Source organism: Eubalaena glacialis, chromosome 14 (genome assembly GCF_028564815.1).
Source record: "Eubalaena glacialis isolate mEubGla1 chromosome 14, mEubGla1.1.hap2.+ XY, whole genome shotgun sequence".
NCBI lineage: Eukaryota > Metazoa > Chordata > Mammalia > Artiodactyla > Balaenidae > Eubalaena > Eubalaena glacialis.
Genome location: NC_083729.1, coordinates 56,119,814 through 56,191,902, shown reverse-complemented (window position 1 = coordinate 56,191,902; position 72,089 = coordinate 56,119,814). Strand labels below are relative to the sequence as shown.

At 39.4% G+C, this 72,089-nt stretch overlaps 1 protein-coding gene across 1 annotated transcript; it reads right to left on the bottom strand.

Moving 5' to 3' along the window:
• Positions 1–22,901: 22,901 nt before the first annotated feature.
• ACTR2 (actin related protein 2) lies at positions 22,902–58,423 on the bottom strand. Its single transcript, XM_061210769.1, has 9 exons — positions 58,266–58,423; positions 51,398–51,508; positions 45,639–45,854; positions 42,121–42,193; positions 38,841–38,977; positions 37,356–37,505; positions 32,847–32,992; positions 28,797–28,929; positions 22,902–25,602 (listed from the first exon to the last, which is right to left on the bottom strand). The coding sequence occupies exons 1-9, from the start codon at positions 58,311–58,313 to the stop codon at positions 25,432–25,434; spliced, it is 1,185 nt and encodes a 394-aa protein (XP_061066752.1). The 5' UTR covers positions 58,314–58,423; the 3' UTR covers positions 22,902–25,431.
• Positions 58,424–72,089: the final 13,666 nt, after the last annotated feature.

The window sequence follows — 72,089 nt, the reverse complement described above, 5'->3', positions numbered from 1 at the left end:
AAAAAAAAAACAAACTTAAGAATTTGGGTTGTATAGCCTACTTTGGCTTACTCTTTGTAAGCAAAATAGCTCTAGTCTATCCTACAGCTCAACAGAGCCCAGCCACAACTGCCTTACTTGTCTGTTGGACCAAAGGTTATAAGAGGCTTGAGGAAGGGGACTGCTTACATACCCACGAAGCATCCGTTGATGACCTGATCGCTGAGAATGGGAAGTAGATCCCAGGGAGACTGTGTTCTTACGAGCTGTAATCATGGAACCAAGGAAAGCATCTTGGAAGCCCTAGTTGGCACAGAGGGATGGAGCTGCTTGCCTTTGAAAATATCACTGGGCTTGGACCATGAGCATCTTGGTGTCATCCATGAGAGGCTGGAGACCAGAGGCCCTTCCCCTCCCAGGCACCTGTGAGCTACTGGATTCATATGGAACCATAGAGGAAAGGGAGAACATCTGCCTCCTGAAATATGACTGAGATGGAACTCCTTGCCACCATGGCCAGTGGAAGCTTGGAGTCCTACTTAATTAGGGGTACAAAGTAATTGTGATGGTTTTGCATCAATAGTCGGGAACTAAAAGTCATATCAACTATATTTGTATCCCTGGTGCCTAGCAGAAATCTTGGCACATAGTAGGTGTATAATGAATGAATGACCAGTCCTGAGGCCTTGTGAGATCTTCAGTCATCAGATGAAAATTCAATTACTTTTCATAAGTTCTGCTATTCTCAAAGGCAGAGAGTGGGCTCTCACCATTTAGAAAATTGTTCACCCCATGAGAGAGCAGAAATCCTCCCTTGTATCACATGTCACTCTCCTGCTCCATCCCTCCAATGGTTTCCCATCTCACTCTGAAGAAAATCAGTTCTTACCATGACCTTCACAGTCCCACAAGATCTGGCCCCCCCATCTCTCCGACCTCATCTCCTAATACCCTCCCCCGCTTTTGCTCCCTTAAGCCACATTGGCCTCCTCGTTGTTCCTTAATCATGCTCCTGCCTCAGGACCTTTGCACTTGTTATTCCAGCTGCCTGAAACGCTCTGCCTTGAAATCTAGGCATGGCTTCATCCTTTACTTCCTCAGGTCTCTGCTCAATGTCACCTGTTCAGAAAAGCCTTCCCTGGGAATTCTCTGGTGGTCCAGTGGTTAGGGCTCAGTGCTTTCACTGCTATGGCCCGGGTTCAATCCCTGGTTGGGGAACTATGATCCTGCAAGCCGTGCAGCGCAGCCAGAAAAGAAAAGCCTTCCCAGATCACTTTACCCCTCTCCATCCCCCCATCCCACACTCAGTGCTTATACTACTTTATCTTCATAATGTTTAGATGACAAATATATGATACAGTTATTTATCTGTGGTCTGTTTCTCATGAGAGCAACAAGAGAAAAGATCTTATCTGATTCCTTCCTGAATCTCCAATGCTTAGAACAGTTCCTGACACATAATAGGAACTCAAGAAATATTTGTTGAATAAATGAGCGAAGTTAACCAACAAATTTGACTGCCTAGGCTATCCCACCCCCTAGGTATTCTCTCCAAGTAAGATTTAATTGGCATGAATTTCAGAAGGAGAATGTTAGAGCCGGAAGAGCCCTTGAGATGGCTGACTTCTGCCCTTGTGGGACCCTGCAAGGGCCGGGGTGTGGGCGCCTGAGGCCTGGGGCTTTTCGCTGATGGTAAGGAAGTCACCTTGATGAGGGGAGACTCCCATCCCGGTGCTCCGTGGTGTCTTCTCCAATATCACTGGGCTCGGAGCAAGAGGGAAATCCCAGAGATGGTAAGCACCATTCTGAGAAAATACATTTGGGAAACCCTGAGTGAAACCAATCTCCTTACTTCCCAGGGCCTAGGTAGTCTTCTGTGCCTTGTGATTCTCCAAGGTGGGGTGACTATAGATTGCATTTCTCAAACTTTTTAAACCCTTTTTCTGGAGACCTGTTTTTGTGGGATTTGTGTTCTCTGGGACACAGCTTGGAAAACACTGGTTTCATGCTTTCTTCCTCCTGAAGCGCCATTTGAAGGTGTGTGGGAAGCTGCAGGAAAGCCGGATGCTTTGCTTACCTAAAGAAGCCAGAGATGGGAATTTCCCTCAGCACAAAGCCAGGCTCACCAGCATCTTGCATCTCTCGGAGGAGCCCTGAAGCACATTGCTTTCTACACTCTGCCTTCCTCTGCGACCCCCTAGACCTGAACGGGCTCCCTTCAGCATCTCTGTGCTCAAGCCCTCCACACGTTTCACCAGGCTCATCTTTTCCCCTCCAGGTGTCATCTTCACCCGCCTGCCTTCCACCTACCTACTGAGGCCCTGCTGGGAGAACTTCCTGGAAGTGCCCCTCTTCCCTGCCCTTTGGCAGCCCCCTCGCAGGGAGCCACTTAAATAGCTGGCGAGCATCGTAAAGGAGACAAGCAGTTTCCTGAACAGTATGTGCGTGATCCAACTTTGTAAAATAAGGACACACGTTGCAGGCATGTTCATGTCCATCTACACAGAGAAAGAGGAGGCTGGGAGGTGTCCTCCACCAGGGTGACAGTAGTTATCTCTGGGCAGCTTTTTTGTTTCGCTGTATCCTTAAATCTGATGCTTCCACGTGTGTCTAAAAAGAAAAAGAAAGCTCATGGAAGTGTCACAGAATCTGCAGCTGTCATTCCACTCCTCACTAACCGTGTGACCTCAGAGCACACAACCTCTCGGGTTCCTCATCTCAGAGATGCCCCACCTTGTTCCCTCTCTGAGGTTCTCCGGGAACTGTCTCCGTTCCGTCACTAGATTGCAAGCAGCTGGAGAGCAAGAGAGCGTCCTCTGTTTCACACCTCCTCGGCATCCTTCCGCAGGCCCGTGTGGTGCCTTGCACGCTGCAGTGTTGTTATTTTTTATTACTGCAGGTGCTAAATAAATCCTCAGTGACTGAGCCCGGAGCCAAACACATTTATCCTTGTCATCGCTCCAATTCTATGTGGCTGGGACAGAGCCGAAGGCACTGGAGACGCAATAAATCTGCTCTTTGGGCCCCACCCATTTCTCCACCAAGCGGATGCGGTTGCTAGGAGCCAAGGCTGGAGTGATGGGCTGAGGCCCTGTGAGTTGGGAGTCCTGGAGAAGGGCTGGCTGGCTTCACAAACTCCCCTCCCAGGAGGTGTGTGAGTTGGCTTTTGGCATTGATTTCCCCAGAAGGAAGGAATGAGGCCCTGACCAGGTGCAAAGGCAGCAGGTAAGAGCCATGCCTGGGTTTAGTCCTGCCTCGACCCTTTGGTCCCCACCACCTTGAGCCTGGGCAACTCACATCACTGCTCGGGCCTCACTTTCTGTGCCCATTAAATGGGACAATAGCGCCTATATTTTGGATTATCATGAGAATAAAATGAGAGTCAGCACATAACAAGAGCTTATAATGATCAAGCGGTACCTCTTAAGATGGTTTGAGGGTCCAAAGACAGTCCTAAGTGAGGAAGTAGCCTTTAGGTGGCTTAGAGTTCAGGGCTGCCTTCATGCCTGGACCCTTCCCCAGTGCTACCCAAGCTGCTGTGGATATAACTCACTTAAAGCAAGCTCCAGTTTTTTTTTTTGTTTTTTTTTTTGTTTGTTTGGTTTTTTTTTGTTTTTTTTTGTTTTTTTTTGTTTTTTTAAACATCTTTATTGAAGTATAATTGCTTTACAATGGTGTGCTAGCTTCTGCTTTACAACAAAGTGAATCAGTTACACATATACATATGTTGCCATATCTCTTCCCTCTTGCATCTCCCTCCCTCCCACCCTCCCTATCCCACCCCCAAGCTCCAGTTTTGACAGGGGGAGGGCCCATCTTTCCCCTATGCTGTACAGTCTTGAGTGGATTTATGAAGCAAAAGCAGCCCATGGTGTATCTTTTGTGTGCCAGGAATCTGCTAGGTATTCCATATCCCCTTCATAGAGAGGACATCCGTCAGGGTGCGGAAGAATAAGGCTGTGTCCAAAGCCACACAGTATGATAAATGGTGGCATGGGGGCCAAATGCTGCCAAGTCGCTCCACCGGGAAGAGAATCAGAGCCTCCTACAAAGTCTTCTCACCCTTATTTTGTTTTGCAGACTCTGGAATTTTCCATTCCATTTGTTTAACCCCATTTGTAGCAAAGACGTCTCAATGCATCTTGGGAAGGAATGTGCTAATGGTACTATATACAGACTCACTTCTCCCACATCTTAGCCACACTAAGTGCCACGCCTTTAAACAATTCTGAGACATTCTTCTCAGGATACTTGTGGCACAGGGCGGAAGCCATTATTGCCTCCTTGCAGCTGTGTTCCTCTAGGTTAGAGACTGTGATAGTGACCCAGAACTAGGTCCTGACTGAAAGGGAAGTGCTTCCACCAAATCCTGTGGGTGACCTGGGGCCTCTTGCGTGTTCCCTAAAAACTCATCGTCAAAATGGGAGGGGAGAAGACTAGATCCACCAGGTGCTGAAGAAATGTTTCCTGGCACGAGGATGCTTGGTGACAGTCACTTGAGGAACACAGCTGGGGGGTGGGTGCTCAGTCATTTAGACACACTGGAGTTTCACATTTGACCTTTGGCTTCCACACGAGATTAAGGGACAGAAACCTTTTCAAAGTCATTTTCTATTTACATAACTAGTTCAAGGGTGATGGTGGAGGTGGGGAATCCAAAGTCTACCTAGACTACTTCTGCTTTTTTTGATTTATGCCAGTGGTTTATATGTTTTAAGTTTTGTTTTTGTTACATGGTTTATTTGTATGACAAATGAAGTTCATGGATTATATAAGTCATCTATACACATTTTTAAAAGATTAATGTAATACCCTAACTCTAACACAGAGTTTTTACTGTGAAAACTACTGATATGGGGCCATGTAACTCTTGAAGTGCTGTCCTGTGCACTTGCAGATATTTAGCAGCATCCCAGGCTTCTACCCACAGACCTGACAACTAAAAAGTTCTCCAGATATTGCCAAGTGTTCCCTGCGGGGGCAAAATCATCCTCCATTGAGAACCACTCCTCTAACATAAAGGATAAATAAAAAGGTGATAATGTATAATAAAGTAACATGTATTTCAAAATATAAATGCTCACGCATGGCTGTACTGGGAGACGCAATGAAGCAGCCACCTGCCTGCACCTGCTGATGGTGAAGGGGTTTGGACTTAAGAGAAGTAAGAAGATCAGGAGCTCTTTCTATAAGAAGAACAGGAAAGTGTAAGGGTAGAAGTATGGATGGACATTAGAAGAAAAATGAGTGTTAGGCTAAGTAATAATAGAGAACACTTAACTGTACATATGTGAAAGAATAAAATAACTATAATTAAAATAGAGATAGTATACTAAGATCAGCTACAGACTCAATCATAAATGAACTGGGACTTATTTATAAGTACAGCATCAGGGTAGTTCCCTACTTTATGACCGGGGGTGTCACTATAGTGATAGAATCTCTGGTATTTAACAAGAACTTGGGGCTGTATCCTGTGGGAGGATGGACTGAAAGAGGCCAAGTGGTAGGAAGACCGCTGGGGAAGAAATCAGAATAATGCTGAAAAAGAACAGACCAACTGAAAAATAATTTGAAAGTGAAATTCTTATAACCTAGATTTCTTATCATTGTGCCTATGTGTGTGTGTGTGTGTTTGTATGAATATAGGTGGCAATATTATAACAATATTTTTTAAAATAACAATGAAATTCAATGAGATCCTTGTATTACATGAGTCTACAAATTTCTATCTGGTTCAAGATCTATTCAAAGGAATCTCAAATCTCTGTTACATATTTTCAGTTGGTTTCATTGCACAGTACTGCCCTACTGCATTGAAACACTTTTCAGGAAAATCTGTAGTTAGAAATGCTTAATGCATAGAACCAGCAGGCTGCATAGCAGGAGTAAGTTACACAGTCATTGCCAGACAAGATCTTCCTTCCATTTAAGTTGCTCTCTATGGAATGGTCTTCGAAATTACTGGACTTTTCCAGTAACTTTTTAGAACTTATTTTCAGAATTATCATGTTCTAAGTATTGCTGATTTACATTTGTAGTGAGTTTAATCTGGGAGAACATTCAAAAGTCACGTGGGACTCTCCCAAACACTGCAGGACATCTAGCTTCCTCCTCATCCCCAGATGCCAATGGGCATGTCACCCAAAAACTACACCCACCAATTTCCAAAATGCCCCCTCTGGGACACCACAGCTCCTGTTGATTACCTCAGACTTATATGACCACATCCCAGATGTGGGTCACTGCCACCCAAGACCTCACTGACAAGCATCCACTTTATGGACACAGATTCAAATGTCCCTCCCATCAGCTGGTGTTTGGGGCACAACATGGGTACTTCTATTATCTCCACTGCTAGTATCTTTACTACCTGTAACACTTCTATGCAATTTTTATTAATCATAACTCAATGACACCTTTGATGAATGGTATTACCAAGGTAAATGGGTAACATTTGTTGAGAGTTCACTCTGTGTCAGACCCTGGGTGTGTTAGCTTTGTTACTTCATTCAAACTTCACAATAACCCTATGAAGTAGATACTATTATTAGACATATTTTACAGGGAAAGTTTCAGAAACTGGTCCAAAGTGACCTAATGAGTGACAAAATCAGAATTTGAATCCTGGCTCTTACTCTATTTGCTATACTATTTCCCCAGAACTGTCTTCTCTGTATTCAATTTAAGCAAAAGAAGTAAATGGCAAACCCACACACCTACGGTCAATTAATCTTCGACAGAGGAGGCAAGAATATACAATGGAAAAAAGACAGCCTCTTCAGCAAGCAGTGCTGGGAAAGCTGGACAGCCGCATGCAAATCAATGAAGTTAGAACACACCCTCTCACCATACACAAAATAAACTCAAAATGGCTTAAACACTTAACCATAAGATGTGACACCATAAAATTCCTAGAAGAGAACATAGACAAAACATTCTCTGACATAAATCGTACCAATGTTTTCTTAGGTCAGTCCCCCAAAGCAATAGAAATAAAAGCAAAAATAAACAAACGAGACCTAATCAAACTTATAAGCTTTTGAACAGCAAAGGAAACCATAAACAAAACGAAAAGACAACATGCAGACTGGGAGAAAATATTTGCAAATGATGCAACCGACAAGGGTTTAATTTCCAAAACAGCTCATACAACTCAATGACAGAATAAACCAAACGATCCAATCAAAAAAATGGGCAGGGGCTTCCCTGGTGGCGCAGTGGTTGAGAATCTGCCTGCCAATGCAGGGGACACAGGTTCGAGCCCTGGTCTGGGAAGATCCCACATGCCGCAGAGCGACTAGGCCCGTGTGCCACAATTACTGAGCCTGCACGTCTGGAGCCTGTGTTCCGCAACAAGTGAGGCCGCGATAGTGAGAGGCCCCACGCACCGTGATGAAGAGTGGCCCCCACTTGCCACAACTAGAGAAAGCTAAATAAATAAATAAACTAAATAAATAATAAACTAAATAAACAAACAAACAAATAAATAAATAAAATGGGCAGAAGACCTCAATCGACATTTCTCCAAGGAAGACATACCAGATGGCCAACATGCCCATGAAAAGATGCTCAACATCGCTAATTATCAGAGAAATGCAAATCAAAACTACAGTGAGGTATCACCTCACACCCATTAGAATGGTCATCATTAAAAAGTCCTCAAACAATACACAACACTGTAAAACAACTATACCCCCCCCCCAAAAAAAATGTCTACAAACAATAAAAGCTGGAGAGGGGGTGGAGAAAAGGGAACCCTCCTACACTGTTGGTGGGAATGTAAATTGGTGCAGCCACTGTGGAAAACAGTATGAAGGTTCCTTAAAAAACTAAAAATAGAATTACCATATGACCCAGAAATCCCACTCCTGGGAACATATCTGGAAAAGACAAAAACTCTAATTCAAAAAGAAACGCCCCAATGTTCATAGCAGCAATATTTACAACAGCCAAGACATGGAAGCAACCTAAATCGACAGATGAATGGATAAAGAAGATGTGGTGTGTGTGTGTGTGTGTGTGTACACACACACACAATGGAATATTACTCAGCCATAAAAAAGAATGAAATAATGCCATTTGCAGCAACATGGATGGACCTAGAGATTATCATTCTAAGTAGAGTAAGTCAGACTGAGAAAGACAAATATCATATCATATCCCTTATATGTGGAATCTAAAATATGATACAGATGAACTTAGTTACAAAACAGAAACAGACACAGAAATAGAAAACAAATTTATGGTTACCAAAGGGGAAAGGGAGAGGTGGAGGGGTTTGAGATTAGAAGATACAAGCTACTATATATAAAATAAACAACAAGTTCCTACTATATAGCACAGGGAACTATATTCAATATCTTGTAATAAACCATAATGGAAAAGAATCTGAAAAAGAATATATCTTAATCACTTTGCTGTATGCCAGAAACTAACGCATTATAACTCAACTATACTTCAATGTTTAAAAAAGGAAAAAAAGAAAAAAGGGACTTCCCTGGTGGTGCAGGGGTTAAGAATTCACCTGCCAATGCAGGGGACACGGGTTCGATTCCTGGTCCGGGAAGATCCCACATGCCATGCAGCAACTAAGCCCGTTCGCCACAACTACTGAGCCTGCGCTCTAGAGCCCGCGAGCCACAACTACTGAGCCTGCGAGCCACAACTACTGAAGCCCGCACGCCTAAATCCTGTGCTCTGCAACAAGTGAAGCCACCGCAATGAGAAGCCTGCGCACCGCAACGAAGAGTAGCCCCCGCTCGCCGCAACTAGAGAAAGCCCGCATGCAGCAACGAAGACCCAACACAGCCAAAATTAAATAAATAAATAGAAAAATTTTTTAAAAAGTAGCTGGCCATAAAGCATACTTTTATAAAAATTTGTATGTGTTTATACCCAAAGTTTATTGAGACTCAGTATACATGTGGCACAGCCCCCTACACCACCTGTTCAATAGTCCTGTGTACTTGGAAGAACTGGAGTCGAGGAAGGGCTGATGGAATGTTGCCCTTGAAGCCCTGAAAGGTACCTGGTTACGAAAGAAATATCGAGCTAAATTCACCATACCCAGAATAGCAGATAGGATTCATCTCAAGTGTCAGCTGATTGACTGGTTGTGGCTGCTAAGGTTGAGAAGGACTTTTAAGGCAAGTTGGAGGTGTCATCATCCATTAGTAATGTCTGCCCTGGCTCGGGAAAGGGCATGCAGTAGCCCCCATGTGAGGAAGTTACTGTCCCTGTTTCCCTAGGCAGGAAACTGTACACTTCAGAAAAGTTTTCAAAAATAGGAATAAAAATGAAAAGGAATCTTTGGTGCAGTTCTAAATTAACCAGAAGACTCCAGTTCCTCAGAATATCCTTCTCACGTAGCCATAGAAACATCAAGGTAAGAAGGACCTTCACAATTAATTAGACTTATTCACTTTAGAAATGTTTTCAAAAATAGGAATAGAAACAAGGAGGAATTTTCGGTGGCGAATTCTAAGTTCACCAGAAAACTCAGTTCCTCAGAATATTCCATTCAAGTACTCACGGACACTGAAGGCTAGGAAGGACATTTGAGATTAGTCCTGTGGTTCTCAAATTTGGCTTACGGTGGAATCACCTGGGGAACTTTTGAAAAATTCTGATGTCTGGGTTCTGATTTCATTGGTTTGGGGATGGGCCCAGGAACTGGCATTTTCTTAAAATTCCCCTACTGGTTCTCATGCCTAGCCTGGATTGAGAACAACAGATTTGGTCAAAACCCCTCATTCTACAGATAAGGAAATGGAGGCTGAGAGCAGAGGATGGTTTTCCCAGGGACCCCAGGGACACAGCCGGTGGTGGGGCGCAGAGCAGATTCTGGTCTGGGTGTGGGGTGAAACTCCTGGGTCCTTGAGGTTGCAGAGCTGGAGTCCTAGAGCCCAAGTCAAGTCTCATAACCTGAGTCCCACTGGCCACTTTCCTTATAGCTGACTCTCCAGCTGAGTGTGACCACGCACCTCAAGACGGCCGTCCGAAGAGAACTCCAGACATTTCCCCCTAGGCCTCTAGTGCATATCTGGTGTTTCCTGCCTCTTGCCATATGTGTCGCATTGTATGTCTTGTTTGTCCTTGATGTCCCTGGATAGCAAGTGAAACAATAGTGGGGTCAACAAACCACCGCCCTAAAGTAACCTTTAAAAGGCTACTTTTAAAAGGTTTAAAAGGAGCGAGGGAAGGAGAAGTGCGCTAATGTTTGTGCAATGCCTCCCGTGCGCCAAGCACCTTACATATTTATCCTCTTGACAACACTGGACGGGAAATATTATTACTCCGTTCTACAGATGGGGAAAGGTGGATCTGAGAGGTTAGGTGACTTGCCCAAGGTCACACAGCTAGCGAATGGCAGTCAGGATTTAAGCCATTTCTCATCATTGCCCTCTGCAACCTCCTCCACTAATGTGGTGGTATGTCCCAGTCCCTTAGAAGACAAGGTATATCACCCTACAGATTGCTTATTAGTTACAAGGCAAAGATGGTAACTATGCAGGAGAGAAGCCTGACCACGCATAGACCAGGTGAACTAAAGGAACCGTAGGTGGACATCACCCAACATCACTTATGCCGTCTTTTGGCCAAGGCTATGTAACCTGAACCTAGTCACGAGGAAACATCTGAGGAACCCAAATGTAGGAACGTTCAATAAAATCACTGGCCTCTATTCTTCAAACATTTCAATGTCAACGTCAAAGCTGAGGAACTGTTCCAGAGTAAAGAAACAAAAGAGACATCTAAATGCCATAGGTGGTGCGTGACTTGATTCTTCACTGGAATGGGGGAAAATGCTTTGCAAGCCTGTTGGGCCAATTGACAAACTTGAATATGGAGCATAGAAGAGAAAACATTATTATAACAGTATTAGATTTCTTGAATTTGATCACTGTACAATGGCTCTGTAAGAGAATATCCTGTTCTTAGGAAATACACACTGAGATACCTTAATACCTTTAATACGAGATAAAGGGGCACGACGTCTCTCAAATGTTTCGGAAAAAATAAACATTGCCGCAGTATTCCTTAGAGTAGCCAGCAGAGCTAGGCCCATAGTAGACAGTGAATTTTGAACCTTCGTTTTTATTTGATTAAATAATTCTCCAGTTTCCTGACAACAAGGAGAACACTCTGCAGCGTGGCTTTCTTGGTTTCTAACATTTCTGCTTGATTTTAGAGGAGGCACAAATACAATTCTGATGCTTCACCAACCTCTTCCTCACTCCACTCCCAGCTCCTCTAAGGAAGGGGGAAAACACTACTGTGAACTTGTCTTACTTTATGATCATTTATAAATTCCTCCACATTTCCTGGAAGTTTACTTGGGATTTTATTACTCTTACCATATTCTTGGGGTGAAAAAAACAAACTCAGCAGGACATAACTGAGTACATTCTCTGTTCTTCTTCTGACCTTCCGCTCCTATGAAAATCGTTAAGTCAGATGTTCACTCTACCAGACGGAGGGGGACTGAGTGGGGCCTCTCGCTTGAAAACGAAAGTCATCTTTAGTTTGACAAATATTGAGCCAGCCTCTACTCTGCGTGGTATACAGAGTTCTTATCTCAGACATGTAAAGGAATGAACACATTCTATTTTACTGAACTAAATGTGTCCGAAATACCTCCTGTGTCCCTCGTTGCAAAGCACCAGTTTCATTAAGACAGAATTGCGGGACTTCCCTGGTGGCACAGTGGTTGAGAATCCGCCTGCCAATGCAGGGGACACAGGTTCGTGCCCTGGTCCGGGAAGATCCCACATGCCGCGGAGCAACTAAGCCCGTGCGCCACGACTACTGAGCCTGCGTGCCACACCTACTGAAGCCCGTGCGCCTAGAGCCCTTGCTCCGCAACAAGAGAAGCCACCGCAGTGAGAAGCCCGTGCACCACAACAAAGAGTAGCCCCCACTCGCCACAACTAGAGAAAGCCCACGCACAGCAACAAAAGACCCAACGCAGGCAAAATTTAAAAAATAAATAAAATTAAACTTCAAAAAAAAAAAAAACAAAACAGAATTGCATCCTGGCCATTTGGGACAGGAAGTACGTATACTAGTCAGGGTCTTAGCTGCGATCAGCGTAACCTGCCCTGGACGGTTTTAGCAGAAAAGAAAATAAATTACTAAGGGATACGTGGGAGCTCACTTAGTTACTAAGGAGAGCCACCACCTCCCCTTGTGGACACAGCCTCTGCTGCCCACACCTCTGACCCTGGGCACTGGAGAGCAGGGGCCCTGCGCGGCCGCACTCAAGAGCCCCAGGCCTGTGCTGCTTCCCACCTCCTGGGCAGGAAACCATTCCTCCGGGGGTCTGCTCCCCAAGTGGAAGTGCCTGATGGGCACACTGAGCAGTGACTTCTGTCTCAAGGAGGCAGCACTTAACGATGTAGAAAAGCCCCTAAATATGGGACGAGAGTTCCACAGAAGCTTGGTGGTCACAGGCATCATGACCACGTCCACGAAAACAGCACCAATGTGGCAACCAGGGAAAACGCCCAGCTTCTAGGTTGTTTTCACGCTCACTAGGCTCCTGTACTTGCTTTTGCTGTCACCATGTTCCCTCTGTTGTTCTGGCATTTCAAGGCTTATTCTGAATACAAAAAACGAAATCCGGAAAATCCTCAAGTCTTAGTTCTAAAGTGAACCTTCTGAGGAGGAGACTGGAAGTAATAACTATTTCAAGCACCTGGAAACGTGCTGTTTCCAGATGAGAAAAAAGGGGCCCAGGAATGTGGGATGTGGCCACCGCTACTGTGTCTATGCTGCTGGCCAGGACCATGATTTTCCAGAACGTGCCTTGCATAGCGTTAATAGATGGGTGGCCAGAGAGAGGAGGAGAGAAGAAGGAGGCAATGATTACGAGAGGGACTTTGCACCAGGCAAATAAAAGTCCACTCCAGGGGCTTCCCTGGTGGCGCAGTGGTTGAGAATCTGCCTGCCAATGCAGGGGACACGGGTTCGAGCCCTGGTCTGGGAAGATCCCACATGCCGCGGAGCAACTGGGCCCGTGAGCCACAATTACTGAGCGTGCGCGTCTGGAGCCTGTGCTCCGCAACAAGAGAGGCCGCGATAGTGAGGGGCCCGCGCACCGCGATGAAGAGTGGCTCCCGCTTGCCGCAACTAGAGAAGGCCCTCGCACAGAAACGAAGACCCAACACAGCCAAAAATAAATTAATTAATAAGAAAAAAAAAGTCCACTCCATTTCCTTCCTGTAGGACTTCCCTGAGACTCTACTATGCTGCAAGGGAGGTTCATGCAGCGATGCCCTAACTCACTGGACCACAGAGAACACTTGGCTGTAAGGTATCTTGCTTGGGTTTCACCAAACACTCTTAGGGAAATTACCCCAGGCTGCCTCTCACCCAGGTTAGAGCCCCAGAGCACAGTTAACTTCTTCAAATTCAAAACTCAAGAGACTTTCATGCAAATACAGTGATTTTAAATGTCACTGGCTTCAGACCAACTTTGAGGGCTACTTTGAAAAGGGAAGGAGGGATGATACCTGCAGACATTTAGCCCCTTTCAACTTCTGTTGAATGACTGGGGAAGTTGCTTTACCTCCCCCGCAACCCCACCCCACCGTTTGATTTAGGAAATGCAGCTTGAGAGCTTTCAACCATGGGACCCCTAACCTTACATGCAAGCTTTAAGATTCAATGAGTGTAACTAACACAGGCTAAATAATACAGGATAAATAACACAGGCTAATAATGTTATCCAGTGAGGGAAAAAAGGTGTTTCCTACAAAGTCAATTCAATACACAGGAACTTTCAAATGTGCTTATCTTGCAAAAACTGAAACGAACATCGTCATGAGTTGATTTTGGTTTTGTTATTTTTTTTTTGTTTTGGTTTTTGGCTCACTGTCAAGTTCAACTTGACAGATCACCTTCAAATTAATTTAACACATACACGTGTACAAAACTTGCAAAAACTTTGGCTCCCACGTGAGCTGGCCCTCAAGCCCTTCACCAGAACAGCTGCGCTAGGCTGACCACTTCCAATTGCAACATACCGTTTGGCTTAGTAATCCCTGGCGCACCTCATACTGAGATAATTTAGCAGCCTATTAAAATGTCCACCACTCCTACTTTTTAAAGGTGTTTGGTTCTATCCAAAGGGCCATTAAGATATTGGAAAAAAAAAAACCCATCTCTGAGGTGTGGCCCACAGCATCAATCCCGAGGAATCTCTCCTTTGATTATAAAAGCACTGAATTGTGAAGGTCACCAGGCAACAGCCCAGTTACTCTAAAATAGTTGTTGCTGGAGACTCCTTCATTTGGAATGGGTTTTGATGAACACTCAAGAGATCATTTCATACTTTTTATCCGTATATTCACTCCTTTTAAACCTTAGTTTTTTTAAAAAAGAGATCAATTATTTTCAACCAAATCTCATAAAATGTATTTCATCCTCTCATGGAAAACTGAAGGCAGACTGGCAATATAAATGGCTTTATGGGATAACCTGCTACATATATTTTTAAACAATTTACGTATAGGACTTGATGTGTCTAAACATCCAGAAACATAAGAGGCACCTGTTTCCAGGACCTCTTTAAACCAAGCCAGGCCCTCCAAAGCTGGGTTGCTTTTTTCTTGGTATTTCCGTTCCATGTGAAAACATTTAATCCAGGTCCTAACCCTCAGCTGTCCCACGAGTACGTGAATTACAGATCCTTGCACATCTGAAGTACTTTCTTGCCGCTTTTTTTGGTTTTCCTTTGTTTTGTTTATGCTACACAACTTCCCTCCTTCCTTCCTACCCTTGGCTCCCCAGGGCTTTTAGAGATGGGCTAACCACGAATCATGTCCTCCTGCAGCAGCGATGGAGACCCAGAGCCAGGACCCTCCCTCTGCTCCTGGCCAAAGGGAATGAAAGCAATAATGGCCATCTTAAACAGCACTGCTGTTCGCGGCGCAGAGATCTGGGAAACACCCTTGAATTCAGATAGCGAGCAAATTTAGCTGCTGCTTAAGTGACACACAGCTGCTCTGCATGGGAGCAGAGTCACTGTCTCCCAGAAGGCAATGGCCCTCCACAGTTTAGCCTCTGCAGATGGCCTCCCATTAGGTTGTCCCCCATGCATGACAGTCACTCTGAGAGCTTTGCCCATGCACTCGCCACCCTCAGAGCATTCCATACAGGGCAAGTCCTTAGCAGATTTAAGTGATTCAAATGTTTCCCCTCCCCAAATGTTCTTTTCAAGGGCCATTTGGATTCCAGGGGCCACTGCTAACCTTAATAACTGACATTCTTTCCATTTCTTGCCTTTCTGTGGTGAGTGGCGATTTTGAAATCTCCACTGATGAATTTGTCAAGTTCTGATCTAAATTCAGGGCCAGAATGAACACTTGGTAGGCAAAAACTAAGCCTCCCCCCAAAAAAAGTTTGAGCTTGATAAATCCTCAAAGTGTGACAAGCCCCTCTGGATTTAAATGCCTTTGCCCAGCAGACCACTGACTTGTTCACTCCCAGTCTCCACTTAATTTTTTTCATGGGAATGATTTGCTATAAACAGAAGAGCAAGCTCTTATGGGGCACTTCATATCAAAGCGCTTTTTTAATGGCACTCGGGATGTCAACCACTCCGGGCTGGGGCACTTTACTCAGCGGCTTGAGTTAAATTAAGGCACGCAAGAGACAAGTGCTTTTCCCAAGGCCTCTGAGTGGAGGGTGGAGTCCAGGCGGGGTCCTAAGCTGGTCGAGGCTTAGAGAGACAGAGAGACTCGGATGACCATCACGCAGAACCATGGCAGGGTGTTGAAGCAAAGGTTGTGCAGCCAGAGAGATGCTTGAGTTCAACTCTGCCTCTGAATTTCCTAGCTCTGCGTTCCGGTTACATGACTTTTTTTTTTTTTGGTCACACCGTGTGGCATTTGGGATCTTAGCTCCCCGACCAGGGATTGAACCCGCACCCCCTGCATTGGAAAATGCAGAAGTCTTAACCACTGGACCGCCAGGGAAGTCCCCGGGTTACTTTACCTTTGCAATCTATTTTCCTATCTACAAAGTGAAGGTAATAAATCCGACTTGAAATGCAAGAGAATACTGGTAAAGTGCCCTGAGGGACAGCGCCTGGTTCTTAGTGTGTGCTCAATAAATGGTGACCATTACAGCTTTCTGTCGTGTTGGCATCCTTGTCGCTGATGCTTCCTATGTGACTCCGTTAATGAATGTAGAGCCTGAAGACCTCTGTTGGCTCAGCTCACAGAAAGTCAAGGAGCTTTAAAAGTTGAAAAAACACTTGTTTAAGATGCATTCTTGTTCTCTGAAAGGCAGTACACCAGGAAAATGTGCTCCATTTCCAAAAGGGATTTCAAACAAAGGCCCTTTGAAACAGATGAGACTGGCAACACTTTCCTTTGTAAGTAAAATTAAGGTACAGTAATAACGGAAGCTGGTTTTCTCTAGCCTTACGGTAGGGGGAGGGGAGAGAGAGAGAGTGAGAGGGAGGGGGAGGGGAGGGGGAGGGGGAGGAGAGATTAACCGGGAATCCAAGAGTCCCTGGTGGTAAATTCTAGGCGGGAGAGCCTTTGTCTTCATTCTGTTAGAAAACTCCCAATTAAATGAAAGCTTTGGAAAAACACACCCAGATTTTTATCATTGAGGCTGTAGCTTAATTCTGAACAAAACTCCCCGGGTTTCTGATTCATGTTTTTCTAAGTGTAAATGAGCCCTTCTGAGTGCCACCACCTCAATTTCGGGAAGTGGGGCCAGGTATCTGCACCATAATTAGCTCCCCAAGAGATTCTCAGGCACCCCAAGGTTTGAGAACCACCAGCCTGAACGTCCTAGGAGAGGAAGAGGTGGGAGAGGGAACAACTCGGAGACTCGGAATTCCCTCTTGGTCTGAATGGAAATAGTTTACACTGACATTGTCACAAATCCAAGAGATCTGGGGTAAATGGTTTCCTCATTTCTCCTCCATAAATCAGCGTGGATGTTCTTGGCCAGCTCTCTCCTTGCAGGGTGGGCAGCTGTGAGTCAGCGAGGGGCTTACCTCCTCCTCATCTCCTAAACTCGTCCTGCCTTTTGCAGATGCAATTCTTTCCCTGTCTGCCTCACAGATAATTATTTTAGCAGACAAGCTCCGCGCCTGAAGAAAACAGGATATATTCTTGAAAGTAATTATTGTACTGAAATTTAGTGGGAAAAGGCCCTCCTTTGGTCCCAGGTGTTTGAATCAAATCAGCTAGTGAAGCGGGCTACCATTTAGTTTAGTTTGCCAGTTAGCAAAGCTTGAGCTATAAGAGTTTAAGATGCCATTTCAGAGAATGCGAGAACAGCAAAGGTTTTTTTTTGTGATCCAGGCCATATTCAGAAGTTTTCGTCTCAGTGATTTGACGGCAGAGATGGGGGTGGGAGTGCCATAAATCTAAGCTTCTTTAGACTCTTAAAACATGGGCATTTCATTACATAAATCTTTCCCCTCATATATTTGTTCGAAAGACCCACAAATGCAACAAAACAAAGAAAACTTTTATTTAGAATGCTCAAGGAAGCCTTTTTAAAAAAAAACACCTAGGAGAAGATTTCCATTGGCTCACACCACAAATCTTAGCTTCCTTTGAATGGTATGAAGAGAAAAAATGTTTAAGGCAGAAGAGTGCTACATATATAAAATGGAAGAGAAAGATAACTCAGCCATCTCTTTTCTGAGATTAGTAAAATTATCCAAAACTTAAAAAAAGAAAAGACAACCATGAAATTGTCACACCATTTTAAAAGAATAGTAGCTTAAAGTCAGAAGATAGTTTTCCTAGCACAGCCTTCACCTGTGTGTTTGAGAAAAGGCAAATCGGAAACACTGATACCCCCCAAATCCAGATTATGAACAGCATTCTACTTTAGGACACCTTGTGATTTTTCAGTCAGTTTTCATGTCATAAGAAATGTATTGATAGCAGTCATTAAAGTGACTATTGGACATTATACACAAACATTTCCACTTTTGGACAAACTTTGCATCAACACGGAGAACAAAGAAGGCTCTAAACATCTGATACACATTTTTAGCTAACTGTACTATCAGAGGTGGTGCTTAAAATGCTGGAGGATATTTGCTGTGTGCTCTAGGGTGAAATGGAAAATTTAAGAGAAGCTATCATGGTAAAAACAGTAGAAATGAGATATGCAGGCAAACAAATAGCAAGAAAATGCATCCAGCATCAACCACACACTCCTTCTACAGAAAATGCTAAAACTTACTTATATGAGCTATATAAGAATTAGGTTCAGAAGATAAAAGTCACTTCCTACTCACCCAGAGGATCCACCAACCTCCTCCTTAGAGAGGGTTCCTGCACTGAAAACTAACCACCTCCTTACCTGCAGCTGGTTACTTAATTTTAATATGTAGTAGCTGCGGTGCCCCCCACCCCGACCTCCGTTCAAATCTCTGGCTACAATTATTCCTGCCTAAAAGAGCAAATCCAAGAGTAAGCTTTTGTTTCTCTCTCTAGCAGCTATCAACTAAAATAATAAAATTCCACAAACTTCCAAATAAAAAAAAATCAAAACTTGAATCAACTATGTATGTGGTCTCCACACTGCATCCAAGTTCGCTTGTATGTTAGTTGCATGGAACTTGAAACAGATATTTCCTCTCCAGAAGTAAAGCTACATCTGGTAGGTGGGCTCCTTGGCCAGACTACAAATCATTTCAGTCAAGTGGCTGAATCGTAGTACTAGCTGTACTACCTTGAGTTCAGGGAGCTGGGAACCATGCAAGTCAGAAGGGAGGAGAGAACAGCTCTAAAAACCACTCTGAAATAAGCAGTTTGCTCTGGTTATTTCACCACTTCCAGCACCCAACTCGCATCTACACGGGCCCCTAAAAAGTGAGCTTGCCCTCCTGACTTCTTTACGTCTCCTGAGGATCCTGCCTGTTTTCACCAACGGACTCAGGTGAAACTTACAGACCTTCCCTCCACTTAAATCACAAAGAGCTGCTAATCTTCACTAGGTGTCAGTTTGAGTCACTGGACTTCCTTTTAACTCACACCAACGTGTAAATGACTGATGGTGCTTTAACCGTCCCAGAAGAATTTGCATTTTGAGCAAAGGATATTATCACCACCTGAGGATTTGTTTGGGGCAGTGGGGTGGAGGTCAGCGTCGGTTTCCAGGGCTTGTTCACTTCTGAATCTATTTGCTGAAAGCTCCAGAAGTTTTCAGAAGAGCGAGACAAGGGCATGCAGGTGTGGGCCCTAGGGAGTGGGTCCTGTTCGTCCTGTTAATATCCTACAGCAGGGGAGTGAGGGCTTTGGCGGGGATCGGAACCGTCAATGCAGTTGGAAAATAGGCAAATCCTCAGGCCCAAGAGTCAAATTTGGAGGTCCAGAGTGGGGCCCAGGAACCTGCACTTTTAAACACTCCATGTGATTCTGACTTCAAAGACATTGAGAGGCAATAATCTGAGTATTTTAAAAATTATATAATTATACTCTAGCTACATAATTTTCTATAGGATACTTAACATACTAAATTCTACCTAAACTGCTAAGTAAAAACAAAACAAGCAAAATGGCTTCCCTAACCGATCAAGATCCTTTGAATTGTACCTAGTCAATAGTTTCAGGTTCCAAACCTACATTCCTTCTCAATAGTTCTTAAATTGAATGCCAAACACTTTCACAGGTAGATAGATCTAAGAAAACATATACAAACACACACACATTTGGAGGTACACTGAAGATTTCAAATTAAGGGGTCAAATGTATATTATCAACTTACTACTTTCAACATTTGAACCTCAGTTAAGGCCCAAATTTCTCTTTTTCTTTTAATTTTTATTTTATACTGGAGTATAGTTGATTAACAATGTTGTGTTAGTTTCAGGTGTACAGCAAAGTGATTCAGTTATACATATATACGTATCTATTCTTTTTCAAATTCTTTTCCCATTTAGGTTATTACTGAATATTGAGCAGCCTTCCCTGTGCTATACAGTAGGTCCTTGTTGGTTATCTATTTTAAGTAGAGCAGTGTGTACATGTCAACTCCAAACTTGCAATCTGTCCCTCCCCCCACCCTTCCCCCCACTCCCCTCCCCCATAACCATGAGTTGTTCTCTAAGTCTGTGTGTCTCTTTCTGTTTTGTAAATAAGTTCATTTGTACCAATTTTTTAGATTCCACATATAAGCGATATCACATGATATCCATGCTGCTGCAAACTAAGGCCCAACTTTCTTACTTTTCAAACACTAAGTTGGCATGAAATATGAAAATATAAAAAGTTAATAGAAATAATTATCACTGAGGAAATCCTTAGATTTGATTTCCTAAAGTAAGACAAGCCTTGAAATTTTCTTGTGCCTATGACAGGCCTAAATTAAAATTCCAACAACCCCTGCACATCAAGGTACTCATTTAACAAAAAGATCAAATTAATATTATGGCAGGTCTTAACCTCAGAATTTCCTGAAATGATTGCTTAAAATGTCAACCTTTATTTGCTATTAATACCTTTACATTTGAATATTTATAATTACTCTTTTTTATGTGTAGAATTCTTACTCTTGAGAGTTGGGGCCCTTTTTCAAACCTCTATTCAAGGAAGTACAAAGCAACTGAATAGTTTTCTTACTAATCTTTAAAAAAAAAAAGCATTCAACAGGTAAGAGCTCAACTTGATGTTAATGGCAAAGAGCAGTGTTCTCAGGAGTCTACCTTGAGCTTGAAAACCGTACCTTATCCTTGTGATTGGTTTCTGCATTTCCCAAACCCAACCCTTTCAACTGGTCCATGCAAGCCTAGTTAAAATACTCTGTAATTCTTCTATTTCAAGGGAAATTATCTGCAGAGTCCTTTCCAGTCTTTCCTTTTTCCTCTAGTGGGTGGGAGGAGCTGAGTGTAGATATGAGAAAGACCGGACAGGAACTCTGTCTGCCAAAGGGAAGAGAAAGATGATCTGGATTCCCCCTACCCAGTTAGGTATTTTACATCTGCATGTAACAAACTGAGATACTTACAGTAGGTACAAGACTTATTTTTTGTCACTGCCATAGTGCAGATGATTTAAACAAAAGTATTAATAGCTTCTTTCTCCCTAACTTTGTACGTTATTTAACCAATGCAGACCAAGATGCTTTAGGGTGCTTTTTAAATGTTAAGCTTCATGTGAAAAGTCATTGGAACTTACATACAGTCGGCCCTCCGTGAGGCAGGTTCCGCACCTGTGGGTTCAATCAACGGCAGACTGAAAATATTCAGGAAGGGACTTCCCTGGTGGTCTAGTGGTTAAGAATCCGCCTCCCAATGCAGGGGACACAGGTTCGATCCCTGGTCAGGGAACTAAGATCCCACATGCTGCGGGGCAAATAAGCCCGTGTGCCACAACTACTGAGCACGCGGGCCACAACTAGAGAGAGGCCCGTGTGGCACAACGAGAAGTACCGTGCCACAACTAAGACCCAACGCAGCCAAAAATAAAATAAATAGTAAAACAAACAAACAAACAAAAACTCAGGAAAATAAATTCCAGAAAACTCCAAAAAGCAAAACTTGAATTTGCTGCATGCTCCAGCAACTATTTACATAGCCTTCACATTGTGTTATTATAAGTAGTCTAGGAATGATTTACAGTATACAGGAGGATGTGTGCAGATTATATGTAAATACCATGCCATTTTATAAAAAGGACTTGAGCATCCTTGGATTTTGTTATCCTGGGGGAGACACGTGTCCTGGAACCAATTTCCTGCTAATACTAACTACTAAGAGCTGCCTTATTTACATCCCAACTTTATTTTTACTCTGTAGCTAAAGTAACTGCAGTACGGCAGGGTTAAAGTCAGTAATTTGGCCTTTACAAAGCACTCAACACTTGCAAATATACTTTTCCAGGTCCTTCCCCCACCTCCTCCACTTACCTCTGATGTAGCATTTTCAAGCTTCTAAATAGTTCAAGAAATTTGAGCTGGAGGAAAAATGTGATCCTACAAATACCCCCAGGTACTGTGGGTAGTTGGCCAATTAGTCCAAGGTTAGACAGCATGTTAAATATTGAGCTAAAATCAATCCTTGAGTTTCTGGTTCACTTTAGTTGGATACCCTCTTCGATGGTTCTAAAATTAGTAGTTAATAACCACACTCAGTTGTACAGTGGTCAAGGTTTGTGGGTAAAAAAAAAAAAAAAAATGAAGAGCACTGAGACATTCATTCCATCAACAATGACACCTAATACAGTGCCCCTCTGTAACATGGACATAGCAATCACACCATTCTTCTGGGGACCAGGAGGAGACTGGATAAAAGACATCAGAGGAGAACCTCAGGAAGTCCTGGGGGACTCTGGCCATGACGGGAGCACTGGGGTTCAAGCACACAAGTTCATGGAGCAAGAAAAACAAAAATACTCACATCTACTCCCCAGACCCCATCCTCAAAGGCTAGTATAAAAGTAAGAAAGGGCTGGGTCAGCTTAATAAATTTTCATCTGTCTTTAGTTGCTTTGTTAAAAATAATATGCCTAAAAGTCTGCAGATGAGGTAAGATGTTGTTGAAAACAGGCATGTTCCATATAGATCTCTCGAGCATTCCTAACACTGCCAAAGCGTCCTTAAATCTTCCGGGAGACAAAACAGTCTCCTAGAGGGAAAAAAGTCTCTAACAGAGCTGTAGCTGTGATTTGCTTTTATTCCTAGGGGTTTTTTCCCCCCCTTAGGTATTTAAAATCATATCAGAAATAAAGATCATACCAAAAATAAATGATTTTTTGTCAAATAGTAGAATGTCACTGAACTGAACTTTCCCTAACAACTAGCATAAAGTTGTCGATCCGTCTTGCATTAGCAAAAACGAAAATATGAATAAAAATAAGAAAATGAAACCAAAGAGAAATACTATTAAGAGGAAAAACAAAGACAAAATTCAAATTTACTTTGAAAAATCTGATTTTATTTTCTGAATCAAAAAGAAGTGTATTCATGTTAAATTTAGAATGTTTAACTTTCCATTGATCTCTCAAAATACTTTCCAAATATTGTTGACAGTGCTCAGAACTGTGTAAAAGTTAACATCCAATACCACATTTTAAAGAAAAAAGTTTAAATGCAGGACCTATTTCTAAGAAACCCTTCTCAAAGGTCAAGGCATTGGCAAGTCTAATTTTTAAAGAAAAGAATTTTAATTATTGGAAATTTAAGTGACAAAGGTTTTCAAGAGCTATATATCAGATCTCTTCTAAAACAGAAAAACATTTAATTTCTGAGGGACTCATACCTGACAACTCCAATTAAACATGATACTTCCCCACCCCACCCCCAAATTACTAAATGCATTATTTCACCTTGGAATAGGAAAATTATAAAATGTAATTTAAAAACTATACTCTTTCTATATATTAATACATCATTTTAACTGTCATGTTTGCTAGCAGAATTATAAAATTAAAACCAAATTCTACATTCAAGGGACAAATGACAAATGCTTTCATTGCTTTATTTAAGAGTCTATCCCATTCTTTGTTGTCTTCTACCCCCATATTTTAAAATCATGACCAAAGGTCAGAAGTCAATCCATTTACCTGAAATGAACAACTAGTAGATACTGGTCCTACATCTGTGTCCTTTAACAACTCAGTATTCAAAAGGCTGGGGGGGGGGATTTATAAGACCATGACTTAGGAACACTTTAGAATTCCAAAGTGACTCTGATACCCACGTCCCTAAAATCTAACAGACGTTATTCATAGGCTATTCACGTGTACTGAAGCATGTCCAGCATGCAGGAGAACTTCTTTTACTTGTTCAAATTGAGGTAAAACAGACAAAAAATACATAATATTAACAGAAGCTGCAAAATTAAAACTAACCTTCTTTTGCTGCTTATTTCATATAAACTGATTTTTACGTTTCTTCACAAAAAAAGAGATGCTATAGCCCCCAATAATTTCTCCAATTTCAGTCACCCAAAAAAGTACGCTTCTTCTTTCAAAGTCGTTATTAGTAAAGAATGTTTTGAAATGAAGAAAAACATTTTTCTCCAGAATTTGCATTTTGTACTTAGAGTGATACAATTTCTTATTACTTTATTTTTCAAATTTAGAAGGAATTCAAGTCTGGGTACTATTTGATATTTTTTCAGATACCAAGCAATACCGACAGGATTCATAAATACGGTTTTCTGACAGGTAAGTCGGCTAACATTGACAAAATACCAACAACTCTTCTTTCAAGCTTAAGATGGCTGAGATTTAGTAGTTATGATGAGTTTTTCAGTACAAATACGCATTTAAATCTTGATTTTTTTTTGGCCAACATTTTAAATAGTCAAATTTTACTCCACTTCCAGGTTTTAAATGAAAACATAGCAACAAAAAAAAACTAGTGAAAATTACCCAACTGGCACAAGTCCCATATTTCAATGTTATTTTTAACCCAATAATTATAACCTACTGCCAGTAATTATTTATATGTATCTACTTGTTTTTATTAAATAAGCACTGGTCGGTTATATAAAAGAATTTTGCAAGAATGGTACTTGGCACTGGGTTACCTTAATGCTTCTGGTATTAATAGAAGCACTTAGAAAAATACCAGCTCTTAAGCACTTTTTGTCTGTAATTTGAATTTCCAAAAGCTTTTTTTCAATGTTACTTTTCCATTGGTAGATTCTAGGGAGTCTAGTCCCAGTTGATATGGTTGATTTTAAAAAACAAATAAAAAATCCCTAAGTCACATGATGGGACACTACACTTGCTTTTTACAGCATATGGAAACAGTTCCAGGCAGACCAAAAGTAGAAGAAAACCTGCCAAATCAAAGTACTGTAAATAAAGTTCATCTTACGTACCCCAGAGCAGAAAAGCTCAAAAATCAAAAAATTAAAATCAAAACCCCACCCCTTCCCTCCACACAAAACCCCCACCCCAAACACTTTAGTTCTGAGCCTACCATTTCCCTAAAATGTTAATACCAGAAGCTTTAAGGTACTTAAAGCTGCAGCAGTAACGGTAGAAAGCGCCACACCACAGGGGAAACGCCACAAAGGGTTCAGCAGCCGCCCACTCAGTCCTCACCACCCCACCCCAATAACACATAAAAGCTCCTGTGGAAGTTGTTTTTTCTTATGCTAATAAAGGCATACCACCTAGTGTGCTAAAGACTAAAACTAGCAGCCTTAGAACAGGAAAGTGAAAATAGGAAGCCTACGGGAATGATCTAAACGCCTACTTAGGAGAAACAGAGCAGCAGACAGGACCCTGGCCCTCTTGTGTTTGCAGGGAAGTGGTGGAATTAAGCAGTCAGATTTACCCACATCAACACAAATTGAAAAAAACTTCTGCAAGACACCAGAATAAAACCTGACCTTTCCAGTCAAAGGGCACAGAGAGGCCTCGTCCATGTCCTGGAGTTGAATGAGTTCAAAGATTGGCAATAAAGGAAAAAAGAAAGCATTAGGGGCGTGATGGGAACCAGCTTCGCAGTTTATCGAACAGTCACCCCGAGTTTCTCCAGCACACGAACACCCTTTTCTTGGTATTCCTGTCGGGTCATCCAGAAGTTGTCTTTGTCCTTCATGATGTCCGCTAGAACTGCGCCACCCAGGAATACCATGTGCTTTCTGCGGGGTGGGTCTTCAATGCGGATCTTGAATTTCTAAAGGAGAAAGAGGAGATGATAAAACGTCACACGCACTGTGTTTTCTGCTTTATGAAAATGACTTTTTCTTATATTCTCTTGTTGAATTCTCACAAAGGTCCTGTGATGTAAGTATCTCAGTTAGAGAGAGAAATTTTGTAATTTGCCCAAAACTCACAGCCAGGAGATCACACATCCATCCCAGTGTGCTTAGAACAGTTGCAATGTACACCTGTGGCCCCATCGTTAACTACACTCCTTGTCACTCTCAAAAGCAGCCTGATTTGAACAATGAATTCCATGCTCGCCCTATCAAGAGCCCAAGTACCAGAGCCCTGACTGTGATGGCTTTCCCACTAATGGGCAAATCACCTGGACAGCTGTCAAATGAAGAGTTGGGATAAGAGGACTGCTATAGTTTCTTCAAGGTCTCACGCCCCTATGATTGTAGTCCCGTGCAACAGAGTAAGCTTTAAGTTCTTTCCTTATAAGCAAAGCTCACTTTCTATTCTCTCAAATTCAAACGAAATGTTCTCAAAATAAACAAGGCCAAACACGGTCAAAATAAATTATGAGGATGTTGGAAAAAATGAACACAGTAACCAAAATTAAAGACAAGCAGGAGAAGTTTTATACTCTGCAGCCACTATTAACTGTCTAACAAGGACAGACTTCCATCTGTACGGTCAGTCAACACCTGAAAGAGAAACCTCAAAATGAAGTAGCAGTTTTATTTACAAAGTCACAAATCCCGCGAAAAGATTCAAAATAACTATGTCATTCTACATTGTCTTTATGTCACATAAATGAACCGTAGGATCTGTCATAACACATGACATAGAAAAACATCCGTCTACTTATTAATTCTTAGGCTAACCTACTGTTCTAACTGTTCTAGTTACTTTTTTACTCTTTGGCAGGGGTCAGCAAACTTTTTCTGCAAGGGACCAGAGAGTAAGTACTTGAGGCTCTGCAGGTCTCTCTGGCAATCCCTAAAGGCAGCCAGAGACAATATGTGACAGTAGGTAACATATTATGTGACAGAAGAATGGGTCTGGCTGTGTTCCAAAAAACTTTATAGAACAGCCAGGTTTGGTCCAGGGCTGTGGTGTGGCAGCCCCGCTCTCAAGGACAGCTGGCTATAGCCCCTGAGGACACCACTGCCCCTGCAGCTTTCTCAGCTGGCTGCTGTCTCTCTCTCTCTCACTACCTGCCTAACTCTGGAGGTGGGTAACAGTAATTCTTGTTCACTGTTCTCTCCCTCCTCCCTGCAACTCCACAGCCCCTCAGAAACTCATCCTATCTGACTATCCCATCCACCACCCCCCTTTGCCCAGGGCAGCTATAGATGCCCAGGTTATTCCTCCTCATACCTGCTCTGTGGCGCGTGTGTGTGCTCTCTCCACCATGTCCTGACATCATCCTCAGTGACCCTGTCTTTCTCTCCCTCACTCGGCAGAACACCAACTCGGGTGATCAACCCTCTTGCTCTGCCCCTGCCCTCAAGCAACTGAACGCGTGTCAGAGAAACTCAGCATCTAGCTTTACACGGTACCTCAGCCGAGCCCCTCAGTGCCGCTCAGCAATCCCTTCTCTCTCGCACTCTCCGAGACACCACTTCACACCTCCTCATCTATTTCATAAGCCTCTACCAGCTCCTCCGTCCTCTCAGAGCCTCCTAACCTGTCTAGTGACTTCACCTTTCCTCCTCCCTTCCCTCAACAATCTACTCACCACCCAGACTTAACGATCCTTTAAACAAGTCAGATCCTACCATTTCTCTGTGCAAGATCCTCCTTCCTCAATAGGAGGAAAGCCCAACTCTTCACCGTGGCTGGGTAAGGCTTACATCCTGACCACCTTTCTGAGCTCACCTCCCAGCCCCGCCCTCGCTCACTCCGCTCCAGCCACTCCTGCACACTCCCACCAACGCGGGGCTCTTCCTGCCTGGAAGATTCTTCCCCCGTGAGAGTCAGGCTGCCCACTGGCTCACTCCCTTCAGGTCTTTGCTCAAAAGTTATCTTATCTCACGGGAGTCCTTCTCTGATCACACTACACGAAGGAGCACACCGTCTCCCCCAATCACTACCCACTCTCTAGCCCCTAACCTGACTTCTCCATAGCGCTTACTACTACTGATATATTATTCACAGACTAAACGCAGGGATTTTTGGTTTTGTTCACCACTGTTTTGTTTCTCCCACCATCTAGACAAGTGTTTGGCACCTAGAAGGAGTTCAAGAAGCATTTGCTAAATAATCACCTGAGACTGATTTTAAATTATATGTATACTCAAAGCCAGACAAATGAGTGAAGTACTTAGACAACATGGCTCCTTTTCAGTCTTTTAATTTGTTTAATGTATGAGCCCATACACAATTTAATTTCAACAATTTGAGTCACAAATAAAAGATGTGACATAGTGTCTCTAATACATACAGCCCCCTGTAGGATGTAATCTCATTATCTAAACTGATCAAAGTTGGTGAGATGAACCTCAGAGATTAATTTAGTATTAAACGACTCTTAATTGAGTGCATCGTATGTATAGTGTACTTCATACAGTCCAGGGTTTGTAGAAAAAAAATCAATGCCAAATAACCACCAACTATTACATACTAGTTTAAAAATTTCTTCCTACTCTACACACCAACAACTACCAATTAAAGTCTGTTTCAAGAGCTATGATAGCTGACAGGGATGCAAAAGAATTGGAGACACGGTGTTGTTTACAATCTGATTGGGGAGATAAGACATATGCAAGAAACAGCCAGAAAATAACTCAGAGTCAGAAACATGAGACAGTCCAAGAGTAGCACTGAATGCTGACTACGTATTTAAAAAACAAGTTAAAAAAACAAACAAACAAACCCAAGGGGGCCTTTCTCTCTCCATAGTACAACAGGTTCTTCCCATATACTTACAGGCACCTCTGGTTCCAGGCTGTTTGTTACAGATGAACCAAAACATCTGGCCCTGGACCCAGTTGCCTCGATACACTGAATACAGAGGTGCCCCGGCACTAGGACCGCTCTGAGACAAAGCTCATCTTGCACCATTTACTTTTTCCTACCTCTTCAAGGCTACACTAGACTGCATTAGGAATTTGTTTAGAAAGACTTCTTGCTCCCTCTGGTGGCTGTCAAGATTCACAAGCTATTTTACAGGGTTTTAAAAGTATGTTAACAGTTGGATTATTGATTGATACTTACAGAAAGTTTTTCCACGTCTCCCTTCAACACTCGTTCTAAGTAAAGCTGTTTAAGCTCTCGTTCCAGCCGTGATGGCAGCCCAGGGTACATAGTAGACCCTCCAGAAAGCACAATGTGCTTATAGAATTCAGATCTAGAAAGACACAATAGGTATTCATTAGGGGTTTCAGATTAGGAAAACAGTATCTCAGAGTTGCTTTTATTTACATCAGCCTCAGGTGGTTGCTGGGAGAATTAAATAAAATTCAACATGTAAACCACAGGGCTGAATGTTTGCTATTACTACTGTTAACAGATAATAAACCCTCTTTATATATAAAATTATTAGCATTTTGATGACAATACTTCTAAAGCACGTAACATTTTCTTGCAAATGTAATTGAGTCTTTTAGTAATGACCAGTTTACATTACAAACTTGCAGTATTTGGACTGTGCTATCACAGTGCTTCCATGGAGCCACTTAGATGTGGTTCTTTACTATAATTAACCATATTCTACCACAATTCCAGTTCTTGCTTTTGAATTTTTCCATTTGTCTTTTGTAGTTTTCCCTTTTGTTCCTTTGCTTTGAGGCTGTCAGCTATTATTTTTGGTTAGATTGATGTGCTTGCTTCTTAGAGCAGTCCTAGCTTTCTTCCTTAAATATGCTGTTGGTCATGATACCAGATAATCAAATCTAAAATAACTGCGTATGTAGTAGAAGAAATATCATCTGAGTGAGGGTCTGAGGAACTCTTCTAGTAAAACTCAGGAGCTAAGTCACATCCATTTTGGCCTCATTCAAACTCACTTCCAGGTTTTTACTTACTTTCAGGTTCTCAAGGGCTCAGGCTATTATAATTCTAGCTTCTAGAAGAAGTTCTGTATTGTATTTAATTGCAGAAGTATGCACATGAGTGTGACATAAACTAAGCAGTTGAGGTATAGCTACACGTGGTATGTGCCCATGAGCATTTATTTTTCTTTTCTTTTTTCTTTTTTTAATTAATTTATTTTTATGAATTTATTTTTGGCTGCACTGGGTCTTCGTTGCTGTGCAAGGGCTTTCTCTAGTTGTGGCGAGCAGGGGCTACTCTTCGTTGTGGTGCGCAGGCTTCTCACTGCGGTGTCTTCTCTTGTTGCGGAGCACGGGCTCTAGGCGCGCGGGCTTCAGTTGTTGTGACTCACAGGCTCTAGAGCGCAGGCTCAGTAGTTGTGGCGCACGGACTTAGTTGCTCCGCAGCATGTGGGATCTTCCCGGACCAGGGCTCGAACCCGTGTCCCCTGCATTGGCAGGCGGATTCTTAACCACTGCGCCACCAGGGAAGCCCCCCATGAGCATTTACATGTATGCTTTCAACACACAGGACACGCAAAACAAAATTTGAGTTGTGCTGCTTTCCAATGCTAGCAATGTGGAGAGGGTACTGAACCTAACTCCAGTGCTTTAGGAACACCAAAACTTTAATCACTACCAACAGGAATGCACTTTTAAATATAATTTTCCTATTACTGATCATTAAATCAAGGGACAAAAGCATCTACCCAACCCCTACCATGAGAATTTATCATAATTATGAAGTCTAGATTAGACTCTTGATCCTCTTCCATTAGATTTATAGCTTTTTATAAGCCAATTGCTATTTTTATTAATTTCCATTACCAGCCTGTTCCCCAGCCAGCCCACAAAAATTAGGGGGTAATTTCATTCAGGGTTAAATAAAGAAGTAGGCAAACACTTGCTTAATAAAATGCTTCTGAGTGAATTTCTCAATAACTTGAGTATAAAGGAGAGCTTTCTAACTATGACTCAAACTCTAGATGCAATAAAAGATTATAAATCTTTTTATATAACTAAATAAAAACAAAATTTTGTATGGCCAAAAACACCACAAGCAAGAGACAAATGAAAAATGACAAAATGTCTGCAATAGATATCACGGAGCTAATATAAAAAGAACTTTTTCAAAAACTGAGAGAAAAAAATTTTTTTTAATTCCATAGAAGAACAGGCAAAAGCCACGAACAGATAATTCACCAGGAGAAGATATAAACATGGCCCCAGACATAGAAAAATATATTCAACTTCAATCTTAAGAGAAACGCAAATTAAAACTACATTAAGCTATCATTTCTCGCTCATTAGACTTGGCATAAAAGTAAAATGCTGAAAAACTCTGTGAACAAGCTGTTGGGGACACAGGTGCCCTCATATATGACTGGTGGGAAAGAGAAAGGGTACAACTTTCATAGAAGGGAACTGAGCAATAACAAAACCACACGCATTTATCCTTCAACCCAACTATTCCCCCCAGACATTTTTTCAGAATATATATGTCCAACAATACAAAGATACAGTGTGCACAAGGTTATTAACTGCAGCATTATCACTGCATTATCACACTGGAAAAAAGAATGCAACTGGAAACAAGAATGCAACTGGAAAAAAGAATAAGGACAACCCCTAGGAAGTGGCAGATGTAGAGAACAAACGTGTGGACACCAAGGAGGAAAAGCGGGGGGTGGGGGGGGGATGAATTGGGAGATTGGGAGTGACATACATACACTAATATGTATAAAACGGATAACTAATAAAAACCTGCTGTATAAAAAAAGGCAGTTTTAGACATAAAAAAAAGCTTGTTTAGCATACATTAAGTGAAAAAAGCAAAGTGCAAGAGAGTATTTACAGTATGCTACCTTTTCTGTAAGAAAATAAAAAACAGAGGGAGGAGGACCAGGGTGAAAGACAAGGGGTGGGGAGAGTGATACCTCTGAGTATATTTTTTTGTATAGTTTTCACTACCTATTCAGAAAACAAAATTAAAGATGAGCTGGGAATATCCTGTGCCACAAAATAGAATGAAGTAGAATGTGCACAAAAAGAGATGATGGCACATCAAAGGACACAGGAGCTTGCTTGAAGGGGCTCTCACAGGCAAATTCAGGAACAATTTAGCACCAAAATGAAATAAGGCAGTAATAAATTATAATCCACCAAATAAAATCATGAGACCATACTGATAATAAACAAACAAAACAAGGGAGAAAGGAAAAGGACTTCCTTATGCTAGAATGCCAACTAATAAATACAGAATGACAGAATTAGAAAAAAATCACCTTTTTGCAACCATCACAATAAAAATGGATTTAGGCAAGAATCATCAACAGACGCCAAAAGGGGTGGGGGGCAGAGTTTGATGAGGAACAGGAGATTTACACAGTCTCAAAGTATTTTCCCACAAATTACTTAAAAGTCAGGAAAGGAAAAAAAAAAGAAAACCTACACAGTGGAGAAAACAGGAAACTTCATTAAGAGTTTAACACTAATATCACCAATTAGGAGCAAACAGACATCACCTCTGGATGTGATAACCTGAGAAGGACACATCACTTAAGTACCGTTCTAGCCAAAAATGCACAATCTAAATCTAATCATGAGAAAACATTCAAACCCAAATTGTACTCTGCAGAGGTATCCATGTCATAAAAGACTGAGGAACTATAATAGATAAAAGGTGACTAGGAGACATGACGACTAAATACAATGTGTGACCTTAGAGTTGATCCTTTACTGGAGAAAAGAAAAACTGTATAAAGGACATTATTGGGACAGTAAGCAAAACTGAAATATGGATGGTAGATAAAAGTATGTCAGTAATCAATCCTCTGAACTCAATAATGCACTGTGGCTATAACAGAATAGCCTCATTCCTAAGAAATACAAAGTGAATATTAAGGAGTAAAGAGGACTTATGCATACAACCTACTCAAATGGCTCAAGAAAGAAAAGAGAGAGAGAGAGAGCACACAAACATGCAGAATGTTAAAATCAGTAAAATGGAAAACTGGATAGTGTACAGGAGTTCTCTACTCTTGCAACTTTCAACATTTAAACTATTTCAAAATAAGTTTAAAGAGGCATCTGAGACACAATGATATATGCTGTTCAACAACCAGTGTCACCCTATCAGAAACCTGAGTGAGACAACAGACAACTTGGTCATTCTAGCTATTTATATTCCATCTATTTCTGATAAATAACTTTGAAACAACCATTTCTAATGTACCTGGTATCGATGTCAGCTGCCTGGATTGTGTTAAAAAGCAATTCAGCAACACCTACTCCCTCAACATTGATCAAGTGAGGCTGAAACAAAGCTTCCGGTGCTTCAAATCTCTCTCCCCCAACTTTGATAATGCGGCCATCTGGGAGCTAGAAACCAAGAACAATCAGGTATCAGCAAAAGATTTTAAAAGTTCCTAGTGTTTTTAGATGTTAGTACTTATAAACTTATAAACCTGTTCTAGAACCAAAATCCTTATCAGCAATATATTTCTCCTAAAATACATTTTTGAAAAAAGACAAAAAAGGTAAATTAAATACATCAAAATAATTGTTTTTATTATCATGCTCTGTTCTGCTTTTAAAATGGTATGTCATGCCCCCAAATAGCAGGAATTTCTTGGAGGATTCGCCAACGCACGAGTGAGTGATGTTCCACTGGTGTGTGCAGGTGAGCACTACAGGTGGCGCTGATCGCCCGTGGCAACTGGATTTTTGCTGGAGTCAATGTTGCTTATCATTTTAACACATTTGTGAGTTTATGGATATTTTTACCATGTAGCACAGACACATTCAATTAAAAATTTTAAGTAATTTCTTTCACCAAATAATTACTCTGGGAAACTTTATTATTTTGTCATCAAAACACTTTATATCACGTGTGAAACTTCTGTCAAATCATTTAATCCAAAAAAATTGTATGATCAAGAAAACTTAAGGAATATTGACCTAGACTATTTATTAGGCAATTCTGTTGTATCCTACTTACTAGGTCTTATTAAATTTTAAATGATAATGAATAAATATAATTTTAAGAAAATGAGATTTAAACAACTGGTCAGATACCATTACAACATGACCTTGTGCAGAAAACTCTTAAGTTACATCATGCTTATATTTAATTAAATGAGAAATGTTAAACAAAAACTCCCTCACAATTCATTGAATTGACCTAAGTAACAAGCATGCTTGTATACGCCGGCATTGGACACATTTCTGTATGACATACCAGAATTAGTTTTACATTAACATTTCTAACAGTATATTTGTTTAAAATAACATAATTACAATAATTATCTTTAGATTCCAAAACTGACTTTCCAATATGACAAAGCATCACAAAGCAAGTTCTTTAAGACATTTACCCCCGTTTGCTATGATTGTTTACAAGTATGTGCAAGGCAATCACTCCAAAATTATATTTTTATAAATCACATCAAGGTCTTTAAAAAAAAATTTACCCTTAAAAAAAATAAACTTTAAAACCCAAACTTGAAATCACCCCAAGATACATGGAAAAACTTCACATGGCAGACTGTTACCAAAACCTCTGTACCTGGCCCTTCCAGCCTCTGATGGTGTGGCTCTTCTCAAAGCTCTATTTGCAGGCCAGCCTGGGGCCACCTACCCTAGGAACTACTACTACCTCTTGGAACTGTTAAAACTGTATGCTTCCCATTTCTTTGCACCAAATCTTACCCTTTCCTTTATTTGTCCACTCTTATCCCTCTTCATTTACTCATCAGTTCACTGTTTATTTGTTGCATGTATTTTTGTAACCTACCTCAAACTCTCTGAGAAAGGAGAATAAATAAATAAAATATGTCTTACACTTCTAGTTCCCTTATCCTCTGCCTCATGACACTTTCTTGCAAAGTCAGGTAGGTGACAAATTATAAATCTAGGGTAACTGTCAAGAAGGCTTCAGGAAAGAATCTCCAGAGCAAATCTGGAGATCATTAAGTTGCAAAGTATTGACTTATTGACTATTTGGATCAGTATCTTCTAAAATTAAACAACATAACTTATAAAAATTTATAATTATTTTTATTTATTCTTTTTTTTTTAAATTTATTTATTTAGTTTTGGCTGCGTTGGGTCTTCATTGCTGCGCACGGGCTTTCTCTAGCTGCGGCGAGCAGGGGCTACTCTTTGTTGCGGTGTGCGGGCTTCTCATTGCGGTGGCTTCTCGTTGCAGAGCACGGGCTCTAGGCACATGGGCTTCAGTAGTTATGGCACGCGGGCTCAGTAGTTGTGGCTCACGGGCTCTAGAGCGCAGGCTCAGTAGTTGTGGCGCACGGGCTTAGTTGCTCCGCGGCACGTGGGATCTTCCCGGACCAGGGCTCGAACCCGTGTCCCCTGCAATGGCAGGCGGATTCTTAACCACTGTGCCACCAGGGAAGTCCCTATTCATTTATTTTTGTTTTTGTTTTCTTTTGGCTGTACTACGTGGCATACAGGATCTTTAGTTCCCCGTCCAGGGATCAAACCCATGCCCCCTGGAGTGGAAGCGCAGTCTTTTTTTTATTTTTTTAAAAATAATTTTTATTGGAGTTCAGTTGATTTACAATGCTGTGTTAGCTTCAGGTGTACAGCAAACTGAATCATGTATACATATACATATACTCTTTTTTAGACTCTCTTACCATATAGGTCATTACAGAGTATTGAATAGAGTAGCCTATGCTATATAGTAAGTCCTTATTAGTTATCTATTTTATATATAGTAGGGTGTATATGTCAATCCCAATTTCCCAATTTATCACTCCCCCCCTTATCCCCTGGTAAACGTTTTTCTTTTTTTTTTTTTAAATATCTTTATTGGAGTATAATTGTTTTACAGTGTTGTATTAGTTTCTGCTGTATAACGAAGTGAATCAGCTATATGTATACATATATCCCCATATCCCCTCCCTCTTGATCCTTCCTCCCACCCTCCCTATCCCACCCCTCTAGGTCATCACAAAGCACCGAGCTGATCTCCCTGTGCTATGCAGCAGCTTCCCACTAGCCATCCATATGGAAGCACGGAGTCTTAACTGCTGGACCACCAGGGAAGTCCCTATAATTATTTTTAAAATGACTATTATGTACATATTTGTGATAGGTTGAGTTTACATGAATCAAATGGTTTAAGAATACTTGCTGGGCTTCCCTGGTGGCGCAGTGGTTAAGAATCCGCCTGACAATGCAGGGGACACGGGTTTGAGCCCTGGTCCGGGAAGATCCCACATGCCGCGGAGCAACTAAGCCCATGTGCCACGACTACTAAGCCTGCGCTCTAGAGCCCGCGAGCCACAACTACTGAGCCCACGTGCCACAACTACTGAAGCCTGCGTGCCTAGAGCCCATGCTCCGCAACAAGAGAAGCCACCGCAGTGAGAAGCCCATGCACCACAACAAAGAGTAGCCCCCGCTCACCGCAACTAGAGAAAGCCCGCGCACAGCAACAAAGACCCAATGCAGCCAAAAATAAATAAATAAATAAAATTTAAAAAAAAAAAAAAAAAAAAAAAAAAGAATACTTGCTTTGGGGCTTCCCTGGTGGCGCAGTGGTTGAGAATCTGCCTGCCCATGCAGGGGACACGGGTTCAAGCCCTGGTCTGGGAAGATCCCACATGCCGCGGAGCAGCTGGGCCCGTGAGCCACAATTACTGAGGCTGCGCGTCTGGAGCCCGTGCTCCGCAACAAGAGAGGCCGCGATAGTGAGAGGCCCGCGCACCGCGATGAAGAGTGGCCTCCGCTTGCCACAACTAGAGAAAGCCCTCGCACAAGAAACGAAGACCCAACACAGCCATAAGTAAATAAAAATTAAAAAAAAAAAAAGAATACTTGCTTTTATTGCCTATCACTCAATTTCATTTTAATAACTACTAGATCCTAGCAGCACCAATGACATATTGGACGTTACAATTCTTAGTCGCATGGGATGCCCTGTTCATTGTAGGATGTTTAACAGCCTTCCTGCAAAGCTGTAACAACCAAAAAATGTCTCCAGATGCATTGATCAAAGATGCAATATGGAAGTACTTTATACCCAGATGAATGACAGACTTAAAGATAGCAATACATTAAAAATTCAGGGAGGATCAACTCCCCTAGTGTAAACTATAACTAGGTTCTAAGTCTCATTAGTTTCAATTTCAAGTTAACATTTGTTTTGAACATCTCATTAAGAAAATACTAAGTCAGGAAGACTGCCACCTACTGAATTATAAAAGCCATCCTATAGGATGACCACTTCCCAAAGTATCTTAGAACACCAGCCCCATGAAGTGCTGAGGAATACTGCAGTCATGTACAAATCAGCATATCAAAGGCTCTGAGAAGTCCTTTAATAAAGTGAAATCAACTCTCTCCCAAACTTACCTGAAAATGTAGCCCCCATTTTAATTTTTGTGAAATACCTATTAACATCTCACAGAAATAACATTACGTGAAACCCATGCTGAAAAATGCTACTCCAGGTACTAGAATCTCAAAATAATATCTCACATCTAACTGCATCCTAAAGTAGAAAAGCAATACATGATTCTTGCCTTATTTCATGTTATACGGTGTCCTAAAATAATTAAATCATAGACTCGTAATGTAGAAAGACATTAAAGATCACACATATACATATTATAACAACCCAAACCAAAAATACTGGATTCCAAGAAAACCTCCTTAAGCACACACCAATAGTCAAAGTTGTAAAAACACATATATATTATACACTGGAAATACTTACTGTGTAAGATTCAACTAGTACTGTGGTTTCTAAGGCCAGTTTCTGCTCTTGCTCAATATTATACCCCACATAACACAATTTTTCTTTAATCATGCGAACCGTTTCAAAATCAGCAGAATGGTTGAAGGCGTAGCCCCGCAACAGAAGCAGCTGGTACAAAAAAATAGCAGTAAATCCACAAGTAATCTGAATGAGTTCAACTCTGCAAAAGCGATTAATGCTCTCTAAATATGTCACATCAATACCAAATGCAATGGACAGTGGAGCCTTAGCTCTTACTGAGTATTTCAGAAATGGGAATATTACTTGCCATAAAAGGATTTATATTTCAGTTTCACAGACAGAATGAACAGTTCATGAATAATAAATGGCCAAAATGAGCAAAATATCTATTAATAAATAATATTTTACACTGGACTCCTGTAATTCTGCAATTTGCTCAATCAATGCCATATTCATGAAATACCCCAGGTCTTAACAAAGTTTTATCCCTAACTTCTATTATGTCTGACACATATTAGATGGGCAATAGCATTTGTTAAAAAAAAAAAAACCCACATCATACGCATCATAAACAACGTTTTCATATAAAAACTTAAGAAAACAAATCCCCTTATCTTTGTGCTTACGTTCAAAAGAAATCCCTTGGGCACTCCTTTGGTAGTCACCTTTGAATAGAATTTTGGCTTAGAATGAGAGTATTATAATTCTCATTAACAATCTTATTATTACTTTAAATGAGATTAAAGGAACCCAATGTCAAGGTGAAGACTTAATGCAACCTAGTTTATTGCACAGATTTCATCCTAGAACAGTCTCTTCACAGCAGCACCAATGACATATTGGACCTTACAATTCTTAGTTGCAGGGGATGCCCTGTTCATTGTAGGATGTTTAGCAGCCTTCCTGCAAAGCTGTAACAACCAAAAAATGTCTCCAGACACTGCAAAATGTCCCTGGGGGGTAGCATCATCCCTGACTGAGAGCCACTGACCTGGAGAGGATACACTAACTACAGAATTCTGGTACAGACAACATTCTAAACCTTTTTTTTCCACATTACAAAAAACCCACATGCCTCCAAATAGTGGCCTTATATACTTTATCCAGCAATGTTTTAAAGAAAATTATAACTAATTATATTCACAAGTATACTTTATCATACACCTGTTCAAAGGAAGGTTTTATGGCAGAAAGGTTGCCTAAGTTGTTCAAGGAAGTTTCAGAATCTTCTTCCATCTTTGAAATACCTCTCTACCCATTCCTTGGGAATAGTAAATATAATTATGTAATGATGAACTCTCATTAGTATACAAGAGATCACATGTGTGAATCTCAAATGGATTTTATATGAATAATGAACTGGGCCACTTCTCTGGTGGTGCAGATTAGCTAGAATCCTGAGATGATACATTCAATTTTGTGTTAAGTTGGTACACACAAACTACAAAATCTAATTCTATGATATATTTTTTTTTTGCTTACCTTGATAAGATATCTGGTAATATCCCTCCCAGCAATATCCAGTCTCCTGGTAAGGTGAGGGAGAGAAAAGCCTTCATACACTGGGCAAATGTGAGTCACACCATCTCCAGAGTCCACCACTACTCCAGTTAATAAACCTGTGGAAGAACCAAGAGGTTGTAAATAAAAAGCCAAATCAGAAAAATCAAAGCCAGCAAATTTCAGATATTAGTAAAGAAGCCAAACTAGAAACGTCACCAACCAGAACGGTCTAAAAGCCAGCATTTCTTTATTATTTGCTTATTTTGCAGCTTATTTCGAATACACAGACACTGAAGTCAGTGTTCTCTCACATGCCTCCTGTGAGACTTTTAGTCTAATCATGGGCTACCCCAGGAGATAGCCCTAGGACTATTTTTCAGACCTAGGACTGAAAAATACAACATGGTCTTTATTTTTCCTTCCAACTTAATTTGGATCCCTGAATTCCCTTAAAGTAAAATTTTCTAGAGCATCATGGATAACTTTCACGAAAACCATTGTGAAAGGTAAATATTACACAAGTTGATAGTGAACCTGTTGAAACAATCTAGTTCTTTATTATTATTTTTGTCATATGACAAAACTGTGTTGTTTGGAAAATGTGTTGATACTAGATAGCTAGAAATCTGAGAACAATTCATCTTGACTAGCCGAAGGATCATTTCAATTATTCACCAGAAACCAAAAAGACAATGTCAGTTAAACCTTTTAATAAAAAACGGCAAAGAAGCTGCCTTGTTTCTCGTATGTGCTATTTAAAATTATAAATGGCTGCAAATTACTGTTTCACCTTTTGTGTCAGGGTTAATTCAGGAAAAACAAAACAAAACTTTTTCTGACTCACGTTTTCTAGTAGTTTTTAATAGTCTAATAATATTTTTAACAACAAAAAAAATTTTAACCAGAATATGCATTATCTACAATTTGCTCAAGCATTCTTTTATCATTGTCCCATCCCTGAGTAGGCACTCTCCCTCTTTCTTATTATGCACTAAGTAACTGATTTATCTTGGAATACGTTTATTCAAACCACCTCCTACTGCAGTTGATATAATCTGTTTTTCCTTGACTGATTTTTTAAGTTTCATAAAAATCATACACTGCCTCTTAAGGTTGCATTCTTTTAAACTAGAGACTTTCTATTGTAAAAAAGAAGAATCCACAATATCATTAATTCAAAAATACTCCCAGTAATATCAACTAAAGCAGCAATTTACATATTTTATTTTCCAAATAGACCTTCCCATCCAACCTCACCTTATTTTCTACACTCCCACTAGGTTACATACTGGCCTTTCCCTTACGTATTTGACCGGATTCCAGTGCCACACCCTTCTGTCACTGGATTATTCATTCTTTCCACTTCAATTCCTAAGGATTCTTTAAAGCTCAACCTAGTTCTTACCTTTCCATTTATACCTTCCCTGACCACTTTAACCTCCAGCCCAGACTCCATGATTCGTTATTCCCCTCAATCCTGTCTGCAAAATGCAGTCAGATATACTTTCGTGAATCACTGTGTCACCTCTCTCTTATTCAAAAACCTTCCCTGGCTCTGAACGCTGCTTCTTACTTTTTTTGGTTTAACTGGTAGCACCAGCCACCCTGTTTAAGAAGGAGAATTTTTCCACGGCTTAGAGTTCTCTTGATTAGTATTACTGGACTATCACTTCTCAAAATTAAGAATTCAACAGTTAAACAAAAATAGCTAAGTATCAGGAATTAAAAGAGGGTATCTTCTCCTTGGACAGAAATAAATTTATGAATACTGCTAGAAAAATCTGTTAAGGTACATTTCATTCAAAGACAAAACAAAAATTCATTTCAGCAGAAGTGTCCCATCCCCACCCCCTAAATGGAACTATTATCACCAATTTCAAAGCTTAGATTCAAAATTTTTAATATCTATTTTTCCAAAGTATTTTCTAAAATAATTTCTGAAATTTACTTTTTAAAAAAAATGAAACAAAATTACCTAGATGCACACAAGCACTAACTACTCACAGCTGGGCTGTAACTGCCTTAAGGACAAGGAGACCACACAGAGCTTACGGAGGAGCTTACTTTACTCACTGCCACATCCTCTGCACTAAACAGAAATCGAGGCACGTGCTACATTTGGTGAATGAATAAAGCCTCTTTAAAAATTTAATTCTCCCCAAGTACTTTCTTAGTATCTATATGTAGTAGTAAAGACAGTTTAAAAACCCAGTATGTATTTTGAAAAGTGATTTTTACTCATGCATGTGTAGAATCAGATAGATCACCACAATATTAGTTTGTTTCCCAAGTACAACTGACCCCTGAACAACACGGCGGTTAACCTGCATATAACTTATAATTGGCCCTCTGCATCCATGGTTCCTCTACATCCCCAGATTCAACCAACCACGGACCATGTACTGTAGTATTTACTATTAAAAAATATCCATGTATAAGTGGACTCATGCAGTTCAAACCAGCATTGTTCAAGGGTCAACTGTATTGTCATACACTGCTTAAGTACTAAGGCTTGAGACTTAGTTGTCACCTCCTTCAGAAATCTTCTCTGACATGCTGAATCAATTTCTGTATCTTTTCCCCATTAGATTCTAAGTCCTTGAGGCATGTTTACATTTTAAGTGCCTAACAAACTCTGTAGCACATATTTGATGGCCCCTTAAGTTCTCGATAAGACCATCAGGATATAAAGAGTTCTCCCTACATGGCTACTATTTTATTCCCAATGGACAGCAAGGCAGTTACGAACGGCAGTACCAAGAAAACACAGTAGCTCCCCTCCATTAAATCCACCTCAAAAGTTAGGAAGGCACTCTCAAATGTCAGCCTTTTCCTTTGTATTTAATTAATCTATTATGTATTTGACAAACATGATTTATACTAACCTTTTTGGCTCTATTTTTTTTTAACTGCCAATTCTGAGGACAAATTCCATTTTCATTCTCCACTTTATAAAACATTTTTTACTTTAAATAGCCTAAAAGAGGGAACTTTCTACTTTTAAAAAAATTGAGAAGTTTCTTTTTACCTAAGTCATTGTTTAGTAAAGAAAATAAAAATGTGTATATTTTATTTGACAAATTTTAGAAATTGTGGAAATACTTGAATAAATATTTAAAATATTTGAATAAATATAAATACATAAATATTGTGCTCTTCTGGGACTTACAACTTACCGAAAAATCAAACTCCTCTGACATCAAACATATTTAATAAATATTTGCTGAATTGATTATACTAAAAGTTAAGCTTCACCTACCTTGAGCATACAAAGTCAAAACTGCCTGGATGGCTACATACACTCCAGAAAACTGGTAAGTTTCAAACATTACCTGAAAATGCAAAAGGAAAGGGAAAAAATTAGTATTTAGAAATTACATAATAAGTATATATAAGGTTTCTTGATGGTCACAGTGGATTAGCTATCCAAAATAGAATCAAAGAACCCAAAAGAATCCTCCATTCTCTTTAGCTCTTTTGCCTCTACTGAAGTCCTGCTGTCACAGAGCTCCAATTTTGGGGACAGATTTTTGAATACACACTAAGTCCACAAGCATTTCATAAGTGCTACAAAGCAAAGATTTCTGAGTGTTTTAGTTAATGGCTAATTAGAGTGAAAGAAAGTATCCTGCTTTTGAACAAGCCTCTCTTCTCAACTGATGTCCCTTAACGGAAATATCTTTTAATTTAAAGACAAACTATAGAAATTGCTTAACTGTTTACCTTCGCATCCCTCTCCCTCAACCAGGGCCAAGAAAGACTGTGGCTCTACCTCCAGCAGTTAAAAAAAAAAAAAAGGTAATAAAACAGTAGGGCAGGAAAACAAAAATATACACAGTAACTCCTGAATGCTGGCAGATCCTGAATGCTCAGCAGCCGAGCCTGCCCTCCCCACTGGAGCCAAGGCTGCGTTCCACTCTCTGCCAAGGTACACTGCAGGGAGGAGTTCCCTCACGCCCTCTCTGCTCACAACCATGCTCGTTCTCTGTAGTGCAGGTTGGCTGGGAACATCCTATAAGATTTTCTCTCTCATCTACACCGAGCATTCCTTGACTGGCAGTGCTGACTACCGCTATGAATATCTCATATTCATAAACTTTACAACTGACCACAATAAGAATTATATAGAATTTAAATTTTACAACTCTGGGGAATTCCCTGCGGTCCAGCGGTTAGGACTCCGTGCTTCCACTGCAGGGAGCACAGGTTTGATCCCTGGTCAGGGAACTAAGATCCCATATACAGCGTGGCGCAGCCAAAAAAAAAACAAAACCAACAAAACTGAATCACTGTGCTGTACACCTGAAACTAACACAACATTGTAAATTAACTATACTTCAATAAAATTCAATTAAAAAAATAAAAAATTCTAAAATAAATACATACATACATAAATAAATTTTACATCTCTGAAACACATACTCATCAATTAAGCAACTAGATAGTCTAAGTAGTATTCTACTCCATCATCCTTTATTCCCCCACCACCGGGATGAAAATGGAAGAGTAATGCTATACAGTTGACCCTTGAAAACACAGGTTTGAACTGCGCAGGTCCACTTAATTGCTGGTTTTTTTCAGTAAATAAATACTATACCACTACATGATCCGAGATTGGCTGAATCCAGTGATGCAGAACTGGAATAAGGAGGGCCAAATGTAAAGTTATACACAAATGTTTGACCGAGGGGGGTTGGCACCCCTAACCCTGTGTTGTTCAAGGGTCAACTGTATTTGCATTTATCAACTTGACAGTCTGTTAGAATTTGTTTTTACTTATAAGATCATTAAAAAGTATTTGTAGTTCTAATACAACTTTCTGGATGAGATTAAAGTAGGGCATTATCAGTCATAGCCAAATTTGCACTCGTGAGTAAAAAAGAGCATTAAACTAAAGATGAGACCTTAGAGTGCAGCAAGACTAATTCTTGTCATTTTTGCAGATTAAAAAAATATGTGTCCCAGTCAAATAGCTAGTTAGTGGATGACACTATACCTGGCATCTCCCTAACTTTTCATTTGAAAGAAAACTTGGTTTTCATTCTGGTATTGTGTTACTTTCCAAAAGAGGTTTCCTTGTGTAGTAACCTTTCGATTTAATGCAAAAATATCTCTGCACTCTGATTTTGTAATGAGCTGCTAAAAATAAACAGCAATTACAAATGACTACTTATCCATCACACAGTATTAGTGATTGTAAACCATTCAGAAAGTGTAAAATGCAATTAAAATATGAGCTAATACAATAAAGCCCATCTTTCATAGTTTTAGGGGTGGCTAGGGGAAAAAAGTAATAAAATACGAACCATAAGAAATAATATGGCTTCTGTAGCTAAAACCATGATCTCAAAATTTTAAAACACTTAATATAAAAATTCTAAATCTCTTCCAAAATTTCCATCAACATCTAAACATAGCCACTGAGTAAAACAAGATATTTACATTAAGTAGTATCTGGAAAGCTACTAAAATACAAAGCAATTAAAAGTTTCTATCTCATATATAACAAAATGAAAGACAACCTTGAAAAGTTACCTATCTAAACTATTAAGAATGTAGACTTTTTGCTCTCTGTAACTGCCTACCTCATTAGCCGTTTCAACCTCCTTTCCCAGCTCTCCCCTATCTCCCTGGCCCTTAGCTTTCTCACCTCTGTCTACTATCACTTCTTTGGTGAACCATATTATCTATATCCTCATGACTCTCCCAAGTTTTTATCTCCAGTCCCAGACTTCTCTCCTGAACTTGATCTTAATAACCACCTACTTGACATTTTTGCTTGGATGTCTAATGAAGACCTAACATGTCCAAAACTGAACTCCTGATCCATTTCCCTCCCAAATCCTGTTCTACTATCTCAGTCTTTCCCCATCCTCCAGTTACTCAAGCGATATCTTTGCAGTTATCCCTCTGTTACCGACATCTAAGAAATCAGAATGTATTTTGGCCCTACCTTCAAAACAGAGCCACAATCTGGCCACTTCTCATTACCTTCTCTGCTACTACCCCTAATCCTAACCATCATTATCTTGTGCTTAGGTAACTGAAAAAGTCTCCAAACTGGTCTCTCTTGTACCCTTGCCTCCTTATGTTCTATCTACATTCAACACAGCAGCCACAGGAACCTAAATCTGAGCATGTCCCTTCCTTGTAATAGCTCTACATTTCACTTGGAGTTTAAATCTAATTCCCTATTAGGACCTACACGGCCCTAGATTGCCCCATTACTTCTCCCACCTTGTCTCCTGTTGCTCTCCCACACTGGCTTCCTTGCTGACTCTCTAATATGCCAGGCTTGCTCCCATTTCAAGACCTTTACACTGGCTACTCCCTTTGCCTGGAATGCTCTTCCCAAATATATTCTGGCTAACTCCCTTTGTTTAAATATCACCTTCTCACAGATACATACTACCACATTCTATGAAAAACGCAGCCTCCCTACATTCCCCATCCCCCTTAACCTACTCTTTTTTTCCCTTTAGCATCTATTATCTTCTAACAAACCATTCAATTAACTCACTTTTTGCTCTTTTGGTCTGTTTTCCCCTGCTAGAGGATAAACTCCACGGCAGCAGGACTCCGCTTTGTTTACTGGTATATTCTACTTATAAGTAATGACTAACATAGTTAGGTGCTCAATAAATAGGATCTGGGAGAAAATAACAATTATTCTTATTCCCTTTATTCTTAAGGACAATGGTAAGATAAAAGAAAAAACATGTGCTTTAACATCACATCACAGAAACACATATATGCACAACCCATCTAAAAACTTACCTCTACAATCTTCTCTCTGTTTTTGGTTGGGTTCATAGGAGGTTCTGTGAGCAAGATTTTACAATTCCTGGTATCAATGTTAAGTTTCTCTGGTCCAAATGTATAGTCCCACAGGTGTTTCATGTCATCCCAATTTCGTACTATGCCATTTTCCATTGGGTAATTAACTTCTAACATTGAGCGTAATTCACTTGCCTCATCACCAACCATAAGATCCTAGAAAATTATAATATCAAGGCTTTAGACCAAATTTTTGTATAAAATACCTTCAGAAAATTATCCTCCCATAATATTTTGGAAAACTTGGGAATAATTAATTTTAATCTTTCTGGCACTTTCAGACAAAGTTCTTCATTCCACAAGTTAAAAAGATCTTTTCTTTCATGAACAATGCCTTGCAAATCTTAATCACGAATAATAAATTTTTATGTACAACGTGGTTTAAATCAATAAATTGACCTTACCTTTAATACATATGTTTCCAAAAGAAGAGCATTAGCACAAATAAACCCCACATTTTCATATTTTGGAGGGTTTTGTATGAGGTTTCATCTGTTTCTTTTGCTCAAATGTTCAAAAAATAAGGCCTGTGATATGTGAGATAGCACATCAGGGAAAAAAAAACTTGTAGAAAAATGCTCAATGCATGCAGCACATTTCTTTGTACTAAATATCAAAATGATAAGTGTAAGTACTATAAAGCATAATGAGATGCAAAAAATAAAAGGATTTTTTATTACACTATAAGAATGGACATATGCACCACATAACTTGTAAATTTCACAAACTTCTACCCATATATGCCTCAATTAGAATTGAAATTAAGTTTCAATATATGCCTCATCAAGATGAATGATAATTTGTAGAGACACAAAAAATTAAGACAAAGAGAAGCAATTCTTCTTTAAAATTATCTCATGAGCAACATCTTCAATCTTAAAGTATAATACTGGAAAACTATGCTATTACACACGAAGCAGAATACTCACAAGTCTTGTATCCAATGACAGCATACTTAAGATGACCCACATTTCAAAAGTCAAATTTTTTGTGTATAATAAGGCTAATGATGTCCCAGAATTTAAACTTATTTTAGAAATCGGCTAGTCAAAATACTAAATAATCTTGATTTCTACATATACTGATGAATTCAATTAAAAAAAAAAACCCTAGTATCAGAAATAGCTACTATTTGCTATAAGACCTTAAGATATTTTAAAACAGAGGTTTAAATACATGTATGACTTTAAAACTTTTAAAAATAACAATTAAAAAAAAAGAGAAGAGATAAACAAGGGTGAAGACTCTAAAAACAACAACAATAAAAAAAAAAAAAAACAGATTTCTGGAAAATCCACTGAAAGCAACAACAAAAAGGAAAAACAAAGTTAAAGCACATGCTAGAAATGTTCACTAAAACTTTTCTGTTGCAACTAATTTTGTATAAAGTTAATTTACCATAACTTAACACTCAAATTGCTTAAATATTAACTATTTAGAATCATCTGATAGGAAAATGCAAAACTAAAAATCTATATTTGTGAACTCTAGTAACTGACATGCATTTGTTGAATTACTTATGGAGAAGTATACTGATAATTTCAAATACATCAAAAGACAAGATACACTGATGGACTGACAGATGGATAAATGGATAGACATGTGATATATCAGTATAGTAAACATTAATATCAGAATCTAGGTGATGGATGTATGGGTTTCACTGCAAAATTCCTTCAACTTTGCCGTGTATTCTAAACACTTCTTAATAAAATGTTAGGGGGAGGAATTTATACCTCCAAGTACATATATTACTTTTGGCCATCAATATAACTTAATATACAATTTTGTTACTTTCTTCTAGAATATATCTTTCTTTGTGTTATACAAGGTAATAACAGATCAGATAATTAGATGGTTTATATCATCGATATATATTCACAACTACATTTCAACAAATTTAGTGTAAGTCTGGTCTGATTTCATCAGACTGTTTAGTTTTTATTCCATGCAAGAATAGGGGCTTACATATGTCTGATCTAATGCCAACTCAAAATAAAAGTGTCATGGATCTACTTCTAGGGCACACATACCATAAATAATTAACTGAAAAAAACATCTGGCATTGAGTATCTTACCATCCCTCTGAACAAAGAGGACATTTAAAATGGAAGAAAACGAGTATTAACTTATCAAATTAGTGCGAATAGTCTTGACTAACTCAAGCTACCTAATTTAAAAATGTATCCATATCTAAAATTTTATTTCAAAAAATCCTAAAACATATAGTTTTCCTTAGAACGTTTTAACTTCCAAAACCCCAAAATGCTAAAAGCTTTATGTAACTTGCCTGCATCTCCAAGACCAAAATTATAAGCCATCAGATCAAGCCTTAGTTTTTTACCACCCACCTCATCATTGGACCTCAAGCCTAAACCATCACCTATTACCTGAAAGAATGAAAAATTACGGTAACTGTCTGAGATGCTGTTTTAAAGGCATTTATATTTTATGAAAAGCAGGCAGTGTAGATGAGATTTGCCAAGAATCATTCTGAACAATGTCACCTCAAATCAAAAGTAGAGCAAATATACTTTAAAACCACAATTAAATTCCTAGAACAAAATTTCATAAAAAACATTAAATTAAGCCTACACTGTTCTCTACAAGTACACTTTTTTCTTAATCTCCTTCAGATTTTAAGACAAATGCATGATCTTTTATTTAGGATAAATGTAGGAATTTCCACTTCTAAATGCTTTTGTTTATTCAAAAGAAAACTTCACAAAGTTACTGTTACTAGTTAAAATACATATCACTAGAAAGGCCTGATATTAATCTCTGTCAAAGCTGCTTACAAATGATATTAAAAACAAACAAACTTGAAAATATCTACTACAGAAAGCACTTTGACTATCACAGAAAAATATGATAAAAAAGTCAATTGCCTGGGATGCGCCTAGTTCTAGTTCAAAAGAAAAAGGTGCCACACAATGGTATTTATTTAGAGGAAGAATCTATTGTCTATGCGAAAGTCTTACAAGACTTCCACCTTTTTCTTATTTATACTCAGATAATGCAAAATCTGCTCATCGATAAGGATAATATAGGAAACAAGTCAATCTCTTTTTCTCCCCCTTTACTATTTATAGTTCATCTGCACATTAAAATTTTACTCAGTTTATTAAATACACATATGATACTGTACTGGATGCAAATATATACACATATATATAGAGGCTATGACAGGCAGTGTTCAATTTAACAATGGTCAATAAAGTGGATTTATCCAAATGCAACAACTTCACCCCAATTTTCTGGATCACACATATCCTAAATAAAGCCACTTGGTTTCTAATATAATGCACACCACATTCCATTTTAATCGTAACATTCATCTACAAAAAACACAAGGAAAACAATTCAAAACTATGTTAGTAATTAGTTCTGATTTGGTCCATTGTATGCAATCAGGAAAGTATAGGACTTAATTAGTTGCTACTAAATTGAAGCAATGAAAAAGGTTAAAAATCAAAGTACTTAAAAATTAAAATATGGAATTACCCCCCTCCCCAATACCAAAGGGACACAAAGCAACAACTACTGTCCCACCAAGCAAAAGTGGAAAACAAACAGAGAGCATGTGTGTAACCTCACTTACCATCTTTTTGTTATTCTACTTCAACAGGTCAAGAAAGGTGAAGAGAGAGAAGGTAGAAGTAAGAGTCAGAAAAGGCCTAAATAAAATCCTCACTGAAATTTTTAAACATACAAGCAATAGAGACAAATTAGGTCGAGGTCAGATGCAGTACTACTACAGTTTACGGAGTTAACAATTAGGGCCGAATTAGCACGGACAGTTATTACTCCTGAATGAAAATAAACTCATTAAACAATTTAAATTTCCAGTTTTTAGTCTACCACATTTTAGCTAACAAGACACAAAAAGTATAAATCAATCCACTAGGCATAGGAATTCCAAAAAAGTCAAATTTCTTTAATTCATTACTGAATTTAAGAACCTTAATTAAGGAAAATAAATAGCAGAAAAGGTCTAGCTGAGTAGGTAAAGGGTATTTAGAGCTGACTTTCCAAGCTCTAGTAGTCAAGTTAAATTTGACACAGGTCTGTTTTCTTTCACTGTTTTCTACTGGAAGAACAAATTAACTTGAAAGACTTAAAAGATTAAGCAGATTGAACAGAAGTGAGCCAACCGAACACAGACTGACAAACCATACAAGCAAATGCTACTGGGGAATTCCTTAGCAAAAATGTCTTATTAGAATATCATCTAGTTTCATTTCTATCACTTGGCCTTAAAAAGCAAGAAAGTGGTAATTATTGTGACTATGCTGGTCAATAAAAATAGCTATATGTGATGTGTCTTAGTACCTCAAAAATGTTATTATCCATAAAGTATATAAAAAAGCCATTCTTCTTTAAAAGGCTGATACTGAATAAAAGTGTGACTTCCAACATCATTAAAAAGTTTATCCTTATCACTATTATTAGCTAAATTTTAAGTTGAGTTCATTTAAGATTGAATTCAATCAGAACGAAAGGAGTTCACAAAAAGAGAACACAGAATTCCATAAAATTCCCAAAAGACCCTAAAAAAACCCCCAAAACAAAAACAAAAAACCTCTCATATTGAGTATCCCTTCTGATTGTAACATAACAAAACAGAGGCCAGAATCATTCACTCTTTTAAGTCTTTAAAAAATTAACACAGAATCTGCGTTTCAGTTTGTATTTTTATTCATTGTGTAATTCAATTCTCTAGTCCCAACAGCAGAGAGCCACCAAGTAGCAAACCTCTACCACCTATTACCGCCTTCCTAGACATCTCAAATAAACGTTCCAGAGAGGCACACGTTAACTCACACACTAACAATTCAGTGAAGTCTTGCCAAGGACTGTCCAGATAGGACCAACAATGCTAGTCCGTTCACAAATGATTCAATAGAACGGCCCCTAAATGCTACTGCATTTTGTATAACCTGATCCCTAGGCCACCTGAAAAATTTAAGTCAATTGGTGACCACTGACTTTTGATTGTTCTTTTTCTTCTACAATATTGTAACTCCCACTTGATTTCCAATCCCTTTAATAGAAGATAAAAATCTATCACCCTTAACATCCAGTCTCTCATGTTAAGTACAGTAGGTAGGCAATGACAATGTTCCCTCCCCTCTCCTCGTGCTAAGATAAATACAAGGCCAAATAAAGACTTGCACAGCTTCCTCCTGCACACTATGGAAATCAGTTATACTGGTGGAGGAGGAACCAATTCCTCCAGAGGAACCAATAAGATTTATATCCTGTGTTTCCTGACGAGCTATATAAAAATGTAGGGGGATCAGGCCATGAGAACATGGGAAGGAAAAATCTTAGGTCCCAAAGAGACACTAACATAGAAAAACATATGGAACTGAAAGACATAAAAATACCAGGCTGATTTCTTTTAAAAATTATATTAGGTAATAGGACTTTAAGTCACTAATATAGTATTCACATCAACATAAAAATCTTCCTAAGTATTTTACTTCATTCAGAGAGTAATGGCATCAAGCTACACTTAAAGTCAGATGAAATTAACTTCAGTTTCTGGTGCCTTTCTTCAGGTGTTGATAAAAATTTTAAATATAAGAAATTCGGCCCTCCTCCTTTGCTTTTCAAGGCATCACATTTTAAAACTACTTAATTCAAAGAACACCTCACAGGTTTTGCTCCTCATTTATCAATAAATAAAATATTACCTTGATTTCAATGTTTCCCACTTTGGTGGTTGATCTGATAATAGGTCTTCCAACCAAAGCTGGGAAGATGTGTTCTGGAAAGTTAGAGCCTGCATATCCACACTTCACAAACTGGAAAAGAACAGTAAAAGTGGGTTAGTGTCAAGGTATTTATGATATTATCCTTTTAAAAACTGTATCTGAAAAGTACCACTTTGCATTTATACAATATTTTAAACTTTTGTTGCTTTCAAATTACCCAAAGTAGTCACCCCATCTATCATATCCTCCATTTATTTCCTTTATGGCACTACTACCAGAGTTCCCGTTTCCTTACTGGTTAACTGCTTATTTAGTGCCTAGGTCTCCCCACCACAGGGAGCTAAGCTGAGCAGTTCATGCTGGAGCTCACTGCCTTGAGGCACAGCGGGGAAGGGACAAATTCACTCAACAAATGCTAAGGATTTTTAAAAGAGAAATGTCAGAAAATGAACAGAACTAAAGCAGCTTTTCATTCACGTCTGGCAATTCACTTAAGCAACCCCATTTTTGAAAATGGGAAAATCAAATGGCATCTGGACTAGCATCAAGTTAAAATAAACATTTATTAGGCATTTTGGGCTATTTACATCTTTATATTTAGACAAATGTATTCAGTAATACCAAATGACATAATTTCATATTCAGATAGTACTTCTCCAATGAGGACATATCACTGATTCTAATAATACTTCCATTTTATGAATAAGAAACTGATATACTAGGAGATTTAACAATCTACAGTAAAACTGAAAATAGAACCAAGGGTCTTTAATTCTTATACCAATAATACAGTCTGTTTAGTCTTATTTTTAAGAGCAGCCATTACAAGGAAAAGGCAGTTTAAAACTTCAGGGTGGGAGGAAGAAGCTATAAAAGAAAGGAAATGCAATCAGTCTCTACCGTCTCCCTCAACAAGCCTTTATTCAATGTATGGTACACTGTGCAAGGATATTTGTGTCTACTGATGAATTCCAAGCACCTAGAACAGTGTCTGACACATACTAAATGCATATTATTTAACTGATCAATAAATATTAGAAGTTTTGCTGTTGACGCGTATGATACTATGATTATTTTAACCTAGAGAATATGTTTCATATTGAGAAAGTCTATTGTTCCATGGCTTCAGGTACCATATTCTCTTAGAAGAATTAAGGAGAAAAACAGTATCTGAATAACACAAAAGTGGACAGAAAGCTGTTACATACAAGGAACTGTTTTGTTTGATAGTGGTAAAGGTTAGCAACCACCTGAAACTGACTGACTTCTGACTAACCCTCCAAAATATAAAATTTTTCTACTGCAAAGACAATCTTGTTGGAAATGATATTGATGAACCACATTTAATTATAAATAGCCTAGAACATTCTGCCATGCATAATTTCAAGTCTTTTATAAATAGAGCTCTTAAAAATATGTTGAAATCATGTCTTTAGCAGACTAAAGCTACTGGTATGAAAAATCTGCCTAAAATTTAAAAATTGCATATTTCCAATACCACCTGAATTCGTATCTCCTCAGTTCACGTTTACATCTTAGAACCTACAGAAAACATACTGCTCAGATAGGTTTTCTTCCAAACTCACAAAACCTAGTCCTGCTCAGTTTACCATTCAGCCACATACCCATTTCTAAAACTACGATACAATTCTTACTGGATTACCTTCCAAGGCAGAAGTTACTGTGATATGATGGCATATGCAATAGATTACCTGCTTGCTCATACCTCTCTCTCCATCTGAATAGTGGTTGATAGTAAAGAGCAATACACTTCCCACCCTAAGAAAGTGTTCAACGGAATTCAGAAATGCTAGTCCATTCTTCCACAATGTCGTCCCAAATAATTTATCAATGGGACCCAGAAAGAGTTGGAGTGACAACTGCCACAGAGGAAAAGAATAATACTTAGCATTTTCTAGTCTATTCAAATTAAAAGAAAATGAAAAAATCTCTCACACTCTTCTCTTCTAAATCAAACTCGCTTTTGTCCTTAAGTCAAAAGCCAGCTCAACTTGACGTGAACTGAAATCAGATGCAAAATCAGAGAATCTCTTCTCACTACCCCACCATATCCAAATTTCTACATAAATAAAATTTGTCATGATCACCAGCTTTAGTCATAATTTATACATATGTTCCAAATATAGAAAGCAAATACAATGTAGACATTAAATTCTTATGTATTAACATAATGAACAGATAAGGACACCGGGTGGGCCAAAAGTGTCCATTCACCAGACTGAACATGCTCACGTGGGTATAAATGTTCTTAAAGAAAATGACAGAATGAATGAAAAAAGAAACTACAAGTTTGTAAGGGCATTTTTAGCATATTAAATGTAAACAAATGATTTAAGGGAGAAATCATAACCCAAGGTAAAGGTGGGAGCAGGAGCCTGGGATGGGGCGTAAGCCAAGTCCTGGTGCACGGAGGAGGCTGCAAACGTTGACGTGCCTCCCCTCATTCTGAGCCACACACACTGGGAAACGTGCAACACGGTAAATCCATAATCACATCACTCAATGTTTACTGATTATAATTTGAACAACTATAGATGGGTAGTTTGCATCTTGAAATTCTTGTCTGAGCATACTTCACGGGACAAAATATTTGCCAAGTGCCTGAGGTAAGATGACAAAAAATTAAGAACTCCTGAAACTATAAAAATAATTGTAAACTACTATTCCTGTGCTTTATAAAAAATGGAAATTTGGCTTTTAGTTCAAATTAAAGATACCAATCACTTATTAATGAAATCATTTATTCTGCTTAAGCAGTAGCTTATTGGAAGTAGATGCTGCCATAGTAATCCAGTGCTAGCATTACTACAGGGTACTAGTGTTTGGTCAAAATGGCAAGTGCTGCACTATTTCACATTATTTCAAATGTGAAAGCATTAACAGTTATAATAAGAATATAATTACAATGATCTATTTCTCAATAACATATAACCAACAGACAACCTGGCATTTCCTTTCTTGTAAAAAGTCAGTATTTTTTAAAAGATCTAAACCACGATGTAATAAAATACAAAGAAAATATTCTTTTCTAAATTATTTGTTTGGTATCATTTTTAATCCTGGAGATACCTCCCCCCCACTCCAATCATTTTAAGACTTGGTGGCTTAGTTCTCTCATTGTGTGCAGTAAGGCTGTGTTTAAGAAATAGATTTTACCATATATAGTTTCCTCTTCATAGCACTGTGGTTTAAACTGGCTCCCTTACTTCCTACTGAGTCATCAAATGGTAAGAACATGAACAATATAATGTTCTTTCAAGCAACAAAAAAAAGCTCATCTACATTTGCTCTAAAAGTACCTTTCTCCCTCAAAAAAATAAACTGGGATTTACAAAGCCTCATTTGGGCTTATTTAATTTGTATTTTTCCTTTATTAATTTAAATTGATGGTATTGACATATTAATTGCATAGTGATTATTCTGATCTTAGACCACCAAAATATTTATTATATTTATTCCAAAGCATTTTATAGGGTGAAACCAAACCTGTTTCTGATTTGTTTCTAATTCAAACACTCCTAAATTCATCATATAAATCTGTATAAGCCTGATAAAGGCCATAATACTACAAATGTGAAATGTAAAAGTATAATTACCTAACACTATAAGCTACTTTGTATCACTAGACCTTAAAAATTATACCAGTCACACAGTAGGCACTCCAGAAGTCTTCACTGTTGGTGAACTAACTCAATGTTGATGAAATCACCCAAGTTTGGTAAAAGAATATACAACACCAGGGGCCCAGGCCCAACTCTTGAAAGGCACCCAAGCCTAAGCAGATCTCCACATTTTCACCTATCTGGCCACTTTCCGCAGCTCTATTTTAGGTGCAGGTTTGGACGAAGGCTCCATTTTAGGTTTGAATGGTTATGAAGGTGAAATGCATAAAGTACTGGAAATGGATGAGCTTTTCCTCCTCTAGGAGGAAAAGAGACAGTGGTCAGCTTGGGAGCTAGTGAGGAAGAAGAGCGGGACCAACATCTGGCATGTGATCACAAGAACTCACCTAGTCTTAGGGCATTCGATTCAGGGCCTGCCAGAGAGGCTTAAAAAATCAAGTTCTCGGGACTTCCCTGGTGGTGCAGTGGTTAAGAATCCGCCTGTCAATGCAGGGGACACGGGTTCGAGCCCTGGTCCAGGAAGATCCCACATGCCATGGAGCAACTAAGCCCGTGCGCCACAACTACTGAGCCTGCGCTCTAGAGCCCACGCGCCACAACTACTGAAGCCCGCGCACCTAGAGCCCGTGCTCTGCAACAAGAGAAGCCACCGCAATGAGAAGCCCTCGCACTGCAACAAAGACCCAACACAGCCATAAATAAATAAATTAAAAAAAAAAAAAATCAAGTTCTCAAATACCTATAATTTTAACACCTAAAATGTGTAAGAGGCAAATTGCTTTGGAGTAACAACTATTCCCATAAGTTTTTACAAATTTAATTTTAATATCTTCTTTATTTAATCATAGAGGAATCATTAGACCTTCAGGTACCTAAATAAAATCAAAATGACTATGAAGTATAACCATAAGAAATACAGAATCTAAGTGGTTCCTAATTCTCTAAATTTTCAGAAATATCACAGCATTCATGACTACATACCACATCAGAGCTGTTTCTTCATTTGAAGTCTACCATGTCCTATAGAAAATCTGGATAAAATTTTTAAAGTAACTAGAAACATAACACGAAACATGTAAGTTTTTGTCTGAATTAACTACACTTTTCTATTTATGTCATAGTAACTGATCTTTTGTCTTAAGAAACAAGATTCTTAAATTATGGATTAGACATAAGACTAATCAATAATACACAATCAGTTTTCTAACACAGATAAACTAATGAAATAGTAACATTAAAAACTAAATATTATGGGACTTCCCCAGTTGTCCAGTGGTTAATACTCCGCGCTTCCACCTCGGAGAGCGCGGGTTCGATCCCTGGTCGGGGAACTAAGATCCTGCATGCGGTGCAGCCAAAAAGAAAATTTTTTTAAAAAAGAAAAAAAAAAAACCTAAATATTATGAAAAAAATATACTACAAAAACAGGGTTCACTGTCCTTCAAAGAGGAGGAATCCATTAAAACATAACTGACTTCAATTTCTAAAGAAAAAAGCTGACATATTCACAAAACAAAATATATTAACATCAACTTTTAAAGATTTACATTTATTTAGAGGTCAATTTGAGACTACAGTGGGAATCAGGCTAATATTTTTTAAAAAGCACCTTTAACTGAGTTTTAACTGTAAAAGTAATACATGTTTATAGTTAATTTCATTTAAAGATAGTTGAACAATACATGGTTTGTTAAAAAAACAAAGAATAGTTTTCCAATAATTCAGAAGGGTGATGAAGTCCTTCCCACCTTACCTCACTCTTATCCCTAGTCTCACAGGTAACCACTATGAACATACATTTCTTATGAATTCCGCCAAAACTTTCATATACACATACATTTGTGGACACATAAATATCTTTAATAAAGAACACACACATAAATGGAATTGCTGTAAAACTTTTTTTTAAACTGAACAATAAATCTTAAAAATGTTTCTATAGTGGTGGACCTGCCTCCTTTTCTTTAAGTACTATTCCATTTTGTATGGATGTCCCATTAAATGATAACACTCTTCTTACTCTCATCCGTTTTTAACTTAGGTCAGATAAAGCTAATATCATCATTGCTTGTAAAAGTCTAACAAATTCAATCAAGGGCAGCATTATAGCAGTGAATATCAGCTCTTTTTTCCCCTCAACAATCCAGTTTCCAAAGGGCTTTAAAGTTCAAATAAAATCTATTTTAATTCATCTATCACATTTATGGAAGGAAGGGAATAAAAGTCACAAAATACTGCAGCTCCAAGATGGTTAGGAATTGTTGTAATGTAGGGGGAAGTGATCACTACAGAACTCATCCAAAATAAGTAACACTTCTGTCTTCTAATTTGCTGACTTTGCTGCCCAAAATACATTTTTTTAAATGGGGTCGGGGAGGCGATTGAAAGAAACAACTTTCAAATGATTTCTAAATCAGTGTTTTACTCAGATTTTTACAATTATTTGCACTTTAGAATCTTAAATACTAACATTACCTGTCTGTATTCTGCAAGTAAGGAAAAAAAGGACGAGGGGTACCCAAACTGATTAACTTCCCCTAAGGTTAGTGGAATTAACACTTGGGCCTTAAAGGGTGCAAGATCAACCACTAGAACACACTGGTCTCTGAGGGGCTGCACCTGGGCCAAATTTCCAGCATGCAGAACAAAAAGTAAATGATGCGCTGCCGATCTGGTCTCCCTTCCCCTCAAAAAACAAAAAAACAAAAAAACAAACACTGCAAAAGGACTGAGGTTCACTGCATGACAGCACTTCCCTTTTTTCTTTAAACCCGTTTCCTGCCTCCCGTTCTGTATCTTCAACTATACAGGAAGAGGAAGGCCTCTTGATCTTTCTCTTTTTTACACACCGGCGACCCTGGGTAATGGAGCCCTTTTGGAACACACAAACCCAGCCTTTTACCCCTCCGGCCCTTTAGCCAGAATCCCACGGCTCCAGCGCGGGGCCGGCCCCGGCCGGGGAGCAGGTGGGAACCCCATCCAGTGCCGGCCTCGCCCGCCGTCCTGACCCCGAGCTGCGGGAGTGATGGGCTCGGGGAAACTAAGGGGCCCGACCCTCTCGCGCGCCACACCCACGGGGGCGAAAAGCGAGGCCCTGGCCCCTTGGCCCCGGGGTGCAGCCCCGGGCGCCAAGGGCCCGCGCGCCCCTCGCTCATCCCCTGCCCGAGCCTGTGGCCGCTGCAGCCTCCCCGCGAAGCGCTTACCCCGGTGCCGTTGTCGCACACCACCACCTTCCTGCCCTGGCTGTCCATAGTGCGCCCGTAAGAGAGCCGGAGCCGCCGCCACCGAACAACCTACAGCCGCCGCCGTCCGTCGGTTCCTCTTCCTCCTCCTCCCTCTTCCCGGCCCCTCCCGCGGCCCAGCTTTTTTCCCCCACCCGGAAGTGGCCGTCCGCCCCTACCGGCCCCTGCCCGCCACCTACTGACTGCCTGCGCGGAAGAGGTGAAGACGGGAGGGAGGAGGCCGAGACTGGCAGCGGTGAGCTCCAATAAGAAACAAAGGAGCCCGAGGTCCCGCCCATGGCGCCGTTTCCGGCTTCGGTTCCAGCTCCGCCTTCAGGGTCGCCGCCCATGCAGGTTCTTCCTGTCGGCGTCTCGTCCCTGGCGCTTCGCCGGGCGTAAATGGCCGCAGAGGTGGCGGCCGCTGCGGTCTCCTCCTTAAAGCGTGGCAGGAGTTGGGGGCTCCGCTTACCCGGCTGAAGGAGGCGCAGGCAGATGAAAGATATCTGGTCTGTGGGGAGACCGCGATGGAATGTGACAGAAAAGCCTGCCGGGAGGGCGGGAGGCGGCAGACACCCTTGCTAACCCCACCATTGAATGAGGCTTGGTGTATCATTGCTTGTAGGCCTTTTCAGTGGACAGAGCTGCGATGGGTACAGACACATGAAATCGTGCATTTATACCGATTCCTCCAATTCCAGCCCAATCTGTCTTTGCCCGGTTTGCCCTTAGTCAAGTGAACAAGAGTAGGTGCTTAACGATTCCAGCCTCATTGCTCACCACTTCTCTTGCAGCAGCATGATGTTGCTTCACACCTCTTCAGTATATGTACCTATCTGAACCCAGACTCTGTGCTTTGAAATCAGACAACCCCAGTTTCAAACATGGCCCTGCCACTCAGGAATTCTGTGATCTGGGCCCACCCTACATGAGCCCTCAGTTCAATATTATAATACCAGACTGCTTCTCAGTTTCACTTTGTTCTTTTATTAGACAGTGGTTTTCAAACCTTATAAAGGCATAGAATGCTTTATTCAAATTTAATCTTATATGGAAACCCAACATATAAAAATAGATCAAAGTATGGGAGTTCCCTGTTGGTCTAGTGGTTAGGATTCCTCGCTTTCACTGCCAAGTCCCAGGGTTCAATCCCTGGTGGGGGAACTGAGATCTCGCAAGCCAGACAGCCAAAATTAAAAAAAGAAAAGAAAAAAAAGATCAAAATAAAGCTGCCATAGTTGTTGGAAGTTTGAGAAGTTAGGATGAGTAGGAGGCCTCGGGGGAATCTGTCTTCTCTGCATCTGCTTCAGTAGTCATTGAGGTACCTCAGCCTGCTGAACTTTGCAGTAGTTCATAAATTACATGTCTTACTTTTGTGGCCCCAGTGCCTAGCACTGTGTAGTTTTTATGGAATTATATTTAATTGGTCTCAGCAAATTGAATTCAAGCATTTCTGTGTCCTTTTACTTTTCCTCTTTATGAAATTAAATGGATTACTAATTTTTACTTTTTAAGAAGTAGCATTTGTTTTCTTCTGATTATAAAATCACCACATGCAGATGATAGAAAATATCAACAAACATCTATTTGCTACACTAATGAAAATGCAGCAAAACGCCTTGATTATGCAAATACAGATATAATGCTGTTGGCAACTGGCTCCTGCCTTCTGCACCAGGCTCATCCTGGTCATTTCCCTTTCCTCAAAATAATGTGACCTCACATTTTAGGTGACTGAATTTTTTTGTGTGGGGGAGGGCTTCATTTCTAGCCTCCTGCTGAAATTTTATGTATATTATTCTGCACAAAATCTTGCTAGGCAGCTAGTTCCTTTTTACACATGACAAAATGGGGGCTTTAAAAAATTAAGTCTACCAAGATCTACATGCAGAAATCAATATATTTATATATGCCAACAGCTAACAATCTGAAAATTAAGTAAGGAAAACAATTCCATTTACAAGAGTATCAGAAAAATCCAAATAAATGTAATGAAAGTAATGCAAGACCTATACACTGAAAACTACAAAACATTGCTGAGAGAAATCAAAGATCTAGGTAAATAAACATGCCATGATCATGGATTGAACACTTGTTGACAGTTCTCTCCAAATTGATCTATAGATTCAATATAATCTCTGTCAGAATGGACTTGAGGACACGGGGAGGGGGAAGGGTAAGCTGGGGTGAAGTGAGAGTGGCATGGACATATATACACTACCAAATGTAGAATGGATGGCTGGTGGGAAGCAGCTGCATAGCACAGGGAGATCAGCTCAGTGCTTTGTGACCACCTAGAGGGGTGGGATAGGGAAGGTGGGAGGGAAACAAGAGGGAGGGGTTATGGGGATATGTGGATATGTGTGGCTGATTCACTTTGTTATACAGCAGAAGCTAACACACCATTGTAGAGCAATTATACTCCAATAAAGATGTTGAAAATATATATATATAATCTCTATCAAAACCCCAGCAGCCCTTTTTCTTTTTAGAAATTGACAAGTTTGATTCTAAAATTTATATGGAAATGTAAAGGAACCAGAATAGCCAAAGCAATTTTGAAAAAGAAAAGCAAAGGTGACAGACTTCTGCTACCCGATTTGAAAACTTGTAAAGCTACTACACTAATGAATACAGTGTGGTATTGCCACAAGGATAGACATATAGATCAATGGAACAGAATAGACAGCCCAGAAATAAACCTTTACATTTATGGTCATTTGATTTTCAACAAATGTGCTAAAACAATTCAATGGGGAAAGAGTAAAAAAAATTTTTTAACACAAATAGTGCTGGGATAATTGAATATCTGTGGTGGGGGGGAGAACTTTGACCCTTACCTCACACTGTACATAAAAATTAATTCAAATGGATCATAGACCTAAATGTAAAAGAGCTAAAAGTCTATAAATTCCGGAAGAAAACAGAAAAATCTTTTGATGTTGAGTTAAAGATTGCTTAGATATGACACCAGAGTCATGATCCATAAAGGAAAAAAATTGACAAATTATACTTAATAGAAATTTAAAACTTTTAATTCATGTATTAAGAAGAGATAAAGACAAGCCATGGACTAGAAGAAAATATTTGCAAATCATATATCCAACAATCACTTGTATCCAAAAAATATTAAGAACATTATAACAATAAGAAGACACATTACCTAATTTAAAAATGGGCAAAAGATTTGAATAGACATTTCACCAACGAAGATTTATGAATGGCTAATAAGCACGTGAAAAGATGTTCAACATCATTAATCATTAATCATTTAATGCAAATTAAAATCATAATGAGATATCACTTCATACTCACCAGAATGCCTATAATCAGAAAGAAAACATAACAAATGTTAGCAAAGATGTGGAGAAACTGGAACCCTCATACATTGCTGGTAGGAACGTACAGCGCTGCAGCAACTTTGGAAAGCAGTTTGGCAGTTTTTCAAAAAGTTAAACATAAAATTACCATACCCAGCAATTCCACTCCTAGGTATATATCCAAGAGAAATGAAAGCATATATCCACAGACTTGCGTACAAATGTTCATAGTGGCATTACTCATAATCGGTGAAGAGTAGAAACAATCCAAATGTCCTTCAATTTGTGAATGAGTAAACTATGTGGTATATCCATACAATGGAATACTGTTTGGCAATAAAAAGGAAACTACATACCATAACATGGATGAAACTTAAAAACATACCAGCTGCAAAAGACTATGTATTGTATGGTCCCATTAACATGAAATTTCTAGAAAAAGTAGATTTGTAGATATGGAAAGCACATCCATGATTGCTTGGGCTGGGAGCCACGTTTGGCTGAATATAGGCATGAGAGAACTTTTATGGGGTGATGGAAATTTAATAAATTTTACTTTTTTTTTTATTTTTGGCTGCGTTGGGTCTTTACTGCTGAGTGGGGCTTTCTCTAGTTGCAGCGAGTGGGGGCTACTCTTCGTTGCAGAGAGTGGGCTTCTCATTGCGGTAGTTTCTCTTGTTGCGGAGCACAGGCTCTGGGTGCGCGGGCTTCAGTAGTTGTGGCATGCGGGCTCAGTAGTTGCGGCTCATGGGCTCTAGAGAGCAGGCTCAGTAGTTGTGGCACACGGGCTTAGTTACTCCGCGGCATGTGGGATCTTCCCAGACCAGGGCTCAAACCTGTGTCCCCTGCACTGGCAGGCGGATTCTTAAACACTGTGCCACCAGGGAAGCCTGAATGATGGAAATTTAAAACTAGACTTTGGTGATGGTTGCACAACGGTATAAATTTACTAAAATCATGAAACTGTACATTTGAGACTTGTAACTTATACCTTGTAAATTCAACAGAGTTGTTTTTAAAAATTGTTACCTGCCCAAATTCATCAAACTATCATATATCAGAACTAGGAATAGTTACAGGTATGCCTGACTCCAAAGTTCCGTTTACTCAGGATTTGGGGGAACTTTAGATATGTCATGAAAACCTGAAGCTTCAGTTGGCATCCCAGTTGGAGATGACTTTCTTAGGATTTCACTTGGACCTGATTTAGCTTCTGTGCTCAAATGGAAATGGATCAGTATGTTTTTATGGTTACAGAGCAATACAATGACTGTTAAAATACACTCCTACTCATTGATATGTATTCTACTTGAGAAGGAAAACAGTGTCTACTAGTAATTGAAGTAAAGTAATAAAAATAATTAACTCTTTTCTCTCCAGAATTTATAGGTAAGAATGATTTCCTTGGAATCTCTTAAAAATGCAGTTACTTGTATCTACAGTTTCTAACTTAATGAGCACAAAGTCACCTTGGGAATGTTTTGAGTAAAACTTTAATTCACTCCAAAGGTGTTCACTCATTTTAGAAACTGATAGTATTACCACATTTATTACACCTTATTCTGTACCTGAAGAACTCAGGAAGAGGACATCCATATCATTTATTTGGCTGATATGTCTCTTAAGATTATTTTAGTCTATAACACTTCCCCACCTCTTTTTTATACTATATTTTGGGTGAATAAACTGGATCATTTGTCCTCTAGATTTTCCCACATTCTGGATTTAGCTGATTGTATCCACGTAGTATTGTTTTTCTTGTTCCATGAGCCTCCATATTTTTTGTAAACTAGTAGTTAGAACTAGAAGTACAATTAGATTAAGGTTCAATTATCTTGGTAAAAGTATTTCATAGGCAGTAGTATGTACTTCCTATTGCATCACACTTGAAGAAACATAATGTCTAGGTATCCCATATTTAGTGATGTTAAGATTATTCACTGGAATTTGGTGTTACCAAATGATCTATTACAGAGTTCCCCATAAACTTGTCACTTAGGACTTCAAGCAGTCATCAATGATTGTTGCCAGATTGGACCAAAAAACAGTCAAGTACTGTTTGCCTGACCCACAATTTCTCATTTCCAAAGCTAAGAGGTTTTGACCTAATTAGCTGTGGCAGTTGCTTTCAAATAAGAGTTATAGTTTTGAAACTAGGCTAGTTAAATGACTTTTAAAATCAAAAAAACAAATCTCATAGGCATTAAGTGTACAAAGCTATAATTTTAGTTGGCATTTTAGTTGTGATATTTCTCGTTCAAAAGGTTAATCTCCTCCCACCTCACCATATATAAAAATTAACTTGAAATGGATCAAAGATGTAAACGTAAGAGATAAAACTATAAACCTCATAAAAGAAAACATAGGGGGTAAACCTTCATAACCTTGGATTAGGCTTTGGTTTCTTCGATGTGATGCAAAAGCACAAGCAACAAAAGAAGAAATAGATATATCGCACTTCACCAAAATTAATAGCAAAACATTAATAACAAAACATTTGTGCTACAAAAGGCACGATCAAGTGAGTGAAAAGACAACTCACAGAATGGGAGAAAATATCTGCAAGTCATATATCTGATAAGGGACTTCTATCTAGCATATTAAAGAATTCTTAAAATTCAATAATAAAAAGACAACCCAATTTAAAAATGAGAAAACGTTTTGAATAGACATTTACGCAAAGATATACAAATGGCCAATAAACACATAAAAAGAAGCTTAGCATCATTAGCATCAAGGAAACCATGAAGTAAATGCAAATCAAAACCACAGTGAGGTTCCACTTCACACTTACTACGATGGCTATAATCAAAAAGATGGAGCATAACAAGTGCTGAGCAGGATGTGGAGAAATTGGAACCCTCATGCATTGCTGGTGGGAATGTAAAATGGTGCAGCTGCTTTAAAAAGCAATATTTACCTTTCTCAAAAGGTTAAACATAGAGTTAACATATGACTCAGCAATTCCACTCCTAGGTATACACCAGATAAATGAAAACATGTCCATACAAAAACTCACACACAAATGTTTACAACAGTATTATTCACAATAGCTAAAAACTGGAAACAACCCAAATGCCTATAAACTGAAAAGTGGATAAACAAAATATAGTGGCATGTCCATACAATGGAATAATATTCAGCCATAGAAAGGAGTGTAGTACTGCTACATGCTACAACACGGGTGAACCTTGAAAACATTACACTAAGTAAAGAGGCCAGTGACAAAAAGCCAAATATTGTATGATTCCATTGATATGAAATGTCCAAAATAGGCAAATCTTTAGAGACAGAAGGTAGATTAGTGATTGTCTTATGACTGTCAGGGGTTTGTCGGGGAGGAGCAGAGAAATGCAGAGTGAGTGTTAATGGATATGGGGTTTCTTTTGGGGATAATGAAATGTTCCAATATTGCTTGTGGTGATGGTTATACAACTCTACTATTATATTGTTGTTTTTTTTCTAGTTTTATTGATATAGTTGACATACAGTATAGTATATACTTCAAATAAGTGAATTGTATGGTATGTGTATATCTCAATAAAGGTTTGTGTTTTTTTAACTTTCAGGATAAAAATTAAAGCAGTTCACTCAGAGACAAACCGCTCTACTGTTTATGATGGACTAAAATTTGAATTCACTGATTCTATCAGTACTCCTTCCAATCCAAAAGCTATTCTTCCTACCCAATACTCTAATTCCGTCACTGAATAAACTCCAGGTCCTAAATGCTGTCTTGCTTCACCAAATAAAACTGAGATTTCTGGCATAAATAAATAAATTGAATAAATGAATGGATGGATGAATGAATGAATGTTAGTATTCTGCCTAAGTCAGTTGAGGGGATATTCTAACATATTAGGACTATAAGACTGAGAAGGATAGCCGTGGGGGCCATTTTAGTGGTGGGATAGTGTAGAAGTTAAGGGTTAAGAATCCAGCATCATAAAGACTTGGATTTAAAACCTAGTCCCCCTGCTTCCAGGCTCTCTCCTTGGCAAACTGCTCAATCTCTGGAATGCATTTTCTCACCTGGTCCTCACAGCAGTCTTAAAATATAGGTATTGTTAGTCCCATTTTTTTTTACCAATGAGGAAACTTAAGCTCAGTAAATGAACTAGTCAAGTTCACTTTTCTATAAATGGTAAAACTGATATTCAAACTTTTGTCTGTCTACTCTGAAAGCTGTGCCTCCTAATCAATCATAAACCACATACCAGTTTATTAATTTATGGTGGGAGACGTACCTTTCTCTTGACCAAGAGGTTTAAGTCATCTTTTCAGAGGCTAATTTTCTAGTTTCAAACACTTGGGACATTGAATTGGTAATTAGAAAATTGATGCATGAGTGTGGACTCTAAGCAGAGAAAATTGAGGATGTCTTCCATGCAGGGAGAGTCTAGAGAGTTCTGCCTGCTTTCTTAATACCGGTAGGGCTCTGACCAGACCGGGCGTCGTTATTCACACAGCAAATATATTTAGAACACCCACTCTATGTCAGGTCCCATTCTAGGACCTGGATGTGGTCCCGGCCTTCATGAAGCTTACATTCTAGTTGGGAGAGACAAATGTTAAACAAGTGAACTTAAAAATATGATAAATTCAGATAACAAGAAGTGCTATGAGGAAAATAATAGAAAATGACTTGGGATGGGGGACACCACTCTAAGAAGGTGACACTAACCTGAGCCTTTGTGTCCATTAGGATTAGATTCAGCTGTAAGCGACAGAAAACCTAGAACAAAGTGACTTAAAAATGGTGTTATTTCTCTGCCACATAAATGAAGTTTGTAGGTTAGCATTGTAGGGCTGAATGACACTCTACAGCAACAGGGATCTAGTCTCCTGCATCTTGTTTGTTCCCGCCTCCATTCTAATTCATGGTTGGTTGTGATCCAGTTACCATTTCCACACGCCAGCCAGTAGGAAGGAGGAAGGCAGGTTAGGGGTATGGAGATGGTCAAGAAAGGCAAGCATCTTCCTTTTAAGGACCCTTCCTGAGAGTCCCATATACTATTTCAAGTTCCATCCCACTGGCTTGAACTTGGCCAGCCATATCTAGCTGTTAGAGAGGCTGGAAAATGGAGTCTTTGTTCCAGATGGCCATGTGCCAAGCTAAAAACGGGAGGTTCTATTTCCAAGGAAGAGAAGAGAATGGACATTGGGGATGACTGGTGGTCTTTGCCTTATATGATGAGAAGAACCTAGCTATGTGAATATCTGGGGGAAGATCTTTACAGGGAAGGGAACTGCAAGTACAAAGATTCAAAGGGGAAAAAAAGAAAAGAAAGAAAGAAAAAATTTAAAATGAGGTTGTTGGGCTTCCCTGGTGGCACAGTGGTTAAGAATCCACCTGCCAATGCAGGGGACACGGATTCCATCCCTGGTCCGGGAAGATCCACATGCCGCGGAGCAACTAAGCCCATGCACCACAACTAGTGAGCCCATGTGCCACAACTACTGAAGCCCGCGCACCTAGAGCCTGTGCTCTGCAACAAGAGAAGCCACTGCAATGAGAAGCCCACACACTACAACGAAGAGTAGCCCCCACTCGCTGCAACTAGAGAAAGCCTGTGTGCAGCAACGAAGACACAACGCAGCCAAAAATAAATTAATTAATCAATTAATTAATTTAAGAAAATGTAAAAGATAAATAAAATGAGGTTGTGTTAATTCAAGGAACAGAAGAAGGCTATTGTGACTGAAGCACAGTGACTAAAGGGAAGAGGGGTACATGGAGGGCTTTATAGACTGCAGCAAAGAAAGTAGATTTTATCCCAATCTCAGTGGCACACCCTTGAAAGTTTTGAACGTTGTGGAAGGTTTTGTTTTAAAACTGAACGTGGAGAAATGGTAAGGACATCAGTTAAGCATGACACATTTTCTCCACTTTCTCCCTAATTCCACTAAAATGACACAAAATGGTTTTTTAAGCATAAAACTCACAAGACAAGAAAGGTGGAAAAGAGATAAAAGAAAGCTATCAACAAATATTTGTAAGCTGGAGAGCAGATGCAGGAATGATAGTTACTAAGCAAAGCCTAGAAAGCTGAAAACTTAATGCCTGAGGTTGAGATGGGGGAAAAGAAGCAAGCCCATTCACGAGAAACCTGAAAAGGAACTGACTGAAAATAGGTTAGAATCATTTGGACTCCTAAATTTCCTCCTTCACCCCTTCCAGTCAGATGATACCCTGCCCTGCACCACATACCTCTCTGCCTACCACCATCCCCCTCTTCCCATCCCCCCCAACTTCTGTCATGGAATGGAGTGGCTTTACTCTAGAGTGAGTTAAAGCCAAAGGGACTCCATTCTCAGGGACAGGCACTGCTGAGGATAACAGGGAGATTAAGGGAAAGTTTACATCCAAAAGAGTGAGACCCAGCCTCTTTCTGACTGAACTGCAAACAAGCTGGTAATCGGTTTTGCACCTCTATCCTACTCACTGCCCACTCTGCTCTTCTTCCTCTCTTGGGAAAAACAAAGCAAAACCTATACAGAGATGAGACCTTCAGATCCTGACAGCTGGGAATCCTCTAACAAAAATAGCCAACCTCTGCTAGATCACATTACAACGAAACCCAATAGTCAGCAAGACTCAGCGCCCAGCAGACAGCTTCCAATCAGTTTTTAGTGTTTCACTCTTAAATCTCATTGGACAGCCTAGGATCATCAGACAGTTGAGGAAAATGTCTAACACCTAAGGCAAAAACCAAAACAGTGACAATGTAGAAAGCAGAAGAGAACTTTTTTTAAAAAAAAGTCATTATAGTTAATATCTTCATATCCCCAGAGAGGTAACATTTTAAATATGATAGAAGAAAAAATTCAATAGAAAAGTTAAAATATAAAGTTCAAGAAATTTTCCAAAAAGTAGAGTAAAAACACAACAGAATGGAAAATAAGAGAAAAAATTTAAAAATTAGAGGATCGGGACAGGAAGTTTAATACCAGAAAACAGAGGGAAAATTATTTCAGAAACAATACAAGATTATTTCCAAGAACTGAGAAACAATTTTCTAGACATGCTCTATTTCTCAGAAGGTTACTACAAGATGTACTCCTGGAAAATGAAGGAGTTATCCAAGAAATATGAAATCATGAGAACTAGGAGACCAGGGATTTGGGACATGAGAGAAATAAGAATAATTCCATGAATATTGGTGGGACAAAAATCTCAAGTAACAGGACAAAGTACTTCAGAAGGGAAATTCTCTCTCTCTCTCTCTCTCTCCTGCCCACCCCTCCCCCCCCACACACACTGAAGTTTTCTGATGTATTTAAGTGTTTGAGAGATATATACTTCTAGTGGAGAGTTTGGTAATGAATTAGTTAAAACTTCTTTAAAAAAGGAAAAATGAAGCAATGATTAAATCCAGGGAAAATTTAAAAAATTATAATACAAGGAAATGTCATCAGGTATACTACATGGCTCAGTATGAATATAAATACTAAATAATGGTCTAATCAAATACCATGATATGTTGATGTTAGGAGGATGAGGAGTAGGGGAGTATGTGTGTGTTGGGGAGGAACTGTAAAAAGAGTTAAATGATCTTTTACAATAGTTGGTTAATAAATGATGTCTAAAGTGAGAAAGATCAAGAAATAGCTGAAGAAGCATGTTCAGAAATAAGGAGCTAAATATCAGAAGAAACAACTAGAAGAGTTGAAGGTAGTTGCCTTGGGGAGGCAGAAATTGAGAGTAGATGTTCATCATTAAAAGCTTTTTTAAACCGTTTGACTTTTTAACCTGTGTGTGTGTGTGTGTGTGTGTTGATGTAGGTGGAATACTCGGTACCAAATAAACCATGGCTGATTTTTTTGCTTTTTTTGGCTTTCTTTTTATCAAGCCTTTATTACTTGATGCAATATAAATTGCAAGATTATAGTGTATCCTGCTTAAATTAAATTTTAATCCTGGATTTGGGAGCTTCCTTAGGCTTTTAGATAAAATATAGAAGACATTCTACCATAACCTCATCAGCAGCACTTTTACAAATTTTGAAACTTCATTATGTATGTTGCTACCTAAACTCAGCCACTTACTATTGATTCTTATAAGCTTCTATCTCCAGGTTTAATTCTCTGTCCTTGAGGCTTGCTGACCAACAGGTACGCAATGACTCTTTTGTTGTATAAGTTTTATTACAAGTTGTATAATAAACCTATACTATAATGAAATGTATATCACATATATAACGCATATAAAAGGAAAATATATATGTGATAAAACTGTCTATACAGTGTATTACAAAATGATATATAAGTTAGTGACAATTATTAAAGTTTTCTTAGTGATATTGTTGATACCCTGTATTACTGAAAGAAGCAATGCAAAGTCTATTAATCCACACAGTTTTAAAAAGAGCACAGAGGGACTTCCCTGGTGGTGGCTCAGCGGTTAGGAATCCGCCTGCCAATGCAAGGGACATGGGTTCGAGCCCTGGTCTGGGAAGATTCCACGTGCCGCAGAGCAACTAAACCCGTGTGCCACAACTTCTGAGCCTGTGCTCTAGAGCCCGCGAGCCACAACTACTGAGCCCATGTGACACAACTACTGAAGCCCGCGTGCCTAGAGCCCGTGCTCCGCAACAAGAGTAGCCATCGCGATGAGAAGCCAGTGCACCGCAATGAAGAGTAGCCCCCGCTCGCCACAACTAGAGAAAGCCTGTGCGCACCAACAAAGACCCAATGCAGCCAAAAAAAAAAATAAATAAAATAAATAAATTTATTTTAAAAAAAAAAGGGCACAGAACTTAAAATACACACACACAATGATACTATACATATTCTTTGTTCTTACTTAGGTATATAAATGTATGTAAAAAGGATAAACTGATACCCTCTTGGGAGAGTACAAGACTTGAAAGGGACGAGAAAGGACTTACCCTAACTAAGATATTCCAGTTTTCTTTTTTTACAGAGGGGATGTTTTCATGTATTTCCCATGAGTTTAAAAATTAATGTTTAAGTAAATGTATAAAGTTTAAAATAAATTTTATTGAGGTGTAATACACATATAGAAAAATGCACACATGATATTTTAATGGCCCAAGATGTTATCACTAAGTGAACACAGCTATGTAACCACACCCAGGTCAAGAATGACAATATTGCAAGCACCCCAGAAGATGTCCCCACACCTGCTTTCCATCACTGCCCTACCTCTCCACTCCAAAGGAAAACATTACTGACCTTCTAACAGCATAGATTAATTTTGCCTCGTTTTGACTTTGTATAAATGGAATCATGACACTATATATTCTTTTGTTTCTTATGCTCAACATTTTGTTTGTGAAATTCATTCATTCATATCATTGCTTGAGGCTGTCATTGCTCTCAGAATTTAACTATTAATAGATGACTTTTAAATAAGGATCCAGTACCACCAAAAAGTTTTTAAAATAACCAAGTAGGTTTGAGTTTCTCTTTTCACATGATTTAGGGGGAAAAATGTGCCTGACCTCAGTATCCAACATCAAAATGTAAGCTCCCGACCTCCAAGTGATCTGTCATCACTGAAAGAAAAGTAAACTCTCAGAACAGCAAAAGTTTCAATTTGAGAATCATTTGAATTATCCACATAAAATGTATAAAATTTGGTTAAGTTCAGAATTTATCTATCTTTAACCTAAATAAGATACTCTGTTACCTCAATACTGTGATTAAAATCTGATGTTAATAATTTGCTATTGAAAAGAGAAGAAACACAAGGCTGGTGGGGGCAGTGATAAATTTAAATTTCTAATGAAAGATGAAAAAGGAATATGTTCCATGGCCAAATCCCAACAGCAGCGTGTGGAACAGCATGAGCTTTTGTCACAAGCTGTCAGGGCCTTGAAGCTTAACAAATGAGTCCAAAATAAAAATATGTGAGTTTATGGAAATAAAAATAGAACTTAATACGACAAAGCTCAAGCCCTGCCTCTTCCATTGGCCTGGAGGTCTAGGGTCAGCCTCTTCTACCTTCCGGGGATCACTTCTTATCTGTATTCTGGTCTTTACGAGTCCAGCTGAGATCTTTACCTACAACTGCCAGAGGAAGCCATGAGCCTTCAAACTCTGACTCATCTCCTAGTCCTGGCTTTCAGAGAAGGTGTAGACAGAGAGAGGAGTGAGCGGGAATTAACTCTCTTTCTGCCACTGCTAAAGCAACATAGCAGTCTAGTTCAGTGGTTTCCAACCTTCCCAGCACGAGAACCCCCCAGAGTACACTTTGCTGTTTAATTTTGACTGTTGCTCTGAGCTGTTGCCAGACAGAGCACATCCTCTATGTGCTCACCATGCACAGGTGACTGTCTGACACGTGCTCCAGTAACTTGTGGCATACCCTGAAATAATCAGTATCACTGCCATGAAATAGCAGTATCACTGATACTTGGCAGAATATTGAAAATAGCCCACAGATGTCCATGATTACCTTCAGACTTGTTACCACCCCCTTCTTTTATTTATTTATCTATTTAAATAAATAAATTTATTTATT

Excerpts from the sequence above, each read along its gene's own strand:
- ACTR2 (XM_061210769.1), bottom strand. The coding sequence starts at position 58,313 with ATGGACAGCCAGGGCAGGAAGGTGGTGGTGTGCGACAACGGCACCGGG. Across the intron at positions 51,509-58,265 it reads TGTGCGACAACGGCACCGGG|TTTGTGAAGTGTGGATATGC; the intron begins GTAAGCGCTTCG and ends GTTCTTTTCCAG. Across the intron at positions 25,603-28,796 it reads GAGACGTGGAAAAACTTTCT|AAATTCAAGATCCGCATTGA; the intron begins GTAAGTATCAAT and ends TTTCTCCTTTAG.